We start from the raw sequence: 72,089 nt of genomic DNA, 5'->3' as shown, positions 1-72,089 counted from the left end.
GGGCTTAGCCATTCGATCAAGTTTTGGGCTTTCATGAGGCTATTTTGTAACACTCGTGTTTCTAGCCTAGGCATTTATATTGAGTTGATAGTCTAGGTTAACCGTTGTAACTCATTTTGAAGAAATGAAAAGGAGTTATGTGAATATTATGTGAATTATGTGTTTTATGCTTAAGTATTAGGGCTTAATTAATTAAGAATAAAAATAAGCGTCAAAATTAAAGTGTGAGATAAGCCCGATATCTTTACATAAAGTTGTAGTGGTCGAAACAAGGATTTCGGGGATATAAAGAATACCAAAATCCGAGTTATAACGAAGAAGTTATGACCTGTCGAAGTTTCACGACAAAACCGGCACGGTGCTGAATGTCGTAAAAAGTGAGTTTTTGATAAACTACTTTTTAGCCTTAGTAATCTAAACAAAAGTTGTAGTATTCGTTAAACCGAGAAGTTCGATAAAAAGAACGCCCAAATCTGACTTCGTATGAGGAAGTTATGATTTTTCGAAGTTTCAGCGTAGTAGTAGACAGCTAAAAACTCGAATTTTAGATCGAGCGATTTTTAGCCGACACAACCTAAACGAGAATTGAAGGTCTCGTCATTAGGAGCACAACGGTAAAAAGTCTGACGAAAACGGACGTCGGATGAAGAAGTTATGAATTTTTAACGGATTTCCTGTCCCGGTCTGTTAAAAATAATAATATAAAATTTAAAGTCAAAATTAGCCGACGAAGTCTAAACGGAAGTTGTAGATCGTAATTTTAGCTACGCGTGCATATAAAGAACGTCAAAAACGGAGCTCGTATGCGAAAGTTATGGATTTTAGAAGTTTTGGCGCGAAAACCGAGAAATTTCGCATAGTCACACTTTGCCACGTCACCCTCGCCTCGCATGTGACACGTGTCCTGCTGAGTCACCGAAGCTGCTGAGTCACCAGGCTGCTGAGTCACGAAGCCACCTGGCGAGGCGTGTCATGTCCTTCCGAGTCCGAGCTGCGGTCCAATCCGCTGACTACACGTAGAAGCCTCGGTGGCGAGCCTCGCATCCGACGCGTGTGTAGTGACTCATGAGTCCGAACCCTCGCAGGCGCCACGAACCCCCTACTTCGGACCCTAGACCTCGGTCCAATCACAAGCCGCCAGAGAGCCCTTCGCACGCGCAGCCCTCATGCGAGCCTTCTCAGCCGTCGGATCAGAAGCCTCCTGGCCGTCCGATCAGAAGCTTCCCCCCTATAAATAGGAGGGTGCGAGACCTCCCGGGTATTTTTGGAATTTTGCCATATTTAGCCCCTAAACCCATATTTTCTTCATCTTAACATCCCGCAAAGCCCCGGTATCAATTGTAAAGCCCGGAATACCCCACGAAGTGCCCGAGAAGCCCGGAAAATTTATCTTTTCGGTTTCGAAGCCCGACTTTTGCAGAGCCCGGTTTCTTAATAAAACTCCCGGTTTTATTAGAAACGATCGTTTTAGGAAATGAATTGCTGCCCGATTTTCACCAAAATAGGTGAGTGTGTAGTTACTTTCAATTTACACATAGATATGAAGTATTTACCTTGAAATACGTGTTATGTGTAAATATATTAATTGTTTGACTGAGGTGACTGTTGAATTGATGTTTTATACAAGTTTTAAACTGTATATGCTTTTTTATCTACAAAATATGTTGGGTAGAACATGGGTAGATGAAATAGTGGGTATGATGAAAGGTGAGTTGGATAAAGGAGATGATCAATAATATTGATCATGAGTTGAGGGTGAGTGGTGAAAATTTGAGAGAATCACTTACCCAAATTGTTGGCCCCCGTCATTCAGCAGAGTATGGATGACAACCATGGACTATTCTAGACAGTCTATGGAACACTAGCAGGCCCGCAACCTGTAGGTGTAATGAACTATATGTTCATTTACTGTACTCTAAAACCCATTGACATGTATTGCAGGAGAGAACACCTGTAAATAATACTGTCGATAAATGAGAGCTATGGACTTAGCACATGTTGAATAAACTTTGGCAGCTATGGAATTAGTGCCCGTTGTATAAACCCGGTCACGAGGTGACTTTGTGTCCATTCCTTAGGATGAATCCTTAGGAAGGAGTGATAGTTGATTCTTAGGGTAAACCCTTAAGAAATAAATAAAATAATGGGGTTTGGGGTAGTTAGGTTGATTGATTGATGTATAAACATAATAAATTTATGTATTGTGGGTTGAAAACCCTATATGCTCACCAGGCTTCCAAGCCTGACCCACTCAGTTGTTTATATTACAGGTAGAGGACCCCGAGCATAGTCGGATGATGATGATGAGTGAATTTTGGATTATAGGCCAATAGTTACAAATAATTGTCGTAAGGCTTATAATGTCTTGTTTATGCTTTTGATCTGTATTGGAACATGACATCCCGAGGTTTTGATATAAAAAGAAATGATATATTTCTTAAAGAAAGGTTTTGACAAACTTTTATCATATTTTGTTTTGGGGACCAACTCCGCAACATCTTTTATAAAGATTTCTCTGATTTGATTTTTAAAAAGCATAAATTAAATCGGTCTTTTCTGGCCGAGAAATTTGGGGATGTCACAGTTGGTATCAGAGCATTAGTTTAAGCGAACTAAGAAATTGTAGAATTTCTAGACTTGAACTTAGAATGCTAAGTGATGATTGTGAGATGAGTGTCTACCATATTTTAGACACGAGCACTAGTTTATTTTAGGGAAGATGCCTAAAATGCCCTTATGTGCTAAATGTTTTGTGTTATAGCTATAATGATGCTATTATTTGTTCGGATCTATGGTCTGTTGCCGACCGGATCTGGAAACCTTATGTGTGTAGGATTCTAAACGTATGGCTACGATATTGGAACTAACATATAAACGTTTCGAAGACTTAACATCTAACAAAAATGAAGATCTAAATTCACCTATGATTGGTGTATAGATCGAAATGTCGAGTACTCAAAGTGGGTTCGGAAGTGATAATCCACAGCCTGAGCCAATCACGATGACTGGAGTGCAGGAAATGGTACGTACGATGTTAAGTGAACAGGTGGAAGAAACAAAACGTTTACTTCAACAAAGTAAGGATGAACTTATTGTGCCAGTACTTCAGGCATCTGTTCTTGAGGCAACTATTAGGGTTGCCAAGTCTATTGAGGAAATGATCAATGACACAACCGCCAACAAAGTTGAAGTTGGAAAAAAGAGGAAATTTGAGGGGTCTTCAAGGCCCAACAAGAGCAACATATCCTCAAAGTTTGGCAAAAGAAGAGATAAAGGAAAATGGTGCGGGAGGTGCAAAAATAAACACTCTGGGAATTGTGACGGGAAGGTGAAGTGCTTTAAATGTGGAGAAATAGGGCATTATGCCAATAAGTGTACGATTCCCAAGGAGGTGTGCTACGGATGTAAAGAAGAAGGCCATATTTCTAAGAATTGTCAGAAGAACAAGGAAGTAACAAGGCCAAGTGAACCATCAATGCCAAAGGAATTTCAGAATATCCTTGAAGAAGCGATTAATAACACTAGGAAGTAGAAGTCATGACTTACTACCCGAAGATCAAGTTACCAAGTAGTAATGTGAATAGTAACAAGTAGTTTATCCTATGAGAGGCATAATATAGGGTAAACTTGAATCTTTGTGTAATCATTTCAAGGAAATAAAATAAACCCTGGTTTTGTCGTCTGATGAATAGAATGGCTGGTGTAATTTTTGAAGTTGTCCCAATTATCTGGAATTTCCATTACCAACCAAGTTGAAGTAGAGTTGATCATTGAAGATACGCGTGAAAGAAGTCCTAGTAGAGTCTAGGAAAATTTTATGATTAATTGGACACATTTGTATGTGTTAAATTGTTTTGTGATTTTAGGACTTGGGGACTGCGAGACAGTACTTGGGACGAGTATGAGTAGGTGTGAATAGTAGTAGAGATCTATACTACTGGAAGCACAGGACTCGCACTTGGATCAGAGAAAGTCACAAGGTTACCAAGAAGCTATTATTTGATTCCGTCTTGTTCTAGTCTGTCGTTACCATCGTTTCGGTAATGACTAAGAAGATGATTGTTATTCCGACCTTAGAGGTCATATTGAATCGAGTCCGACTAAGATGAGTATGTTACGTGGTTCAGAGAACCAAGTTTGATGTAGCATTTGACTTAAGCCAGAAGATTGAAGTAAAAGATGATTAAAGCGATCAATAGAAGTATCGCACTCATTGTTAAAGAAGTTGATAATTAGGAATCATACATGTTGAACTGTGATTGTATCACATTAGAACATGAAGGAAGGTGTAGTTTGTTTTGGAAATTGTCCCAAGGAGATCTGAGTCTAAGTAGTGCAGTATACAATGAGAGATCATTAGAACATGACCCATCGGTCTATTATAATAAATGAAGGAAAGTACTTATTCCAAGAAGAAGAAGGAGGTGCAGAATATTCCGGTGGTGTGTGATTATCCGGAAGTCTTTCCCGAAGATCTTCCCGGATTGCCCCCTGATCGACAAGTAGAATTTCGTATCGACTTGTTGCCAGGAACGACGCCGATAGCGAAAGCACCTTATCGACTAGCGCCAACCGAAATGAAAGAACTTATGACACAACTTCAGGAGTTATTGGACAAAGGTTTTATTCGACCTAGTTCATCACCCTGGGGAGCCCCTGTGTTATTTGTAAAGAAGAAAGACGGAAGCATGAGAATGTGCATCGATTACAGAGAGCTGAACAAAGTGACGATAAAGAACAAGTACCCGTTGCCAAGGATCGATGACTTGTTCGACCAGTTGCAGGGTTCGAGCTATTTCTCGAAGATCGATCTTAGCTCGGGATACGATCAACTAAAGGTGAGAGAGCAGGACATCGAAAAGACTGCTTTTAGAACGAGATATGGACACTATGAATTTTTGGTTATGTCGTTCGGACTAACCAATGCCCCAGCAGCTTTCATGGATTTGATGAATAGGGTTTGTAAACCATTCTTAGATAAATCCGTGATAGTATTCATAGATGATATCTTGATTTATTCGAAAAGCAAGCAGGAGCATGAAAAGCATCTGCGTGAAGTGCTAGAAGTCCTGAAAAAGGAGAAGCTGTATGCAAAGTTCTCCAAGTGTGAATTTTGGATTCAAGAAGTCCAATTTTTAGGTCATGTGGTTAACCAAGAAGGGATAATGGTCGACCCAGCAAAGATTGAAGCTGTAATGAAGTGGGAACAACCAAAAAGTCCTACGGAGATTCGAAGCTTTTTAGGATTAGCTGGATATTACCGAAGGTTTATCCAAGGCTTTTCTTCGATTGCTACTCCATTAACAGCTTTGACCCACAAAGGAGCCACTTATTCTTGGAATGAGAAGCATAAGGAAGCCTTTGAGAAGTTGAAGAAGAGATTGTGTGAAGCACCGATTCTTTCATTGCCCGAAGGAGTTGATGACTTTGCAGTTTATAGCGATGCATCCGGAGTTGGGTTAGGTTGTGTTCTGACCCAAAGGGATAAAGTGATCGCGTATGCATCGAGGCAATTGAAGGAACATGAAAAGAACTACCCCACTCATGATTTGGAGTTGGCAGCGGTAGTATTTGCCTTGAAGATATGGAGGCATTATCTTTATGGCACAAAGTGTAAACTTTTCACTGATCATAAGAGTCTCCAATATCTCTTTAATCAGAAGGAATTAAATATGAGGCAACGACGCTGGCTAGAGTTACTCAAGGACTACGACTGTGAGATACTTTACCACCCTGGTAAAGCAAATGTTGTTGCCGATGCTCTCAGTCGGAAGGTAAACCTTGAAAAGAAAAGGCCAAGAGCATTGAGAATTGAAGTTGTCTCGACAATTGTGGGAAGTATAAAGAAAGCTCAAGAGGAAGCTTTAGAGAAAAATGACCGAAAGGAAGAACGTTTAGGCAAAACGTTAGTGTTCGGTACAAACAACCAAGGGTTGAAGGTATTTCAAGATAGAATTTGGGTACCTAAGACGGGCGGAATAAGAGATCTTCTGATGGAAGAAGCTCACAAGACCATGTACTCAATTCATCCCGGCAGTACGAAAATGTATAGGGATCTAAAACCCTATTATTGGTGGCCGACGATGAAGCTCGATGTTGCTAAGTATGTGGCCGAGTGTGTAACTTGTGCTAGGGTTAAGGCACAACATCAGAAACCGTATGGGAGTTTAGAACCTTTACCCGTACCCATGGGTAAATGGGAAGACGTCACCATGGATTTTGTAACTAAACTGCCCAGAACAAGGAACGGTCACGACATGATTTGGGTGGTCGTTGATCGCTTCACTAAGAGTGCGCATTTCATAGCGGCCAAAGAGAAATGGTCTATGGATAAACTTGCGAATTCTTACGTGAAGGAAATTGTGAGGCTTCACGGTGTTCCGTTAACGATTGTGTCCGATCGTGACAGCCGTTTTACCTCAAGGTTTTGGAGGAGTCTACAAGAGGAATTGGGTACCAAGTTGTGTTTGAGTACAGCTTACCATCCGCAAACCGATGGTCAGAGCGAGCGAACGATTCAAACATTGGAGGATATGCTGAGAGCATGTACCCTAGAATTCCAAGGTAACTGGGATGAACACTTACCTTTAGTAGAATTCTCCTATAATAATAGTTTCCACTCAAGCATTAAGATGACACCTTATCACGCTTTGTATGGGGAGAAGTGCCGAACGCCATCATGTTGGCTGGAAGCTAGGGAAAAGCAGTTTATGGGACCTGAAATAGTCCATGAGACTGCTGAAAAGTTGAAAGTGATAAGGGAAAGGATGTTAGCTGCTCAAGATCGACAAAAGAGTTATGCTGACAAGAAAAGACGACCGATATCCTTCGATGTTGGAGATTCGGTTTTACTTAAAGTCTCGCCGTGGAAGGGACTTATAAGATTTGGGAAACGAGGGAAGTTGAGTCCAAGGTTTATTGGACCATTTAAAGTTCTTCAGAGGATCGGGAATCAAGCTTACAAGCTAGAGTTACCGGAAGAACTAAAGGGTATTCATAACACCTTTCATGTGTGTTATTTGAGAAAATTCACAGGAGATGTGCCCGACATAATTCCGATTTCTGAGTTAAGGTTGGATGAAAACAAGAGGTTGATCGAAGAACCTGAGGCAATCGTTGACCGTAAGACTATGAAGTTACGACGCAAGATGGTCGATTTAGTGCTTGTGCGCTGGAAACATACGAATGGACCAAATCTCACTTGGGAAACAGAGAGTGACATGATGAGTCGCTACCCGCAGTTGTTTGGTGATATGTGATTCCGGGGACGGAATCATCCTAAGAGGGAGAGAATTGTAACACTCGTGTTTCTAGCCTAGGCATTTATATTGAGTTGATAGTCTAGGTTAACCGTTGTAACTCATTTTGAAGAAATGAAAAGGAGTTATGTGAATATTATGTGAATTATGTGTTTTATGCTTAAGTATTAGGGCTTAATTAATTAAGAATAAAAATAAGCGTCAAAATTAAAGTGTGAGATAAGCCCGATATCTTTACATAAAGTTGTAGTGGTCGAAACAAGGATTTCGGGGATATAAAGAATACCAAAATCCGAGTTATAACGAAGAAGTTATGACCTGTCGAAGTTTCACGACAAAACCGGCACGGTGCTGAATGTCGTAAAAAGTGAGTTTTTGATAAACTACTTTTTAGCCTTAGTAATCTAAACAAAAGTTGTAGTATTCGTTAAACCGAGAAGTTCGATAAAAAGAACGCCCAAATCTGACTTCGTATGAGGAAGTTATGATTTTTCGAAGTTTCAGCGTAGCAGTAGACAGCTAAAAACTCGAATTTTAGATCGAGCGATTTTTAGCCGACACAACCTAAACGAGAATTGAAGGTCTCGTCATTAGGAGCACAACGGTAAAAAGTCTGACGAAAACGGACGTCGGATGAAGAAGTTATGAATTTTTAACGGATTTCCTGTCCCGGTCTGTTAAAAATAATAATATAAAATTTAAAGTCAAAATTAGCCGACGAAGTCTAAACGGAAGTTGTAGATCGTAATTTTAGCTACGCGTGCATATAAAGAACGTCAAAAACGGAGCTCGTATGCGAAAGTTATGGATTTTAGAAGTTTTGGCGCGAAAACCGAGAAATTTCGCATAGTCACACTTTGCCACGTCACCCTCGCCTCGCATATGACACGTGTCCTGCTGAGTCACCGAAGCTGCTGAGTCACCGAAGCTGCTGAGTCACCAGGCTGCTGAGTCACGAAGCCACCTGGCGAGGCGTGTCATGTCCTTCCGAGTCCGAGCTGCGGTCCAATCCGCTGACTACACGTAGAAGCCTCGGTGGCGAGCCTCGCATCCGACGCGTGTGTAGTGACTCATGAGTCCGAACCCTCGCAGGCGCCACGAACCCCCTACTTCGGACCCTAGACCTCGGTCCAATCACAAGCCGCCAGAGAGCCCTTCGCATGCGCAGCCCTCATGCGAGCCTCCCCCTCTGCGAGCCTTCTCAGCCGTCGGATCAGAAGCCTCCTGGCCGTCCGATCAGAAGCTTCCCCCCTATAAATAGGAGGGTGCGAGACCTCCCGGGTATTTTTGGAATTTTGCCATATTTAGCCCCTAAACCCATATTTTCTTCATCTTAACATCCCGCAAAGCCCCGGTATCAATTGTAAAGCCCGGAATACCCCACGAAGTGCCCGAAAAGCCCGGAAAATTTATCTTTTCGGTTTCGAAGCCCGACTTTTGCAGAGCCCGGTTTCTTAATAAAACTCCCGGTTTTATTAGAAACGATCGTTTTAGGAAACGAATTGCTGCCCGATTTTCACCAAAATAGGTGAGTGTGTAGTTACTTTCAATTTACACATAGATATGAAGTATTTACCTTGAAATACGTGTTATGTGTAAATATATTAATTGTTTGACTGAGGTGACTGTTGAATTGATGTTTTATACAAGTTTTAAACTGTATATGCTTTTTTTATCTACAAAATATGTTGGGTAGAACATGGGTAGATGAAATAGTGGGTATGATGAAAGGTGAGTTGGATAAAGGAGATGATCAATAATATTGATCATGAGTTGAGGGTGAGTGGTGAAAATTTGGGAGAATCACTTACCCAAATTGTTGGCCCCCGTCATTCAGCAGAGTATGGATGACAACCATGGACTATTCTAGACAGTCTATGGAACACTAGCAGGCCCGCAACCTGTAGGTGTAATGAACTATATGTTCATTTACTGTACTCTAAAACCCATTGACATGTATTGCAGGAGAGAACACCTGTAAATAATACTGTCGATAAATGAGAGCTATGGACTTAGCACATGTTGAATAAACTTTGGCAGCTATGGAATTAGTGCCCGTTGTATAAACCCGGTCACGAGGTGACTTTGTGTCCATTCCTTAGGATGAATCCTTAGGAAGGAGTGATAGTTGATTCTTAGGGTAAACCCTTAAGAAATAAATAAAATAATGGGGTTTGGGGTAGTTAGGTTGATTGATTGATGTATAAACATAATAAATTTATGTATTGTGGGTTGAAAACCCTATATGCTCACCAGGCTTCCAAGCCTGACCCACTCAGTTGTTTATATTACAGGTAGAGGACCCCGAGCATAGTCGGATGATGATGATGAGTGAATTTTGGATTATAGGCCAATAGTTACAAATAATTGTTGTAAGGCTTATAATGTCTTGTTTATGCTTTTGATCTGTATTGGAACATGACATCCCGAGGTTTTGATATAAAAAGAAATGATATATTTCTTAAAGAAAGGTTTTGACAAACTTTTATCATATTTTGTTTTGGGGACCAACTCCGCAACATCTTTTATAAAGATTTCTCTGATTTGATTTTTAAAAAGCATAAATTAAATCGGTCTTTTCTGGCCGAGAAATTTGGGGATGTCACATATTTTGACTTGATTCTCAATGTATGAACGTATGAACTCAAATAACATTGTAGTTTGAATTTTCACAAATTTGATGTTGCAAGGTTACATAGAGGAAGTTTTTGTACATGATTCACCCTCTTAACCCTAATTTTGCTAGTTGTGACACCAACCTTTGAGAATTTGGTAAGGACCAGACGAGGTACTAAATTCATCTTCTTAGTTAATGTGGCAACATACTCACTGACACTTATTTTTTCCTTGATCTCCAGAAGGTCTCTTTCAGAGCAATACTCCTTCTTCAACTGTGTGAGGAAATCCTCCGATGACATACTTTTTTCTTCTCCCTTGGGCATCGAGTCTGCCAATAGATTCCATCAACTCAACACTCATGTTATGAGCTATCGGATAGCGAAAATCATCTTCTGTCTCCTACTGTGGTCACAACTGTCGAACACCATCACCACTCAAAGATCCAGTTCATGACTCATATAGGCATTTGGTTCTCAGATAGTCTGGGTGATTTGGCTTCCATGAAGTCCTTATAATTGCAACCATTTCCTTCATTCCCATTCCTCAGGGTCAATTCTCCTAATCACTTGGGGTTCCACTCGACTAACAGCCCAACTGTAGTTAATTTCCCTCCTACAACAGTTTTGCATTCAGTCCGGGCTGCACAACGGGCACAGTAGGTTCATCCCTATTTTGTTGAAGTAGATGCATTGGCTATTCCATCTGACGAAAAAATATCACATGTATCATTGCGAACGTGATAGGTTCGGGTGTAGGGGGCAACGACTAGTGTATACTCAACCACATATCGCTCAAACTGTTTCTTCCTATTTACATTTCCTAATCCGCTTCGGCTTCTCAGTATGATGATTTATATAGAAAAGTTGATGTCTGAGATGAGAGTATTAAGATAGGGAAGGTTTTATTTGACGTATAATCCTTCTTATTACTTTAAAAGGGTATATGCTTGTTATAATATCATAATTAAATTTTTTAGAAACCTGAACACATAAAATTTCCATATCTGGTCGACATTAGAACACAAATCCATTCAAATAATAACATCCTAAAGCAAATGAGGCAATTTATAGCTATACCATAAATCACTTAGCACATAAAGGAAACTTAGGCATATTTCCTAAAATAAGCTAGTGCTCGTGTCTATTCAGGCATACTTCCTAAATACAGCAAACACTCATCTAACAATCATCCATTAACATTCTATGTTTAAGTCTAGAAATCCTACAAATTTCTAGTTCGCTTAAACTAATGTTCTGATACCAACTGTGACATCCCCAATTTCACGGCCAGAAAAGACCCATTTATTTATGCTTATTTAAAATCAAAGTATCCTTTTTAAAGAACAATATTGCAGAATTTATTCCCAAAAACATGATAATGATATTATCAAAGCATTTTCTACGAAATGTATTTTATTTACATTAAAAACTTTGGGATGACATTTGTCAATATAGTACATAAACATTTGTCAATATTGCAGAATTTATTCCCAAAAACCATGCAAAACCGCTTGACATTCGATATAAAGTTATTCTCATGTTGACGTGTTGGTTAACCACACACGCTCTATGAACATAACAATTTCATGGGTGACACATCATATTAACTTATATTTTTGAAAATGATGTGTCGATTAACCACCCACTCCCCATCATCAAAATATAAGCAATATGTACGTTTTCATCGGTAACACATGGCTCACGTTTTCAGACATATAAAATGGGGATTTTGTTTAATTACTTGATTAATACTTTTAACCTTGAAAAACAAAATTCGATCGAACCCTTTTGGTAACTCCACTCTCAAAACACAAAATGTGATAAGGGTGGTAACGCGAAGCATTTCAAAAACGGGTCTCATTAGGAATCATATAGACTTCCTTAAACCAATATTAGAGTGGGTGTGCCCAGTCTGGATTCGACAATAATGTGTTATTAATTAAATATGCGATGACACATGTGGTATAATTGTCATACATATAGTAATTATACCATATAGTAAATTTAAACCGTTTAGATTTATATTAATTTCTTTTAGCTATTAAAATTTAATTCCCTAATTTAAATAATATTTAAAGTTTTAATTAAATCTTTTTAAGTATTCTTGGTTAAATCTTAATTTATTAAAAAATAATTAAGATTCAATTAACCCTTCATATATTCAAATTTAAATTCTCTAATCCTCCTTAATAAATGAAGGTTTTTTTGCTACATGTCAATCTCTCATGAGTTTTGACACTTGTCATTTTGTGGTATTTTTGAAATAAATATTATTCACTTGTCAATTTTTGATTTGTTTCAATTTTTAAAATTAAAGTTATATACTTATATATGTAAAGTATTAAATATCATATATATGATATTAAATTGCAATAAATACATTTCTTCCTTTTTTATTTAAAGTTGTACATTAAAAATATTTTTTATTTACACTTTAATTTAATGTTTAATCTTTTTTTAAAATCAACCCGTGTATTACACGGGTCTCACACCTAGTTAAATAATATTCAAGATAAACATCCAAGTTAATTTAAGTTTAAATAATATTCAAATTAAATTAATTTAATATTTAAATTTAAATTCTAATTAAATGATATTCTAAACTAATCTTCTTATTTGAATATTCAGATGTAAATATTTAAGCAATACTTAATGAAGAGGTTAATCCACAATTGTTTGAAAAAATATGAAAACTTTGAAACCTGAAAGCAAGGTAGGCGCGTTGCGCCCTAAGGCTAAGCATGTTTCTTTTTAGTTTTCGATTTTACAAAATAGGTGACAAAAACTAAACCCTATTGGCTCTGATACCACTATTGCGGTTTATTAGCATCAAGCACACTAACTAAATGTAATGGAATAATCAAAAGATTAACCTAAGTGCATATGCATCCTAATCTAGGTTCTACTAGTTTATGCAACGTACATTAAAATCAAACTAAAATAATAGAACACTTACATCTTGATCTTTAGATCATCTGATTCACAACCTTGCAATGGATGAAGAGCCCAAAGTATAACTTTTCTAATGTAGTCAGAAACAAGACTCCAAAAGTAAGCAAGGAATAAACCCTATTAGGGTTTATAAAAAAAGTCACTAACCCTAGGTGAGGGTTATGAATTTCATCCATATTGAGAGAGATGGAGAGAGGAACGAAAATTGGAGGCAAATATCAGCTAGAGTTTGATCCCTAACATCTTATTTATAGGTTTCTAATCAATCCTTTATCGCTTCAAACTCTTAGAGATTATCCTTACCATATTCAAAATCTACCTTATCCTTGTTAGTATAAGCAAAAAGTCATCCACTTTTTTTCTTTGGATAGTTCTATAATATTCCAATTAATCTCATGGATTTCATTAATATTCAACCCATTTAATTACTTGAATCTATTTAATTAATTACCAAAATAATTTCTAATTAATATATTAAGTCCTTAGTACATTAACAACTTATTTCTTCATTTCCTTAATGTTATTTATGCCACGAAAGCAACCCAAAATAATCGTGTTATTATTTACAAATATTACCAACTGGTTAATTACCTTAGACATAATTACCTTAGAGAGTATTTTCAACAACACATTCATGCCTTGGTAAAGTTTTTCATTCATGCCTTAGTAAGTTTTTCCATTTGTTTTAAAATCAAGTCATTTCCATGTAAGTTTATTTAAAATGTTTGGTGTTTGTGCGTTGCGTATTAAATATTTGTATTTATAATTGTGTATTCTTTTCAAACACTGAAAATCTCTTGGAGTTTTTAAATATATTTATGCCTAATTTCCTTATTTACATTTTAAAATTTAAATGGAAAAACTATATTAGCCCATTTATCTAACAATTTGTGTTTTTCAAATCTCAAGCATTTAATGAAATTGGTTGGTTTGACATTGTCAACTCATTTAATAAAGGGATAATGAATTAAAAGAGTAATATATTTTACAATTTGTATATATTTGATCACTGAGTTTTTTTCGTCCATATTTGTCTCTTCAACTTGTTTAACCGTACGTATTCAGTCTTTATGACCGGCTACTCTAGCTAAGCCGGAAAAAAAATTGACTTAATAGGGTTGTTAATTCTTATGGTCATTGCGACCTCGATTGTCTGGTGCTTAGGTCTTGTGTTATGAACATCGTAAATTCTTAATACGATCTCAGATTCTAACGATCTTTATATTCACGCATTCGTATTTAAGTCTACTATAATTTTTGTGTAGATTACTTCCGTTAAAAAGTAATATATTTTACTTACGGATTTATTAAAAAACGATCATACATACATTAAAAAAGAACGCATATACGTAAAGATCGTAAGTAAAAACATATTAATTTTTAATTGGAGTAATCTAAACGAGAGTGGTAGTAGACTTAAATATAAATGCAAGGATATAAAGATCGTTAAAATCTAAGATCGTCTGAAGAAGTTACGACGTTCAGAACACAATACTTAAGCGAAACACAATAGATAAGCAACTAAGCAGTTGAAGTCGCGGTGGCCATAAGTATCAACAGTCCCGCACACTTCATTACACCACATAGGATATCGTGAGAGAAAAAGACCTAAAGAAAACGATTATAATTATTGAATTTGTATAAAAACAATGACTTATTTTGCAACAAAAAATATATTAATGACTAAATGTACAAAAAAATATTAATGACTAAATGTGTGCAAAGTAAGAAACATATTACCATATTAAGTCTTTTTTCCGTTTACCTAGATTAACCGATCATAAGGACTGAATTTTTAAATTTAAACAAGTAAAAAAAAAAAAAAAAAAAAAAAAACAACAACCTCAGTTTGTTTAAAAATCGAAAAATATATTATTATTGCAATTACTTTTAAGAAATAAGTTAAACGGGAATCTAACTTAGACGCATAATGTCCTATGTCACCTTGCCACCATTTATTTGTGATGTGATGCTTACATCCATAATTTTTTTTAGGACACATTACAATACGGTTATTAAGGTACAACATTATTTGAAAATTTTCATAACCTTAAAAGCAAAACACTATGTTAGATTTGCTTTTTCAAAATTATATTAAACAAAAATCTATATACGATTCATTGTTGAATTTAAGACCACAAGTTGATTACATTATTTTTTAGTTGTTGGTCCGATTGATCCCTATATACACCCTTGTCCTTGTTCATTCTGTCTATTTTATGTATAATGATAAACTCGTATTTTATTAGCCTAACAAACCAAACATCGGATGTTGTGATTTAAAGAATAATGATAATAAGTCAAATTAGATAATGGTTTGGTCGGGATTCTTTGTTGGAGGGGACTCTCTTATTTTGTCTGCATGCAACATACAATGCTGATGTGGCAATATGGCAATATCCCCTCCCTATGGTACAATCATCCATTCGACATATTAGTCAAATCTTCCCTTCATCTTTTCTTTAATTTTAATTTCAACCCTCCTAAAAAATTCAATTATACATCATTTTTCCTCTATATTTATTTTGCCTAAAATCGATGATGAACTATGACACCTTCAAAGGAATTGTTAGGGGTTAGCAAAAACCGAACCGACTAAAGAAAAACCGAAAAAATCGCAATAAACCGCAACCGAAAAACCGAAACCGATGCAAAAACCAATGGTGCGGATTTAATTTTTGCAAAAACCGAAGGTCAACGGTGCGGTGCGGTTTCTATCCTAAAAACCGGTCCACCAAAACCGAACCGCACCACAAGCATGTATAGTAATAAATCAATCAATGTATATTATATACATGCTATTTAAAATAGTTATAAACGATAATATATTTATTATATGTTTATTTTGTGTTTGTATAAGACTATATGGGGTGCAAAAGAAATGTTCTATTGTTAGCTAAACGTACTAATCGATTACATGTAATAAGCTTGTAACAAATTAAGTCAAAATCAACCAACCTTCAATTATTATAATTACTTTGTGAGAGTGGTCACAAGTTATATTTTAAACGACTTATAATTTTTGATTATATAATTTTGTTTTGAGCTGAAAATGAATGTATTAAAAAAACAGCACAATACAAGCTTATATGCACATGGTTTTTAGTTCTTACAATTTTAAAAAACTGCACCAAAAAACATAAAATAAAAAAAAATAAAAAAAACTGCACCAAATTGTTAACACGGTTTAAAAACCGAAACCGCACCGATACAAACCGAAACCGCATTTAAAAACCGAAAAACCGAACCATTGCAAAACCGCACCCAACGGTTTTAAGAATGCAAAAACCGCACCATGCGGTTTGCGGTTCGGGTTGGTTTGAAAACCGCACCAAACCGCATCATACTCACCTATAGGTATTGTATCGTATTTTTGTCAATTTATCAATTTATATGGGGAACGGCACAATATTATATAATTCAAACATATTATAAGCCATATTTAGGTGATTTTAACTACAAATTGAGTCCATGTATCGTGGTTACTAAAACATTTTACAAAAAGCATATGACTTAATTTTTATGTGATACAAGCAAATAACCATTAATATTAATCGTGCGGTATGAACTGAGAAAATGTATGCTTGGTATATCACTTAATTTTTAGGGAAAATGATTCCGAAGGGTAACTAATTATTGAGTTTGTTTTTATTTGGTCAATTTCCTTTTTTGTACCCATTATACCATCAAACATGTTGTTTTTGCTCACCATAATCCTTTTGACCGGCTTTCGACCGGTTATCACCTGTGATAGTCGGTCAAAGGGTTATGGTGAACACAAACAACAAGTTCGATGGTATATTAGGTACAAAAAAAGGGAACAAATTAGAATAAACTCAACAATTGATTACTCTCTCGAGTCATTTTCTCATTACTCATTTACAGAAAACCTCACGTCATCTCCTTATATTAATGACTTTATTAGATTCATTTTTGTTTCTCTTCAAACCATAGCCCACGAAAGAATATTATTCATACATATACAACTTTGTAATGCACATAAATATTTATTAGAGTAAAATCTTGATTGAGCAGGTGTATTTCATGACTACATTTATATTTTCAATTGAATGATTTACATTTCCAATTGAATGATTTATCGTATCATGGTGCTGTGATTTTTGAGTTTATTTGGTTTTAAGATCGAATTTATGAGATAAAATACAACATCAATATGTAAAAGATCATGTAACTTTTACAGATGCATCGTCATAATATACATTGAAGTAAACGTTTATGCTAATAAAAATACCTCTCATATAAAGTCATATCCTTTTGTAGAGAGTTGTTGACAGCTAACAACCGTAAGCATATCATAAACCATGTTTTGACTAAGTTACCCCTCTGAAACGCTCTTCATGTACGTTATGGCCTAAGAAGGTTACAACCTTTGATACTTTTGCAACTTTAAATTCATTTAACTTTTTTGGGGAAAATGACTCAGGATGATAACCAACTGTTGAGTTTGTTCTCATTTGGTCACTTTCCTTTTTTTGTACCCAATATACCATCAAACTTGTTGTTTGTTTTCACCATAACCCTTTGACCGGCTATCACAGGTGATAGCTGGTCAAAAGCCAGTCAAAAGGGTTATGGTGAACGTGAACAACAAGTTCAATTGTATATTGGGTACAAAAAAAAAAGAAATGCATCAAATGAGAACAAACTCAACAATTAGTTATTCTCAAGAGTTATTTTCCCTATTTTTTATGTTTATAGCTCAACCTTATCGACCATTTTAGATAGAAAGATATTGAAAAATAACCTTTGACAATTGAATCTTGAAATCAATGGCCAAAAACGAAATAATGGAATTATCATAATTTTTTGGAAAATCATATCAAAGGGCATAATAATTTGTTTAATTAAATGAGTAATTTAGTCCATTAAAAGCAAATACATAAACGTAACCTTCTATGTACAACAAGACTTACGACATGCTAATCTAAGATTCAACTATAATTGAAATCGATGAAAATTGAATAATCTAATCATTTTTTTGGTGTTTTCTAAAAATATATTCTTTTTTTCTTAATGACCGTTTATTTTAGAATGGGGCATTCTGGAACATATTTCGGACCAATTTTTGGGTGAGCCGGCCAACTACAGTGGGTCCGGAATTGTCATTCTGGACTAACCGTTCGTGTTCCGGATCAAGAATTTGAATTTCAAATTCTAGAATACAATTTGAAAAATTTCGGACCAAAGTCTTTATTCCGGATCTTGCTCCGACTTTAGATTTCAATTCCAACACGCGATTCTCGGTCATTTGACTTTGGATTCTGATCGTCATTCTGATCTCCGACATGCAACTCCGATCACCGACATGCAACTTCAACATGAAAGAAGAGCACTATAACCCCGTTATTTTCGGTACGTTCTTCGCTTTCCCTTTACATAGTTTGCTTGTTTGTATAAGGTGCCTATTCATCTACAATTTCTTTTCTGGAATGCGTAGAACACATCCGGAATGAATTAAAAACATTCTAGAGTTTAAATTAAAGATGTCGTTGTTGTAGGACCAACCAAAAAGTAGTTTTTATATTTGGATATTATTGATTTTACATCGAAATGTAGTGTTCCAGATCGCAAAAGTTCATTCCGGAAGTCTCCAGAACACGATGAACTCGTCTGGAATATGAGGAACTGGTCTGGAATATTAGTTATTTTTGTTTCGGAATGAAGTGATAAAACCTTTTTTATTTCTGCGACACGGTATGAGTTTTGATGCATCCATTACACTCTCTTGTAAATCCAAAATTGGCAAGCAAAATCTTGCGACATTCAGAGACAGACCTGAATGCGAGACTATGTTATGGAATACATGTTTTGGGTGGTGGTTAGACATTCCAAATGTAGATGGGTATCATTCGCTTCTACATTACGTCTTTTGCCACGAAGTTGTCACCGACTCTCGAAGACAAGAACAGAAAATGGTTTTTGAGATTGGGGGTTATGAGCTCTATTTCGGGAAGAAAGAATTTTGTCTTATCACCAGCTTCCAGTTTGGTGACTATTTTCCTACTTTTGCATCTGGCACCTTCTTCCGTTCCTATGTCTTTCCTATGGCCCTGGGGAATGTCTCGGTCAAATTAGAAGACGTTAGTAAGGTGTTTAAACATTCACTTAATGAGTTATCATACGAGGATGCAATCCGTTTATGTGTTTTATACCTGTTAAAGAAGGGTTGCAATGGGCTTTTGCCTAAAAGCCTATTACAAAAGAGTATTTCAATTTGCTATCCAGCATTAATGAATTCAACATGTATATTGTCATCTATTTTATAACTAGGTGTAAGACCCGTATATTATAAGGGTTGATTAAAAAATGAAATATTAAAATTTACATAATATGTAATATTTAAAATAAAATTTTGAAACAAAAAATGAACAAACATATTAATTGCAATTTACCATCATATTTATTATATTTAATACTTTACATATATAAGTAAAAGTATTATGTGGCTTTTTAATTTTAAAAATTAAAAAAAAACTCATAAATTGATATATGGATATTATTTATTTAAAAAATATAACAAAATGACAAGTGTCAAAACTCGTGAGAGATTGACATGTGACAAAATTGATCTTCATTTATTATAGTAGATTACTGATTATAATTACTTATCGTTACTAATATTTCTTTAGAAATTTAATTGTTAATTAACTTTTTATATGGCAGATATCCATGAGGGATGATAATTTGGGATCAATTGTAATCACAACTACAAACCGTATTCAATAAAGTTGACAAGCATATAAATCCAGTCGAACTAAAAGAGAAACAACCTCAAAAAATGACCTACACCCTAAACGGGTTTTTATATGTTTTTAAAGTAAGTATATGATGAAAATTTTATTATTTATTATTGTTTACAAACATTCTAACAATTTTTTATTTATTTGTTTGCTAACATTCAGATATGGATTCTTGAAACATTTTCGGTGAGCAATTTGTTTGGTACCCTACAACAGAAGGTGATCCCTCGAGGTGTTGCATGGTTAAAACTGAGGCCTTTAAAAAGCCTAAATGCAACTAGTTTTTACAAATCGACGACGTATGGTTACTTAATTATTTAAATATTTATTTATTATATAATTTATGTTTATAATTTTATAATTTTGTTAGTAGGATAATAGACTCGTATAGAACTTGGAACAGACAGAAGCTAAGATGTGTGCTGAATGGTGGATAGTTAGCTTGGTGTGGATTGGTGGCCATGATTATCTCGACACTGAATTTCACTGGACACCATCTGTCACACCCCAAAACCACGAACGGCGGAAACGTTCAGGGGTGGAGGACGTCATGTACAGTATCACAACAGTGTAAAATAGTAAACAAGAAACAACATCATCCATTACATTATAAGTAAAGTTTTAATACATATGTGTTCTTTCATTGTAATAAGACACCAAAAATATACAATCAAAATAAAAGACGAGACTTTTCTGCTCCGTCTTCTCAAAACCTGGCCACCGTACCTGTCTACTGATGACCTGAGAATACAAGTTATTTTGAAAGAGAGTATCAGCTTTAAAGCTGGTGAATTCATAAGTATTTAAGTGTCATTGTCTTGCTTACTAAAAGCTGTTTTAAAAGTCATGTAAACCTTAAAATGAAAATGTTGATGTAAGTATTAAAAGCCCTAGAAAATCCCTTATTTTCTATTAGTTTGAGATGTAGTCTTCTACCAAGACTCGAATGTTTTGTTATGACAATGTAGTCTTCTACCAAGACCCGAATGTTTTGTTATGACAATGTAGTAGTCTTCTACCAAGACCCGAATGTTTTGTTATGACAATGTAGTCTTCTACCAAGACCCGAATGTTTTGTAAGTAAAATAATAGTTTTTCCTTCTTTTTGACTACTACTAACAGTAATTAGTCTAAACTCATCGTTTATGTGAATATATCACAAAATAAAGTAAACAGGAAAAGTATAACCATGTAAGTGTTAGCCCTGGATACCATGAAATTTCTCAAAGAAATGGAAAGAATAAGATCAAAGATCTGCAAACTCAAGAAGCGGCACCCTCGATCTGGCAACCCAAGATCCTAAATTTTGATAATGTGGGATCCATAAGGTATTATCAGGAAACTCCAGCATCTGCATATACCGTTGTTCCGATTGGGGGTGCAACCCCAAACAATCAAACTCTTGTGACCACAGATCTTGACGAAACTTTCATTACTCCTATAAACAAAGATGATGTTAACTTCTTAGAAAAGAATACCTTTAATACTAATTATGTGGATCTTCATGCAAGGATAAGTCCAGCCATGGATAGTGTGACAACCCGATATTTCAACTCTTTGTAATGACCTAAAAAGTCAAGTATTGTAACCACCTTTGAGTTAATGAAATTAACTTTGATAATAAAATGTCCAAAAAGTATCTATTTAAATTCCTTCTATGGTTAATGTCATTAAACCGTGATCGTACGTAAAAAGAACGCCCAAATCCGACTTCGTTTATTGAAGTTATGATTTTTCCAACTTCGGCATAGCAGCAGTCAGCTAAAAACTCGAATCGGAGATCGAGCGACTTTTGGCCGGAATGACCTAAACGAAAATCGAAGGTCTCAACAATGGTAATTCAGCGGTAAAAAGTCTGGCAAAAACCGACGTCAGATAAAGAAGTTATGAACTTTTAAAGAAATTCCTTAAACACGGCCCTTTTAAAAATAAATAATAAAAATAATTTCAAAATTTGCCGACGGAGTCTAAACGAAAGTTGTAGAGCGTAGTCTCACCTACGCGTGGATATAAAGACCATCGAAAACGGAATTCGTATGAAGAAGATATGAATTTTAGAAGTTTATTAATTAAATTAAATATAAATTTAATTATAAACTCTTGGTAATATCCGAAGAGGAGCCAGCAGATAGGGTCGAAGTACGCCCCGCGTACCCTCGTACGCCCCGCGTACTCAAAGCCTAGGCCTCGGATCGTCCACGTCCCGGTCTATGCGAAGTAGCCTTGTCCCATCCGAAGTCCGAGGCAGTCGAGCACTCGGTCATGCATGACGTACGCGTACGCCCCGCGTACCCTCGTACGCCCTACGTACCGAGGCGGTTCCAGCCCCTATAAAAGGGATGCGAGGGTTCTGAAGAAAGGGCTCCATTTCTCTCTTTTCTTGTGCGTTCATGCCTCGTTTTCTGTGCCCGTTCTAACCCGAAGTCCTGGTCATTTTGCTCAAGTCCCGAAGATCGTTTTTACTCCCGAGATTCCCGAGAATCCCGAGAAAAATCCGTTTCCCGAGACGAAACTCTGCCCGGTTTTCCATCTCGCTTTCTTCAAACTTTCAAGTGAGTTCATACCCCTTAATTAACCTTTTAAATGTTCTATAAATGCTTTTATATGCTTTCAAGGGGGGAAATACAAGTAAAACACACGAGTATCATCGTGTGTTATATAAAGAATTATTATATGCTTTTATTTAACCAAATCATATGTGATTTATAAACTTTATAGGAAATTTTCGTATATAAAATATGTTACGATAGCATTCTATCTTTTGAAATATAAATTGTTGTAATGCGTGTATAAACTAAACTTTTTCTTAGATTATATGTATACTTGTCTATCTTAGGCTCTACAAAAATCTATACTTTCATAACAAGTGATTCCTTTTCTAGGTATTTCTAAACAAACGAGACACACTTTTAGAAAACTATAATAGGTATAGTTTTATGAGGAAATTGCTAACTTTTACATACTAGAAACACAATTTTCAAGAAGTCACTTTCATATACAAGAACAAACGAACATTTTAACACGTAAATCTGTTTTTATACCACGGTTTGTGAGACATTAACTTCACGTACGTTCGAGTACACATTTCAAGTCCTGTATTATATACCAGAATCCCTTGGAGGGGGAGCATGGTGTTTGTGTATAGATCTATACGGGCTTGACAACCCACGCCTTTACTGTTAGCTACAGTCCATCATTTGGGGTGACAAACGTCATAACATTCCAACGCCTGAAGAACGTTGTGTATAGGCATTCCGAGTCAATAGTATGGTTATAAAACTCACATGGGGTATTAAAAATACATTTATTTACGAGGTTTTTCAAACACGTTGGTTATTTTACACTTACATACATTTTTAGAAACAAACATTGGTCTTGAGATAAGGCTACTTTTATACTAGTAGAAAGTATAGGATTTTCTAGAAACAAACAAACAAGGACAAAACATTTCATTTCATACAAACATTGTCATTTAATACTTATGAAACTCACCAGCTTAAATGTTTATCTACTCTTTCAAAATTACTTGTATGTCCCAGGGATTCAATAATTTCAGGTATCAATATGCTTTTGAAGGAGGGATGCTGCGGCGCCATTTTAAATCTCATATTTTGACATCATATTGTAATTGGTTTTGAACATGTAACTTTTGACAAATGTAAACTTTCAATTATATATATGATGGTTGTATTCCTTTCTTTACTATGTATTCATTTGTTACGTTACCACATGAAGTCATCCGCCCCCGAACGTTTCCGCCGTTCAGGTTTGGGGGTGTGACAGATTGGTATCAGAGCAATATTTATAGTGAACTAAGTATATCGAACCACATAAGATGTACAAACTATAAATGCTTAAGGGACTAATACTCTCTGAAAAAACATTTTTCTTTTGTTTTTACGCTTAAGCAGCGTTACGTTTAACTTAAATTGTTAGTTCGTTTAAGTACAAATACATGCATACAACAAAAGTATTTTGATGATTTTAACTATACAACAAGTATTTAGACAAGTTGACACTAAGATTAAAACTCGATATATATAATCAGGTTTGGGACAAATATAGCGTGATCAACTATATTTGTCCGAGATCGGACCAATATATATCGAGGATTGCTCGTAGTAAGTAACAAGTCAAAACTTACCAAACCGTTACAAGAATCAAACACAAGAATTTAAATACTATAGGAGTATTTGCTACCTAAACTAGTTTAACTTACATGTTTTGCATGTTTCAACTTTATTCAATTCTTATAACCCTATTTCTCGTACAGTCAAATGGCTAGATTTCACCACCCTGGCGACCCCTACTTTCCCAACCAAGGCAACGGAGGATGCGTCGAAGATGATCCCGAAGAGGACGAGGAGCCCATAGAAGTGGATGATGACTCCGGTACCGACTCAGAGCCGGAGGTGATCAACCCACCACCCGTACAACCTCCCGTCTTCGTAAGGAACTTTCAAGGACTGACTCCCGTCTGGGGAAGTCACCTCCACCATTGGAGCCAACAACAAAACCTACGCCCTCCCTACGGCATGTGCTGGGACTTCTACGATGTACGAGGCGGAGGTTCGGCTGATCGGGCACTCCCAGTAATGGTGGGTAAGCTAGCCAATCAGTCCTATCAATCCGGAGTTCAAGCTAGCCGACTTTGGGATGTCAACGTGGAAGTACAGGTTCACACTTCTGACATCCGTAGGCTGGACAGAATGCAAGACAATGCTCAACTCCAAACCGATGCATTGCAAGCGCAAATGATTGCAGCCCTCGCTGAATTAAGGGAGCAACAAGCCACTTTTGATAGGCATCAAATGGAGTCAAAGCAATCGGATGCGGAGTCAAGCTCCAAGCGCAACCTACGTCGCAAGTAGTGCTTGCAAGAAACTCAAATTTTGTTATAAGTTAGGACCTCGGCTAAAAGTCTTTAAATTTCTCAAACTTTGTAACCGGAGACCCTTATAGGGGTCAATTTTTCATGATCGTTGTATCAACTATTATATTAATATAAGTGGCACTATTATTACTACGTTGAGTATTTCATTAAATCCTTGAAAAGTCATCGAGAAACCAAGTGCTTGATTCATATTGTCAGTCTTACAAATAACTTTCATGCTTCTATTTTAAGACTCATACTATCATCTGTTGTTGAACTATAGCAATTTGGTTCATAAGATACATTTAGTTTCTATACTAAGTAATTCTTATCGTTATCTTTTTAACCTATAGTTGAAGGATGCTTCCGCGTAGGAATCCAAGGCGAAACAACGGTGGGGAAGCACCTATACCACCACCACCTCCACCACCTCAATTTGATGCTGTCATGTTCCAAGCAGCAGTCACCGCAACGGTAGCAGCTGCCATGTCACAGATCAATAACTCGAGTACTACTGGCTCGGGAACTGGCACACACCTATCCAACCATGGTGAGAGTCATGGGCAACCCCAAGAATGCACCTATAAGGACTTTACTAATGCCAAACCCCGGATGTTTTATGGAACTGGTGGTGTGATAGCTCTGAGGCAGTGGATTGAAAGGACAGAATCAGTCTTTGAAATCTGCTCCTGTCCCGAGCACAGCAAAGTCAAATTTGCAACTTTCACCCTTATTGATAGAGCTTTAACTTGGTGGAATGGCCACGTTATGGTACTTACCCTGATAGTGGCAAACTCCATAAGCTGTGAAAGCTTAAAGGTCATGCTGATGAGAGAATAATGTCCACGAGGAGAGATTCAAAAGCTTGAGCATGAACTCTGGACTCTTGGAATGGTTGGTAACGACATCGCAACTTATACCAACAGGTTCTGCGATCTGGCAATCCTTTGCCTAGATATGACTGCTCCTGAGAGCAAGAAAATAGAGAGATACATTTGGGGTTTGTTTCCCCAAATTAGGTCAAGCGTGTTAGCTTCAAAACCTGACACTTTTGAAAGTGCCAAGGAACTGGCACAATCTCTTGTTGATTATGGAGGTCATCAGAACTCAACGGTTGCTACACCAGAACCACAAAAGGGAAACAACAACAACAATAGCAACAACAACAACAACAACAACAACAACAATAACAAGAAGAGGGTATAGAATAAAGGGAAGGGTGGGTCTTCCCAAGAATCCGCGAAGAAACAACTAGTCTTAGTGAATGCTGCCACTGTACCTACTACAGTTCCTACAAATACCTACCCAACCAAGCCTTATGTAGGTAACCTTCCAAAGTGCACCAAATGCACTTACCACCATCATGGACCTTGTCGGGAAATGTAGTGCTCCAACTGCAACAGAAAGGGACACAATGCCCGTTTCTACAAGGATCCCGCAAAGCCGATCACTCAAGTTCCCAACGCGGGTGTAGGCCAGACTTGCTACGGTTCTGGCGAGGTGGGCCACTACAAGAGAAACTGCCCAAAGGCAGCAAATACCGGCGGGGTGGGATGAGTTTTAGCTATAGGCCACGATGAAGCCGTAGCTGATCCGACTGTAGTTGCTGGTACGTTCCTTCTAGATAATTCATATGCATGCATATTATTCGATAGTGGAGCGAAGAGAAGCTTCGTGAGTCAAAACTTTATTCCCTTACTTAAAACTAAACCTAGCAAGTTAGAAAAATCATTTACGGTAGAGATGGCCAATGGAAAAACCGAAAGCACTAACTGCATATACATGGACTGTACGTTAACTTTAGATGGTCATTCTTTCCCAATCAATCTCATGTCGGTCCAAATTAAAAGTTTCGACGTCATAGTCGGCATGGATTGGTTGAGTCTTCTTCGCGCCGACATCATGTGCTTTGAGAAAGCAGTTCGTCTTAATCTCCCTAACAATGAACCATTAATTATCTACGGCGACAAATCAAGTACAACCCTTCGCATCATTTCGTGCATCCAAGCTCGAAAGTGTTTGCGGAAGGATTGTCGAGCATTCCTAGCACACATCGTTGATACAAGTCAGGAACTGAAGGACATCAAGAACATTCTAGAAGTACGCGACTTTCCTGATATCTTTCCAAAAGAACTACCGGGATTACCACCACAACACCAAGTCGAGTTTAGAATCGACTTAGTTCCAGGGGCTACCCCAGTAGCAAAATCGCCTTATCGTCTCGCACCAACAGAGATGCAGGAACGTTCCAGTCAACTTAATGAACTCCTTCAAAAAGGATTCATAAGACCAAGTTTCTCACCTTGGGGAGCACCGGTCTTCTTCGTAAAGAAGAAAGACGGATCGTTCCGTATGTGCATTGACTACAGAAAACTGAACAAACTTACGGTCAAAAACCGTTATCCTCTACCCTGTATTGACGACCTATTTGATCAACTTCAAGGAGCAAACTACTTCTCAAAGATAGATCTACGATCCGGATATCACCAATTACGAGTACTAGAAGGGGATATTCCCAAGACAACTTTCCGAACTCGTTATGGACACTATGAATTTGTAGTTATGCCGTTCGGATTAACCAACGCACCAGCAGTATTTATGGACCTAATGAATAGGGTATGCCGGCCTTACTTGGATCAGTTTGTCATCGTCTTTATCGATGATATACTTATCTACTCCCGAAGTAAGGAAGAGCATAGTCAGCACCTACGAAAAGTCCTAGAAACACTGCGATCGGAGAAACTCTATGCGAAGTTCTCTAAATGCGAATTTTGGATTCGAAGAGTCGAATTTTTGGGCCACGTTGTTAGCGAGAAAGGGATACACGTGGACCCCTCCAAAATTAAGGCCATTGAGAACTGGTCGGCACCAAAGACACCTATAGAGATTCGTCAATTTCTAGGTCTCGCCGGCTACTATTGCAGATTCATAAAGAACTTCTCTAGCATTGCAAAACCTCTTACTACATTAACCCAGAAAGGTGTGTCCTTTGACTGGGAAGCGAAACAAGAACAGACGTTCCAAACGCTGAAACAGGCCTTGTGCACCGCACCGATACTATCCCTCCCCGAAGGGATAGAAGATTTCGTAGTGTATTGCGATGCATCAAACCAAGGACTTGGTTGTGTTCTTATGCAGAGAGGGAAGGTTATTGCTTATGCCTCCCGACAACTTAAGACACACGAAGTGAACTATACGACCCACGATCTTGAGTTAGGAGCAGTAGTATTTGCTCTGAAGATCTGGAGACACTACTTATACGGAACAAAGAGTACTATTTTCACCGATCACAAGAGTCTTCAACACATTTTTAATCAGAAGGAACTTAACATGCGACAACGAAGATGGGTTGAGTTACTCAATGACTACGAATGTGAAATTCGTTATCATCCTGGCAAGGCCAACGTGGTGGCTGACGCCCTCAGTCGAAAGGAATACACTGGTCGGATGGTCAAATCTCTGACTATGACTATCCATTCCCACTTATCCACATAAATTAAGGAGGCACAAATGGAAGCTTTGCAACCTAAAAATGTGGCGGGTGAATCCCTGTGAGGAATGGAAAAGAATCTAGAAGTCAAGGGTGGCAAAGCATATTATCTCATGGACCGAATCTGGACACTGAAACATGGTGGTTTCAGAGACGTAGTCATGAACAAAACACACAACACAAGATATTCCATTCACCTAGGTTCAGATAAAATGTATCAGGATCTTAAGAAACTGTACTGGTGGCCTAACATGAAAGCAGAAATTGCTACCTTTGTAAGTAAATGCCTTACTTGCGCAAAGGTTAAGGTCGAGTATCAAAAACCGTCAGGATTACTATAGCAACCGGAGATACCAGAATGGAAATGGGAACGGATTATCATGGAGTTCATAACCAAGTTGCCCAAGACGACGGGTGAACTTGATACCATATGGGTCATCGTCGACAGATTGACCAAATCTGCGCATTTCCTACCAATCAAGGAGACAGACAAAATGGAAAAGCTAACAAGAACTTACATAAGGGAAGTAGTGCGACTGCACGGTGTTCCGATATCCATTATCTCCGATAGAGATAGTAGATTCACTTCAAGATTCTGGCAGTCACTACAAAGTTCCCTGGGAACTAGACTAGATATGAGTACAGCCTACCACCCACAAACAGACGGGCAAAGTGAGAGAACAATACAAACCTTGGAAGATATGCTGAGAGCTTGCGTGATTGACTTTGGAAAGGCATGGGATATCCATTTTCCCCTTGTCGAATTTTCATACAACAATAGTTATCATACAAGCATAAAGGCTTCTCCGTTTGAATCCCTCTATGGTCGAAAGTGTAGATCCCCTCTATGCTGGACTGAAGTTGGCGATACCTAGTTAGCTAGAGGACGAGTTCCTGAAAGCACTCTCACCGGTCCAGAAATCATAAGAGAAACGGAAGAGAAGATCGTTCAAATTCGTGAACGGTTGAAAGCCTCCAGAGACCGACAGAAAAGCTACGCTGACCAAAGGGGGAAACCGTTGGAATTCCAGGTAGGAGACCACGTTTTATTGAAGGTCTCACCGTGGAAAGGTTTAATACGCTTTGGGAAGTGTGGGAAACTAAATCCAAGATACATAGGGCCTTTTGAGATTCTTGCTAGAATCAGCCCTGTGGCTTACAAACTTAACCTACCGCGTGAACTTAGTAACATACATCCAACCTTCCATGTCTCGAACTTGAAAAAGTGTCTGTCCGATGAGACTCTTGTGATTCCACTCGATGAGATCGAGATCAACGAGAGCCTCAACTTTGTGGAAGAACCGGTAGAAATCATAGACCGAGACGTCAAACAAACAAAACAAAGTCGCATACCCATCGTGAAGGTTCGCTGGAACGCCAAGCGGGGACCTGAATTCATATGGGAACGCAAAGATTAGATGAAACAAAAGTACCCTCATCTTTTTCTCTGATCCACTAGTATCTTTACTATTTTAAATTTCGGGACGAAATTCCCTCTAACGGGGGGATGATGTGACAACCCGATATTTCAACTCTTTGTAATGACCTAAAAAGTCAAGTATTGTAACCACCTTTGAGTTAATGAAATTAACTTTGATAATAAAATGTCCAAAAATTATCTATTTAAATTCCTTTTATGGTTAATGTCATTAAACCGTGATCATACGTAAAAAGAACGCCCAAATCCGACTTCGTCTATTGAAGTTATGATTTTTCCAAGTTCGGCATAGCAGTAGTCAGCTAAAAACTCGAATTGGAGATCGAGCGACTTTTGGCCAGAATGACCTAAACGAGAATCGAAGATCTCAACAATGGTAATTCAGCGGTAAAAAGTCTGGCAAAAACCGACGTTAGATAAAGAAGTTATGAACTTTTAAAGAAATTCCTTAAACATGACCCTTTTAAAAATAAATAATAAAAATAATTTCAAAATTTGCCGACGGAGTCTAAACGAAAGTTGTAGAGCGTAGTCTCACCTACGCGTGGATATAAAGACCATCGAAAACGGAATTCGTATGAAGAAGATATGAATTTTAGAAGTTTATTATTAAATTAAATATAAATTTAATTATAAACTCTTGGTAATATCCGAAGAGGAGTCAGCAGATAGGGCCGAAGTACGCCCCGCGTACTCAAGGCCTAGGCCTCGGATCGTCCACGTCCCGGTCTATGCGAAGTAGCCTTGTCCCATCCAAAGTCTGAGGCAGTCGAGGACTCGGTCATACATGACGTACGCGTACGCCCCGCGTACCCTCGTACGCCCTGCGTACCTAGGCGGTTCCAGCCCCTATAAAAGGGATGCGAGGCTTCCGAAGAAAGGGCTCCATTTCTCTCCTTTCTTGTGCGTTCTTGCCTCGTTTTCCGTGCCCGTTCTAACCCGAAGTCCTGGTCATTTTGCTCAAGTCCCGAAGATCGTTTTTACTCCCGAGATTCCCGAGAATCCCGAGAAAAATCCGTTTCCCCAGACAAAACTCTGCCCGGTTTTCCATCTCGCTTTCTTCAAACTTTTAAGTGAGTTCATAACCCTTAATTAACCTTTTAAATGTTCTATAAATGCTTTTATATGCTTTCAAGGGGGAAAGTACAAGTAAAACACATGAGTATCATCGTGTGTTATATAAAGAATTATTATATGCTTTTATTTAACCAAATCATATGTGATTTATAAACTTTATAGGAAATTTTCGTATATAAAATAAGTTACGATATCATTCTATCTTTTGAAATATAAATTGTTGTAATGCATGTATAAACTAAACTTTTTCTTAGATTATATGTATACTTGTCTATCTTAGGCTCTACAAAAATCTATACTTTCATAACAAGTGATTCCTTTTCTAGGTATTTCTAAACAAACGAGACACACTTTTAGAAAACTATAATAGGTATAGTTTTATGAGGAAATTGCTAACTTTTACATACTAGAAACACGATTTTCAAGAAGTCACTTTCATATACAAGAACAAACGAACATTTTAACACGTAAATCTGTTTTTATACCACGGTTTGTGAGACATTAACTTAACGTACGTTCGAATACACATTTCAAGTCATGTATTATATACCAGAATCCCTTGGAGGGGGAGCATGGTGTTTGTGTATAGATCTATACGGGCTTGACAACCCACGCCTTTACTGTTAGCTACAGTCCATCATTTGGGGTGACAAACGTCATAACATTCCAACGCCTGAAGAACGTTGTGTATAGGCATTCCGAGTCAATAGTATGGTTATAAAACTCACATGGGGTATTAAAAATACATTTATTTACGAGGTTTTTCAAACACGTTGGTTATTTTACACTTACATACATTTTTAGAAACAAACATTGGTCTTGAGATAAGGCTACTTTTATACTAGTAGAAAGTATAGGATTTTCTAGAAACAAACAAACAAGGACAAAACATTTCATTTCATACAAACATTGTCATTTAATACTTATGAAACTCACCAGCTTAAATGTTGATCTACTCTTTCAAAATTACTTGTATGTCCCAGGGATTCAATAATTTCAGGTATCAATATGCATTTGAAGGAGGGATGCTGCGGCGCCAGTTTAAATCTCATATTTTGACATCATATTGTAATTGGTTTTGAACATGTAACTTTTGACAAATGTAAACTTTCAATTATATATATGATGGTTGTATTGCTTTCTTTACTATGTATTCATTTGTTACGTTACCACATGAAGTCATCCGCACCTACAATAAAATGTGTCGTATATGGATGTCGCTTTATAAATTTTAATGGAACGCGCTTTTCCAACCTTTAATAGCTAAGCGGGAAACGAATTCCCCAAAATTAGAAAACCCCTCCTTGTTCTCATCTTCCTTCATTTCTACTTTTCTCTTTTCCATGGTTTGGCTTAATGAAGCTCTGTGAATTCCATGAGTCATTGCTATGAAGTATGGAATGCAAAGCTTGATTCTTGTTTGTTTCTGATTTCCCATAGATAAATCAAAACAACACACAGACGAAGTACCCTAACGTGCGTATTCCTTCTGAGTAGGTAGCGGGAGGTATTTTATTTTCTTCTAAAATCCCGATTCTCTCATTTTTCTATCGACTTAGTACGTGCTAGGATGGCTGATTATACCCACCCTTTGCTACAACAGATGAACTGACTGCACCTGCCCTATTTCTTCAGCCGTTCAACAAATAAGAGGAAACGCAATTTCTCATTCATTTATCTACTTCATCTTCTCAATCAAGCAAAAAGGCTTATGATTTTTTCATGCATCTGTGATTTCACATGGTATTTTTGATTTCTCCTTTATGCCTTCGTTTTTTTTCCTACACCCACTTCCATTACTCTTCTACAAGCGGATCCTAAACGTGATTCAAAATCCATATGCAATCTGATTTCCTTAAGTCTAACCCCTAATATGAATCAAGCCTTTTGTCACTCTTAATTTCAACACGCGTTCTTCATACCTAATTTCAACAAATAAGAGGAAACACAATTTCTCATTCATCTATCTACTTTATCTTCTCAATCAAGCAAAAAGGCTTATGATTTTTTACTGCATCTGCGATTTCACCTGGTATTTTTGATTTCTCCTTTATGCCTTCGTTTTTTTCCTACACCCACTTCCATTACTCTTCTACAAGCGGAACCTAAACATGATTCAAAATCCATATGCAATCTGATTTCCTTAAGTCTAAACCCTAATATGAATCAAGCCTTTTGTCACACATAATTTCAACACTTGTTCTTCATACCCAATTTCATTTCTATTTCAAGATTACATTCTTCATACCCAATTTTTATTTCTTATTTCTATTGCAGCTGGAATGGTCTAGGAAACATGGCTTCCATTGAAGTTATACGCCTCTTTGTGAAAATATTGGAGGTATATTTTACATGATATATATATATATATATATATATATATATATATATATATATATATATATATATATATATATATATATATATATATATATGTATATGCTCTAGAATCTCGATTATTTGTGTTTTTATGTTTATCTTTTTTATAGGATGAAGATCCAGGATGGTATTCAAGGGCAGTGAACTATATCTCAGTGCCTGTTATAGATGTAGAGATGAATGTGAGTCTACATTCTACAAAACCTTTTGCTATTTATACTATAACAACAATCCTTTTGTAAATAAACAGGATATGTTATGATGAAGAAATGAATTGCATTTAACATTTTAACCTATCTAGTTTTCTTTTTATGATGTAGCATGATCTAAAGGCAGATTTATCCATCAAGAATGAAATGAGTTTACCTGAAACAAAAAGCATTCCTACTGGAAATGGAAACTCTGTAGAAACTCATGATAAGGATATAATGGTGGAAGGATTTGGATCTGTTAGTGTTTATGATTAATGGGTTGCCCCTAATGTATCTGGGACCCGCCAAAAGCCCAGATATGAGGTATTAGTTATATAATCCTACTTCCATTTATTCATATTACCACATTCTTTTTCTTTTATTTTACCTTTTTCTCAACTTAAAAGTTAAAAACTTTGAAATTAACAGCATGCAGCAGCTGTTGTTGATGATAAAATGTATGTATTTGGTGGAAACCATAATGGGCGTTACTTAAATGATCTTCAAACACTTAATTTACGAAATTGATGAAAGGTTGAAGTCAAACCGAATTCTGAGGCTCCAGTCACAGTAACTCCTTGTGCATGACATTCTTTGGTCAGTATCAAGGTCTTTTTTTTTATAAAAAATTATTGAGTGATGATTTTATAAATTTGTAAATAATTAAGATTTTGATTGTGTAGATACCATGGGAAGGGAATAAGCTTATATCAATTATAGGACATTCGAAGGATCCTTTTGAAGTTGTCAACGGTTTGTTTGAATTTTTATTATGTTTTTTTAGTCAAACATAACTTAATTGCAATATATAGCTATTTGGTCTCATATGTATAAATATATCTTTTTAATTTTATTGAAACAGTGAAGGCATTTGATCTACAAACAAATACTTGGTCAACTATGAAGACCTATGGAAAACCACATGTATGTGTTTTAATCTTTTTCCATTAGTTTTTATTTCCATTAGGCATTAGTATCAAACAATATTCCAAAATATAGTTATTAATTGTTTTCTAAAACTATCAAAATTATACACATGAATTGTAGTCCCTGGTTGTGCTGAAACCCACAAGGATATTATCCCTGAAACCAATTATTTGTGCTGTGTGCATCTGTATCATATTAACGTCTTTCAATTTGATCAGAGGAATATTTGCAGGGAACATATTTGATATGGGTTTTGCGCAGGTATGCCATCCCTGCTGTACATAAGTTCATTAGAATACACATTACTAAACAAACATATAAGGCATACAAAAGATAGAACTACCCTTGTCATTTATTTATACAACTCCACCTGTAACTAGTCCCCATCTAATTGGTTTTAACTAACTTCCTGCACCTAGTTATAGAAGTGCAAACGTAGAACTACAATTGTCGTGCAAAGACATTTTATGAGGATAACCATTTCAGTGAAGTTAAGAAGTGCAAAAAAAAATTGTTACGGGCACCAAAAGAGTTGGGTTTGGGATAAGAGAGATCAGTTAAAGCTGTTGAAAGGATTCGTCTTGCATTTCCTGCAGTAGTTTTTTGAAAATATGAAAAAATTTCGATTATTTTTTAAGTTAAATACGTAAATTAGTTAATATCTAATAAAAAAATTGAATTTGCACTTTACAAATACCTATATACTCAAGATATTCCACATCTTTTGGATTTGAAGGCAGCAGGGGCAACATATACCATTCTTGAAAATGCTGAGGTAATTAAATTACCATTTTAGCCCTGGAGTATAGTTGATTTTTGAAATTTTGATTCTACTAAAGAAATTAGTTTCTCTTGCGAATTTGGTCCTTATTTAAGGTTTTTGTAATGTTTTTTTGGTCCCTAAATATTTCTGGTTATTGCAACTTTTGGTCCAAAAAATATAGTCATATTACTAGGAACATGGACCAAATATGCTTATCCACCAGTTACTCAAAGGACAGGAATCATTAGCTGAATACCCATTCTTTGTTTATTAAAAGACCGAAATACCCCCATTTAGTCACAGAGAGTGGATGAGTAACTCTTGAATTCCATTTTATGCGCAACCACTGCCTTCCTATTTTGCTTCATTTACTGCAAATCATCTTCATTTGTTATTCTTTTCGTTCGCTAGTTTAATCATATGGTTTACAGCTCCTACTTTGAAATTAATTGATTTGCCTGGAGTCGATAAGGGAAATCTTGATGATTCTTTGGTGAGTAGCTGCAAAATTTGATGTTTTTATTTCACATTGTTTATTTATTTATTTATTTATTTATTTATTTATTTTGCAGAGTGAATATGCTCAACACAATGATGCAGTTCTCCTGGTCATAATACTAGCTGCCCAGGTGCCAAAAATTGCCTCTGCAAAATCCCTCAGAATTGCAAAAGAATATGATAGAGAATGTGGGGCTACTTTTACTATTCATATTCTTATCCACTTTTTCAGTTTTACTCTCAGCTTCTTATAAATTATTAAATTATAATATTTTTACTGTAGCAACAAGAACCATTGGTGTGAACATGGCTGACTTGATGATAGAATTGGGCTATAATTCCACATAAGATGTATCACTTTGCAAGGATTTGTTATCTTCATTCTCACCCCTCAATGAAATCACTGTTGCTATGATACTAGGGACAATAGTCCGCTCTGATTCCAGTCTTCAGGATCAAGAAAATGCATTTTCAACATTTGGTTCTGCTCTTGGTAGAGGGAGTCTTCCTGATATGTCCTCGTTGAGTTCTTGGAACACTGAAGTCCTTACAGAATCAATCAAGCAACTTGTTAGTCCCATTTACTTCTTTATCTTTCTTGATCTTCTTCATAATGTAAATTTGATATTTCATTAATACTACTATTATAATATATAGGCTCCTGGAATCAATTGGACCACTGTAATTAAAAACCTTGATCATAAGGGTTTCTATATCCCTGGTGAGGCAACAATTTCACTATTGATTTCCTGCTATAGACTCGCATCCCAGGTTTTTAACATACTTTTTTACTTCTTAATTTCTTTATTTGAAGCTTATGTTGTACTTATTCATTTGATGGAAATGTAGGATCTGTTTCCATTATCTGTTGTTTGTGGCAATGTCTGGAAAAACACCGAGGGGCAGTTGTCTTTTTTAAAGTATGTTGTTTCTGTCCCACCTGAAGTATTCACATTTGCACACTGCGAAAAACAAGTGGTATGATTTATGAAGATTCGTATGATGTTTATATGGACAATCGAGTTGTTTCATTTTTTGATAGATCCAAGTTTTCATTTACACTTGTTCTTGCAGGCATATGTTGATGCAGTCAATACTCCCAAGTTTCAATTTGGGTATGCAAATCATGCATGGTTATGCCTTGATCTTTTGGAGGTTTTATGCCAGCTGGCTGAAAGAGGCCTTGCAAAGTCTGTTCGATTGTTGTTTGAATACGCTCTTAAGCATTGCCCTGAAGTGTTATTATATGGGATGGCCCATGTTAATGTAATTTTCTTCTCATATTCTTAAGCACTCTGTTTTATTCTTTTTTATTAAACTTGTTTTGGTTGATGGTATGCCTATGAAAATATGCAGATGCCATATAATGTCCTGCAACATGAAGTTTCTTTGGCTGTTCTTCTTGTGATACTTAAAGACCAGATATTTAATCTCTTCTTTTTCTAACAATATGTTTGAAATTAATAAATTATTATTTACTTTTGATATTTGTTTGTAGGAAGAAGAGGGGTAGTGATGGCAATACCTATGCCTGGGCATCCAATTGCTAGACAAGAAGAGGAAAAAGTGGTTGATGACTGCAAACGTCTTTCTGATTTAATTGAATCTCCTGATGCTGTTTTGTTGTTGACTGATACACGTGAAATTAGGTGGCTTCCAACTCTTTTATGTGCCAATGCTAATAAGGTTAGTCTTGTATTTTTCTGCTTTGCTGTTGTACTTACTTTATTATTCTAATACTAATGCTAATGTATTTTGATTCGACAGTTTCTTAGTAATATAGAAAAATTACCATTATGCCCTTGATAATTTTAGTTTAATGTTTCAGGTTACAATTACGGGTGCATTGGGGTTTGATAGTTTCTTGGTAATGCGCCATGGTGCGGGCCCACTACTCATCAGAAATACATCATCAAAAGTTAAGACTGTTGTTGGTTCTTCTTTATCTACTGGTGTTGAAGAAATGTCACTGGGACAGAAAGATAGCAAGCCGAGACTCGGTTGTTACCTGTTGTGAAGCTCTCGATATCTTCCGGTGTTATGGTCTGGTAATTAATCAGGAACAAGCTTGTCTTTTCTACCGCTTCTGAAAAAATATGTGTTTTTGTTGTCAATAAAACTAAGTGACTCTTTTATTTTTGTATTTTTTAGCTTGGAATTATGGTACAATGATGTGCTGGTCTTGCTAGTAGGGTACATGGCAAATGCAGAAGTCGCGATATCCGCCTTCTCGATATGGTATCAAAATTGTTTTTTTATTTATAATTATATTTTGCTTTGATATGTGTTTCAATTTTATATTTTCTTAGAAATTTGCTAATGTGTTCAAAATTTTCACAGTGGATCAAATTAGAAATCAGAATGAGGTAAATTCTGAAGTTGATGACATCAAGAACAGTTCAACAAGTGTTGATTTAACTGTAATCCGAAATTTCCTAAGTCGTGATTACATAACCCTTAAGGTTTCTGATTTGTTGCTCTTCTGTTGTATTTTATACTTTCTACCATGTCCATTTAAAAACCAACTCATCCAACATTTATTTTTATATAACATATAAAATCAAGTAATATGGGTGTTGGTTTGTGTTGTGCAGTTATGGGACATCAACATGGAATATGTTCCAGTTTCAACATTTCAGGTCCATGAATATTTAAGACCTAAGGTGTACTTATTGTTCCTATATATATATATATATATATATATATATATATATATATATATATATATATATATATATATATATTTATTAGCATGGAATCGAGATAAGTGATGTATGTAGCATGTATGTCCAGCTATGTGATTTATTTGAAAACAATTCTATTTTCGATAAATTTGAATGCTATATGATAATACTAGTTATAATAATAATAATAATAATGTATCTTCTGAGTATGACTAGAGAATGGATTAATGTGTTTTTGGTGTAGGTGGTGGAGCTTGATTTTTTATATCCAAGTGAGGGGATCCATATAAGATGGGATGATGGTTACTGTATTACATCAAAAGTTGCAACCTGGGATCTATATGTTGTCACAGGCTGCAAGAGATGCTGGAGCCCTTAGAGAAGTTAAGGATAAACTGGAGAAGTGAGTTGAATACCTGACATGGAGATTAGACTTTGAAAATCATTTGAGGGTATATTTTTTATATTTCTTGTATCTAATTAGTTTGTAAATTTTTGTTACAACTTCTATTGATTTATTTATCTTTCCATGGAATGATTATTTGTATGACATTAAATTTTATGTAATGGATTGTATTTTTTGTATATGATATTTTATTTTATATTATGAGATTAAATACAAATTTAATTTGAAAATTAGTAAATCTATAAATAATATTTTTTTTAAACATTTAAAATTATGATACGCAAAAATGTGTGTCATCTTCATTTATGACATGGCCTTTCTTGACAGGGGCTTTCATGATACGTGATGCGAGTCGTAAATGCGTGTCGTAAGAGTACGACACGCAAATGCGTGTCATCTTCCTTTATGACAGGACCTTCATTGATACGCAATGCGTGTCGTAAAGGCGCGTCGTAAATGCGTGTCGTAATTGTGCATCGTAAATGCGCGTCGTAAATAGACGACGCACAAAAGCGCGTCGTCTCTCTTTATGACATGGCCTTCCTTGACACGCGTTTGCGCGTCGTCTGAGCGTTTTACGACGCGCAATGAGCGTCGTAAAAGGCTATTTTTCTAGTAGTTTAAAGAAAGATTATCCTTTCTATGAAGATCTTATGATGACCCCATGGAAGAGGATGGATGAAGTCAAAAGTAGAGATTTGAGATTCATCGGACTAGAAAAAGACAAGGAAATTAAGAAGATTACTATCAATTGAAATTCATATGAAAATCCTAATAGGAAGGTTGGTTCAATGGCCATAAGATCCTATAAGCCAAAGGCATACTCCAAACCTAATCATCATAGGGTTAACACCCTTGATAATGAGGTGGAGGAGGATGAATTCCCTAGGAGGACTTAATATTGTTTTTCTATGGATATTTCATGTCTGATATTTGATATGCAAGATCTCGGTGAGAAAGCAAAGTGGCCAAGGAAAGTAGAAAAATCAAGTGGCTGGAAAGAAAAATTCAAGTGGTGCATGTACACGATGATTTTGGCCACATCACTAAAGACTGTATAACCCTCAGGAAGGAAATTAGCTATCTCCTGAGCAAAGGATTTCTTAAAGAAATCCTAGGAAGAAGGACAAAAAGATATAGAGAAAAGGGGTAAGAATCTATGAAGATCCTGGAAAACCAGGATCCCCTCCTTCAGATGCCAAGGTGATTAACGTTATTTTTGGGGGTTATGATGTTTGTGGAAGTTCTTACTCCATAACAACAAGACATTCCAAAGTATCCAATGCGAAGAAAGAAGAAAGACCCCAGAAGAACACATCAATAACAAAAAAGAAAGAATTCACCTTTGATGAACATGATAGAGAGAACATCTAAGATCCTCACCACAACGGGGTGGTGATAACTCTCTACCTCACGAATCACTTTGTTAGAAGGATCCTAGTAGATGGAGGATCTTCTTTACACATCATACTCCTAGACACTTTTACCAGGATGCACATCATGTAATCCGAGATAATAAAAAAATCCATAGTGCTAATAAGATTCAATAGTGAAACAAAGCACATAGTTATAGATATTAAACTACCTATCTACATCAAAAGGGAAAACTCTCTGAAACGCCTTTTTGTTATTGATGCTCTGTCTTCCTACAATGTTATATTAGGTAGGCCCTAGATCCATAACATAAAGGCAGTAACATCAACATACCACCAATGAGTCAAGATGGTTACCCCTTTAGGGACAATAAAGATTATCGATGGCCAAAAAGAATCCAAAGAATGGTATACAACTTTAATGAAGCTCTCTAAAATACCAAGAAAAGCATATAAATTAAAGTAAAGGCCATGAGAGGTATTAGAAGCAAAAGAACAATATGTGAAAGAAGTGCCCCTAAATCTTGAGGATCCTGGCACCAAAGTACTTATAGAATCCTTAATACCTGAAGAAATTGAGAAATTCCTAGTGAAGTTCCTAAGGGACACAAGAAAAACGTTCTCATGGAGACATGAAGATATGACAGGTATAAGCAAAGAAGTTAGTACTCACAAGCGTAATATAGACCCTTCTTTTAGACCACTACATCAAAAGAGAAGGAAGTTCGTACCTGAAATGAACCAAATCATATAAGAGGAAGTTGAAAAACTTCTTAAGATGGGAATGATTAAAGAAGTCAAATTCCCAAGGTGGTTGGCCAACGTAGTGGTAGTACAAAAGAAAAATGGAAAACGGCGGGTATGTGTGGACTACACGGATCTTAATAAGGCTTGCCTAAAGGATCTTTTCCCTTTTCCACACATCAACTCTATGGTAGATGCCACATCAGGCAATGAAATGATAACATTCATGGATATCAACGAATACAAATGGAACCATCTGATTAAGAAGATATTGGCTTCTTATGCGCCATAGGTATATATTGTTTTATCGTCATGCCCTTTGGTTTAAAAAATGCAGGTGCAACACATCAGAGACTAATAAATCGAATGTTCAAAGACAAATCGGGGGACACCATGGAAGTAGACATCGATAATATGGTGGTAAAAGCCAAAAAAGTGGAGGATCACCTTAGCGATCTTGAAGAGGCTTTAAACATACTAGATTAATACAACATTATGCAAAACCCATCCAAGTGCCACTTTAAAATGAAGGCAGGAAAGTTCCTTGGTTACATGGTCACTAAGAGGGGAATAAAAGCAAGTCCAGAGCATATCAAGGCCATCGTCAACCTAAAATTCCCAACTTCAACCAAGGATATCCAAATATTAACATGACGAGTGGCAACCTTGAATAGATTCATCTTAAGATCCTCAAAGAGGTGCAGAAATTTCTATGATATCTAAAAGAAAAACAAGAAATTTGAATGGACAAAAGAACATGAAGACACCTTCAAAGATCTTAAAAATATTTAAGTTCAATGCCACTGTTGGTGAAACCACTCGACGGGGAACCACTCATTTATCTCTTAGTTTCATCAAATGTCACTAGTGTAGTCCTGGCCAAGGATCTCGATGGAGATCAACATCCTATTTACTATGTTAGTAAAAGTCTCCTGGATCTTGAAACCAGGTACTCTCACCTTGAAAAATCAATACTTGCCCTAGTTACATCTTCTACCAAACTAAGACATTATTTTGAAAATCATAGTATAAATGTCAAAACTAACTATCCAATTAAGAAAGTCATGAGAAAACCATAAATGTCAAGTAGAATTTCTAAGTGGTCAGTGAAGCTCTGCACATATAACATTAAATACGAGCCAAGATCCATAATAAAGTTTCAAACATTAATAGACTTTGTGGTTGGTTTTATTGATGATCTACAACATGTGGCAGAATTAGAAATTTAAGGAATTCAAAAAGAAGAAAACATGGGAGAATGGATAATCTTTACAAATGGAGCATCCAACTTCAGAGGAACATGCCTTCAAATCATACTATAAGCAACAGAGGGGGACATCCTACCCCAGGCAGTTAGTTGTGAACTCAATGCATCTAACAATTTAGCAAAAATATGAAGCACTAATCATGGGACTACAACTAGCTAAAGATCTTTAAATCACGGATCTCCAGGTATACGTTGATTCAATATTAATAACCGACCATTTAAATGGATCCTAAGCAATAAAAGGTGAAAAATAAGCATCATACCTTCAAATACTCACAATGCTAGACTCAAAATTTACAAATTTTAGTTTAAACCGATATCCTACAGAAGATAATGTCGAAGCTGACGCACTAGCCAATCTAGGATCTTCCCTCAGGATTCCCCCGAAGACCAAGATCTTGATACTCCACATAATTATCTCAAAAATAGAAGATCCCACTAAAATAATAGAAGATCCCACTAAAATAATAGAAGATCTCACTGCCCAAAATCAAGAAGCTAGCATCACATCAATCATAGATCTTGATTTCCAACCCCCTCATTAGGATCCTAATGTTTATAAGCCTAATCCAAACATTTAGAATCCACAACAACATGCAAGATCTTGGATCCAACCCATCATAGAATACCTCCAAAATGGTATGATCCCAAAAGAAGAAAAGTGTGACCAAGCATTCAAAATGAGGGTGTCACACTTTGTGATGATCCAAGGAGTATTATACAAGAAGTACAAGGTAGGCCCATAAATAAGATATATATGAAGGGTATTGTGGCAACAACACTAGGGGAAGATCTTTATGCTCCGAAGTATTAAGAGTAGGAAACTGCTAGCCACCCATGAAGAAAGATAAATTATTACACGATCAGAAGTGTGATGCTTGCCAAAGACATAGCAATATCCTTCATCGGACAACATAACCTTTACACCCCATCATTTCTTTTTGGTCGTTCATGAAATAGGGAATGGAAATAGTGGGTAAATTGCCCAAGGTACTAGGTGGACAAGGCTTCATATTAGAAATCACAGACTACTTCTCAAAATGGATCGAAAGTGAGGCTTTTGTTCAACTAAAGGATAAAGAAGTAGTCTTATTCATCAAGCGCACTATCTTGACTAGGTTCGGGATCCTGGCGGAAATCATATGTGATAATGGATACCAATTTATCAGCAAAAGAACAAGGTATTTTTGTAGTAGTTGGGGAATCAAATGATAATGTCCACCCTAGTTCCTCTTAATCTAACGGACATGCAGACTCCAACAACAAGATCATAGTTAGCAACTTGAAGAAGAGATTAGATGAAAAGTGTAACACCGTAAATTTTCAAACAAATTTTTCATTTTAGAATCACATAATTCACATAACACATTTCACAAAAATCTCATTTATTTAATTACAACAAAAATCCATAATTTTTTAATTAATAATCTCGGATCCTCTAAACATAACTCTTTCTCTAGAGTGTACAATCAAGCTGGCCCCTTCCCACGATCTTGAGAAAAACCTAAAACACATAACACATAACACGGTAAGCACAAAGCTTAGTGAGTTCCCCAAAATACCACACACATCTCATTAGCCACTCGAGGCTATAACTCAGTAACACCCTCCGGTCAATGTGTCTCAGTGGGACCCTCCGGTCCCACAACTCGGGTGGACCCTCCAGTCCAAAATCAGATGGACCCTCCAGTCCTAACTCAGTAAGAACAGAATAATACACAATATAAATCACATAGACATAATGCAGGATATCACAGTACTCAATATAAACACCAAAGTCCCTCCGGTCACACAAGAATTACCACTCTAAGTAAAGTATAGTGAGAAGACTCACCTCGGATGATGAACAACCCCGATAAACATTGATGTTGTGCACCGGCCTCTATCTCTAAACCAAACTCACAATTAACCCAATTAGGAACTAAGTGCAAACTCTCACTCATTAGGTCTAAAGGTAGACCACCAACCAGCCCATCCATAGCCAAAAACCCATTGGGCCCACCAAGGCCCAATAACAAACGGGCTCTCAAGAGGCACAACTCTCAAGTCCAAGTGGAAAGCCCAACTCAAGGGCCCAAGGCATATATATATATATATATATATATATATATATATATATATATATATATATATATATATTCCTCTGGTAAAAAACTCTAGTGTAACAAGCCCAGACTCCAGGCCCAACACTTAAGGCCTAAACTGAGACTTAGCCCAAAATTCCACGGTGAGGTTACGCGGGGCGTACCTCCCTTGGTACATGCAGCGTACTCACGAATCCAAATTAGCCATTATGGACACTTGGTCAGTACATGGGGCGTACTGGAGTTACACTCAACGTATTTCCCAGATTCATTCTTTCTACTCATTTGCTCTTAATAAGTTAAGACCCTGGCTCATATCACATATCTTGACTCCCTAATAGCTCTTACTCCATAAAGTCAGTGACTTTAAGCCTTTGCATGTCCGATAAGGTTACAAACACACAAAACTCTCACTTTCTTAGCTCAAAATGTTCATATCTCATGCATGGCTTGATCCCAACATCCAGGTCCTGAGTTTTATGACACAACACCACTAAATACACACAACAAGGGTTGATCATAGTCTTTGGAGCTCAATAACTCATAAAGTATCCAACTTTTGGGACAAAAACCTTAAAATACTCTACTATGATGCACAAATCAAAAGAGTGAGAAAGCTTTAAGCTTTATACCTCTATATGAAGCTCCCAACATAGATATGCTCAGATCCAAGGACCTGGACTCCCACTCCTTCTTCTCCAAAGCTTCTTCTTCACTCCAAGAACATATATAATCACCCAAAGGCTCTCAAATGCACTCACAAGCTCTATGAACGAAGGTTTAGGGTTTACGAGGGTTTGTTCACTGAGAATAGTGGCCAAGAATGAGGCCATCATATCCTTTATATAGGGACATACCCAAAATTAGGGTTTTCACTCTATGCCTAGTATGCCCAACGTACCGTCTGGTATGCCCAGTGCACTAGGTGGCTCCGCTTAAAAATCACGCACATGAGTACGCTAAGCGTACACACACGTACGCCCAACATACTCAGCTGCCACCTTTCTCAAATAAGGGACTTATCATGCCAAAACTTCAAACTTCCATTGCTTCCTCAGTATAACTTTTTTTCCAATGAACCTCATATCCACGGAAAGGTGACGAGATACCCTACGCTTCTAGCAATTCATCATAACCCCGAGACTTCCTCATGACCGGGTTGCAGCCCACGAAACCTAGTCACGGACGATCCGAAATAGGATGTTATAATTCTCCCCAACTTGAATTAGATTTCGCCCTCGAAGTTACTCCTTCTAAGCACATAGATCGAACCCAATAACCCGAGAAGCACCACCAAGAGGACCTCATATCATACAACAATCTCTTCCAAATACACCTAAACCCAACAATCGCTGTAGTACTCGATCTGACTCTCCAGAACAAGAAAACTCTAGTGGTCTGTCTCCCTGCTAGACCACCATCGCAAAACATCATCATGTTAATCTCTCATCGAATAATAGACTCTAAGAACACTCTACCAACTCTGATTCTCTAATCGATCCCACTTGAACTCAAGAGGAACGGAAATGTCATAACCCACTAAGGACCCACCGCTTGAACAGCTATCAGAACTCTTTTGAAGGAATGATCCTCAAAACTCTATCCTCATGCAGAAGAAAGCAGTCAAGTCAGCTCGAAACGATCCTATGACACCCTTAATCATAAGTCCCAAATCCTCTCAATTGTCCCTTCCAACACTGAGCACCAGGTCAACTCCGACCCAAAAGTTGAACCTCCAAAGGTTACCTATTGCGCACCCAATATAACGACTTATCGGCTTCCTTCTCACAATAACTATCTTGGCTCATCGTGACACACAAGTCATGAAGTTTACTTTACCCCAAGCAAATACTACAACCCCATCTGAAATCGTCTCACCTCCGACGTCTGTCGTCTACCACCTACTAGTTCCATGTGTCTCGCGGTTCTTCCCATACCAACGAAACTGACCCACTCCATTCTAAGACATTAGATGGAGATCAATAGCCCTCAAAATGAAACCCATCCACGAATCCAAAACCTCATCTCGCCTACTCAATACACGAATGGATCCAGACTCAAGCTCGAGAGTCTGAATCAACAGCAGAATTGGAACCACTCATTTCCAATCTGGTACTCAACTTATGACCCAAGATTGGCGAGTTTAGGCACACACCATCTCTCCAATTCCTTCCAATTATGATAATCCCTCCTCATCCTAGGGATAAAACGATTCCCAACCGTCACGGAGACCCCAGTCTCACCTCTGGTTCGGCAACCAGGTTCCCGAAGACTCAAGTGGTAAGGCTACCCAAGCCTGAGAACTCCTTTGCGTCATACTCTGACTAGTAAATACTACATCTCTCCGCTGAACAGTATTCTATCTTATCGACTATTGAGTGCTACGCCCCCCGGTAGTCTTAAAACGCTCAATTATTGACTCATGAATGCTACGGTTCCCCGCAGACTTACGACACCCTCTCACATACTCGTGAATGCTACAACTCCTCGCGGTATCACAACACTCTCTCGCTGAATAGCGAATACTACGGCTCCCCGCAGTATCATAACAATCTCCTGCTATCCAGTGAATTCTACGACTTTCCGCAGTATCACGACACTCTCTTGCTAAATAGTGAATACTACGGCTCCTCACAGTATCACAGAACTCTCCCGCTATCCAATGAATACTACGGCTTTCTGCAGTATCACAACACTCTCTCGCTGAACAACGAATACTACGACTCCCGCATTATCACAACACTCTCCCGCTATCTAGTGAATACTACGGCTCTCCGTAGTATCACAACACTCTCCCGTGACTCACCATGGGCTCACTCCATGGTTTCTCCTGATAATACCAAGAGATTACTCCCACCCAGATCCACTTGATCTCTTATCACCCGATAATCTCATCATCAAGTCATCACTACACTAAGTTCACCAACTCATGCTCTGCAGCTCAACATAAATATGTGCTTACACCCATCCATCTTATGCACCACCACTCCTGATGAAAGTTCTTGTAGGCAAGGCACTAGTCTCAACACAGATACACTCTTAGACAGTCCCACTCTAGTAGCAATTAACTGATGGGTACCCACTGGAACAAAATCACTTGGGTACCTCGGTACACCATCAAAGCGTCTCATGATGTCCTGCCTCAACCACTGATCTTCCACTTATGCAAACCTCGAAAATTCCCATCTCACAAATTAAAACATAGAGGAATCGTTAACAACTGATAACACGTTGACGAAAATCCGAAGCTCCACCCTCTACTGATCACTACCCGTACGAACTACTCATACCAACTTTGAACTTTGTTGACAATTCAACTGCTGCCCCTCCTGAAGTATAGATCACAATCCATACCTATACCCGCAAACCTCAGCTATTGCACCCTGCCTCAGCGAACCAACCGCCTCGAACTCAACATTTGCAAACCCGAAAAATCTTAGTCGCAATAAATTCTCTGACCAACAGCCACATGTCATGGATTCACTCATCCTTTCTTAAGCACATACACATACATCATCTTGCCTCATCCACCAATAACCCAGGTCTCATGTGTCCGCACCGTAGATGTCCATGACTAGTTCTCTAACCGTACTTGAACGGATCACTGATCCTCTTAATAGAATACCTAGTTCTCCACCACTCAGGGTTCGAACCATCACCAGTTAGCATACAAACGATCTACTCCATAGACTGCTTCACCAAGTACTTCACACTTGATGCTTGGAACGTACCACATAACACTCGATGATCTTCTCAATGGAGACCAAGCAACTCCAAATATCTCGAATCTCATATGAAATCCTGGTACCGACACACCGTTGGGTATCCCAACTATCCCAAATCAGTCATGGTTCTCAATCCAAGATTAATGCACTATCTCACACCTCGTCTCCAATCCCTCATCCAACATTCCAGCATGTGGATCATCATAGGAAATATAGACTTCAGCCGGTACACAACGCTAGCAATGAGGGCCACTGCCCCAGTATACTCCTCTTAATCTCTTGGAACTGTTGCTAAAAATCATGCCTCACTCATAAAGGTACCTTCCTTGGTATTTTCCATCTGAATCCCCACTGATGACTCCTTCATGGTACCAGAAATACCGCACAGTAGACATACTGCCCAAATACTCTGGTGAAATGGTCACCACCATATGCTACCCCACGGGGTTTACCTCCAAAGTCTGAAACCGGAAACTCGTTATCCCTTTTGCTTCTCCCAGGAAATGAGGAAAATAAAAATCTTGTCACAGAAGGTGACGTCTCATCTATCGGTCGAATGCTCAACTCAGACCGCGATCCTCCAATAAGCATCATCTCTACTCATCACTGAATCTTGCGACTCCAACTGGCATCTCACCAATAAAATCTCTCGGAAACTAACTCGATTTCCTTCTCAAAGTATTCTCCATTAAAACTCGGTTGACATGGCCCTCTGGCCCCACACTCTATCATATCTGATCTCAGTTAAATCAATCACAACGGGATACCTTGTAAAACCATAAGCACTAACCACCACAAATCATAGTACTCGAACCATGTGATCACCTCTCAATCTGCTACGAATCATGGTACTCGAACCATGTTATCACCTCTCAATTTGATACTTAGAACCTCTGGATTCCTCCGTGTTTCGAGTATGGGTCCTTTGCTTTCAGTAGTACGGGCCCATACTACCTGCCACATCTACCCATACTTTCCACACGGATCGTCCCAGATTTCCTAAGTAGCTGCTCAACCTTCACGGGTCACAAATCCCGCTAAACCTGGTCACACCCCAATGAATACTCTCCATTATCAGTGTACTCGTCTGACTAAGGATACTCCCTTGGCTCTTCCAAGGTTCTCTCACTTCTCTGCCATCAGCTGCTGAAGAACTCCTTATGATGCCAGCCATCTACCTCCTAAATATCATCATATTTAGTTAGTACCTGACTCCCATCATCAAGAGTTCCACAAAGCATGAAGCAAGCACCATTTGGTCATCGAATAATCTCCACCAACACGTAAACCATTCTAGGTTATAACTGTTGGTTTTGAGCATTCTAACACTCCTAAGTGTACATGCAACCCTAAATACCTTGGATCTATGTTTTCTCTATGATACATGCAAATATGAACTTTCCAAGGTATTAATCCTAACTACCATAATAACATTGATTCAAATGAATATATCAAGTTAGAATTACATACCTCTTTCATGTAGATTGTCTTCATGAAGCTTGAGTGCCTAGTGCCCCAAGTGTGACACCTCAAATGGTTCACACAACACCAAATACACTTGGAATATCAACATACACACTTCATGGAATCGGCTAGCCCTTTCTATTCTCACACAGTGACCGATTTTCCCAAGAACATGATCTTTATATAGTGTTACAATTAGGCTAAACCCTTAATTGTCATGGCTTTCCATTTCCTTGGATCCATGGGTTCAAATACACCATGGAGCATCCTATGGGTTTTAGCCCAACTTGATAATCCATAGAGCATTAGCCCACTCTACAAGTATGGATGATTTACACAATCAACCCATATATTTAATTAGTCTTCTTTTGATCACTTAATTAATCCTAGATTAATTCTTGATCAATACTAATTAAATAATCTTATTAATATATTGGAACTTATAATATATTAACAAACCTTAAGTGTTATTTCTCTCATTTTAGTCTATGCAAATGCATGATGCCATGCAACCCAAATGGACCAAGTTATGGACTTCAAGAACCGACTGGAAATCGTAGCTCTCAAAAGCTTCTGTCGAACTCTGACCTTGTAGATGAACTCTGACCTTTGTCAATGACTTGTCCATTAGATAAGGGATCATATATTCCTCCATCCTAGATATAATATGGACTGAGACATGGATTATAATCATTCTCTCTATCCATTTGTTGTTTCCCGATTTCCGATTTATAACGACTGACTAATTGAACAAATCAAATCAGTCCTGGCCCGGCCGAGCACTTCCATTTGTCATCACCAAATTATCGAGGGGCCCACAGATATCGCTTTTATCCCGAAGGTAAAAGGAATGGATAAACTTCGACTCATATGGCTTGTTCTACTACTTGTTGAATCATACACAAAGGCACGTTTTATAACATCGAGTTACCAATGCGTTTTTGTGCAATCAATGTACAACCAAATCATAGTAACTACTCATATCTCTAGGTTTGAAGAATATAAGATATTATCGTCTCATGATCACTCGTGATAAAATCCATGAAGTGATTCCAATGAGCACGGGTTGAATCCAATACTCCCAACTTATGAGCACTCATGAGTGTTATAGCCCTTTGTCCAACATCTTAGACCTCCACAAGCCAACCCATGATAGTCTTAATTCATATCTACTTCCAACATATGACCGACTGTGGATGGTTTGAATAACTTAGTCATCCCGAACAATGACCTAGTTATTCTGGAAGTTAAAACATGCAAAGTGAAACACAATAATAATTGAATCCAATATGGTATCAAAACCTATGAACATAAAGAAAACACCTTTTATTTATCACCATATGATTACACATTATTCATTGTATATTGTTTCAATTGTCAACTTTATTCTTGAATTTAAAACAATAGTTGTCCCATGCTCCAAGCATGTACACTATGTTTTCTAAATACTAGTAATGCCATACACCAAGTATGCATACTATGTTTGTCTATGATCTTCACTTTGTGAATTAGATCAAATGAACATAACTCCAATGATCCTCTTTCACAGTCCCAAATCCTTACTGCAAATGCAAGAACTCGAAATTCATGCCATTTACTGAAATCTATTAGGTTCTAAACTTATATGCATTGATCCTCTTGTAATGCTTATGCACAAAGTTAGAAAGACTTGAAAACAACCATTACAAAGCATTCCAAAGGAGATCAACTCCTTGGAAACATCCTTCTTGCGTTAAGTTTCCTAATCTTCCACAGATTGAATAATTTCTAAGTTTGAAACATTTCCATATTCCATTTTGACTATCACTTCTGAACATGAATTGCCTCCTTACAGATTATGTCAATATGGTCCTTCCAGAATTATCACTATACTTCCAACTGTACTTGAGCAACCAATCTTTGATAAACCTTAGATTGTCCTCGACAATTGTTTAATCCTTTTAGTCATATCCAGTTCTAAACCTTTTCCCTTCTTAATGCCCCAGGCATTTGGAAAATTTTAGAAAGGATGAATATAGCACATGCAATCGATCCTATATCCGAAGCATATGGGACACGAATCATGATGTCACACATAAAGACTAAACCAGTCTTTTGCTATAACATTTCCATTTCTATTTGCCAAGTTCTCATGATTCAGATTATGAAAAGGGATGCTGTAATCATAATCGAATTTGAGAACGCAAATAATAGACCTATATATATATATATATATATATATATATATATATATATATATATATATATATATATCCTTGACTAAATACGATTAAAACCTCAATCTAAGCTTTTAGATTTGAGATGAAGTATAAGTTCCTCTCCCTTAATTATAGCAAAACAACTCTTTCCCAATTGAAACCTTTTGTTTTCTATAATTAACATTGTTAACTTGCAACCTTTATCATAATTATCATGCTCCCACTAACATGATGATTATTAGCATAACACTTATGCTCCCACTAGCTTTTACATGTCCTCAGAAATCAGTTGGACTTCTAGAAATCAATACTTTATTGGTTTTCTTACCAAAGTTCAGATTTCTGATACTAGATTGCTTTGATAAAACTTTATCAATATCATACACCTTATCTTAGATAGCTCATAGGTGTGTCTAAAGAATTTTAAGAACTATGAAAAGCGATGTCGTAATCATAGTCTTGATTGTTTAGTCCTTTGCCACTTCCCACAAGTCCATGTTAGTGTGCCGGTAAACCACACATGCTCCACTAACGACTTTGAGAATGCAAATATCACAATTTCTATCTAGCTAAAATCTACTTAGTTAAAGTGTTTCCTCACCATCATTTTCATGAATCGGAGAGAAACCTTATGACACTGAAGATTTAATGGTGTATGTGTTCTTATCCATGTGAATTGTCAAAACCATAGTCACAAGACAAGGATAATGACAAATTCAAGCTCATATGGACTGAAGTCAATCTTAATTTCATGCCAGCTAGTGAAGAACTTCAGGTCTTATTCTTGATTAGTTCTTGAGACTTTCAAGACATTTTAAGACTCCCACAGTCCTCTTGACATATAAGACTTTCTTGTCAGATATTCAAGAGATAGTGTGGATTCTAATCAAGACAAACACTTCACACAATTGGCCTTAGTTGGTTTTTGTTTTATCCAAAACATCACAACTTACCAATTTCAAATGTACAAGAGTAGAAACTTTTACTCTTACATTTGACAAGTGTTTTAAACCTTCTTTCAGACATGTCAATCAAGTTACAATCTTGGAGTATGACTCTAAAGCTTGTATTGGAATGAAGTATGACTCATCTTCTTGATTTAACCATTTCAACAATTCAAGATTCCTCTTCTTAGTCATAAGAATGCACTAAGATTTCCTTAGAGAACTAATTGTGCTATGGTTTCTTAATCATTAAGATAATCACAAAAACTGATACTAAAGTACTCTCCCATCTTTTTCAGATTTGAGGAACTTTTATCTTTCTGCCTAAGTTGATTCTTCTTATTCACTCTGTAATACATTGGAACCTTTTCCAATGTCTCAGAATTACACTTAAGCTTGTAAGTATAGCAAATATTTACTGTGCTTTAGTAAATCATGACGAATAGTCTTATCGATCTTTTGTGGTGGAGTTAATCAGTGCACAAAAATGTGTACTCGATCACTTAGTCCGTTACTTGACTCACACATCCATGTGAACAAGTAGTTAGTCTTAATTTTTCCAATGTTTGAAAGTTCTCATCCATCATGCTATACAAATTGCATGATTCCAAGTTTCGGTCCAATTGAAACTTGGGTGATGAGGATCTTTCCTTATTTGGTAAATTTAGACATTACCACAAATGAAAGAATCAATTTCATATTTCCACTCTTGCTATTAATGGAATCTTATAAGCAACAAAAATTTTCACAAATGCCATTGTAAGGATATTTTAAAATAACTAAAATCAAATGTACTTTTATTTTAAAACCTTTACGGAAAAAATATCCTTACAATCCATATGAAAACTTGTTGTTATCTATTCCTAAGCAATATCTCATAACTCCTAAGAAGTAGCTCAAGAATCTGATCTTCAAACTATGAGATAGAAATCCATCTACGCGATCAGATTCAACATATTCTTTCTTTAAGTTTCTTCACTTTTGTTTGATTCTTAAAACATCACCAAGCATGTGACCCAGTCACATCATGTATCAAGAATCTCAGAATAGAAACTTAGCAGAGTTAGATAGTGGACTTTACCTGAAGTAGAGTTAGACTTATTGACTTTAACACCCTTAGGTAAATTGGCTACTTCGCAATCAACGCCCCTTCCTTTGGCAATTATATGGACGCTTTGGTAATGGAACATGGGACTATCACAGACTTAGCCTTTCTCTTTACCATTTGGTCAACCGAGTTGACTATGGCCGATCCCTTTCCATTGGGAAGTGAATGCTTTTTTTGGATTTCCAGTGTCATCATTGTCAGTGTCCATAAAGTTTTTAGGAAGTTGATCTTAGCGAATAGATAAGATCATCAAGGGTCTTGTCATAGCATGTTTCATAGGAGTCCCAAAGGAACTCACTATGTGACTGAGAAAGTGATTGAGCATCAACTTCCTCTAGACTTTGATAGCCAACTCTCCCGGCTTGTCAATATGTGACTACATCTCCAAGATGTGATCACACATAGACCTTTGCTTTGCCAATAGGGCTCGAGTGGCCTTAAACTTTTCATGAACTTGTGGGTTAGGGAGAATATTTGGAGGAGGTGAATGAAGTATGATTTCCATGGGATATCATCTTCATTTAGGAAAGCTTGTTACAAGAGATTTGGGAAGATCATAAATGTCTAAACTAGACATCTTTTGGGAGATATTTCAAGATAGTTGATTTAAAGTCCTTAATATAACACCCAATATGAAATATTAAGGCTAGGACCCAACACAATACTTTTATAACTTGGAAGAGGGATGCCGTAATCCAAGCTATAAAATATTTGAAGTTAGGTGAATGACGATTCACCAATTTCCACCAAGATAAACGAAATGTATTATTAGGTTTTAATTGGATTTGAAACTCCTAGATCTTTTGAGATTCATTGAACTGTTCAATGGCATGTTTCAATCTCGAGTGTGCCCTTCAGATTTTGTGACTGGGATGCCAAGGATCACAAAACAAGGTGTCAAGTAACCATGCAAATATACATGGTACCCTTAATATTTACCCCTTAATCGATGTGCCGGTTAACCACACACGCTCCACCGATACTATGATTAATATTAAGTTACCCTTTACCTACGTTGTTGAGTCCAGGTTAGTGTGCCGGTTAACCACACACGCTCGACTAACCGACTTAAACAAAGTGCAAAGTGTAATTTCTTGGATTAACACTTTATTCACATTTTCCTAAGTAACTAAGATTGGGTATTAATAAGAGTTTAGTTACTTAGTATTTATCATTAATAATTTTAATGAAGTGAGAATTCTAGTCCTTGTCCTACCCATTCGGCTAACGACCCTCCACCGGTCAAGGAAGCGGTGGGTGAGAGTGGACACCCATTAAACTACCATTTTATAGGCAGTAACCTTATAACCCCTTATAGACCGGCTTCGTGAATGAGGCCTACTAACAGTAAGACTGACTTGCTCTTATACATATATATAAATATTATTAACTTATAATATTATAAAGTATAAGGGTTGAATTTTAACTTTTAAAATTCTAAGGGCTAACTTGGAATTAAAGTATTCATAAGTGAAAACTTTTCAAATTCCAAAACTTGAGGGAAAGTTTTGAAACTATTCAAAACTAATTAATTCCATAACTTATGAGTTTAAAGTAGTTTTAATTAAAAGACTCTTCAAGTTCCATAACTTGAGGACAAGTTACGGAAGACTTTAAACTAATACAAGAATGTAACTTTTCCTTTATTTTGTAACTTATGGAATTTAATTAAGGTTACATTGTTTATTACTTAATGAAGTGACTCTTGAACCTCCGTAACTTGAGGACAAGACTCTTCATTTTTTTGTAACCATTGCCAACATTTATGAGTTTTATGAAACTTAAATGTGACTTTTCATATAACTTGAGGACAAGTTAGAAAATCACATTTTAGAATCATCTCTTAGATTAAAATGGATTTAAAACACATAATCAATTAACCTTTATATTAATTTAAGCAACTCATAAGAACAAGATAATTCAAATCAAACTTTTTCATGTAATTAGTCTAAACTTTAAACTAACACAAAACATGAATCAATTGACAATTATCTTTGAAATTGGATTAGCATGAACATTACCACATCAAAAACAAGTTTATAAGTCCAAAAACATGTTAGGGTAATGTTCCTTGTCCAATTCCAGCCAAAACAATTGAATATATGCTATCTGGAGGTCCAAATCGTCGAGTGCACAAACAAAATCGGTGAGTTTGATGCATTTTGCCTTGGACTCGGCGAGTCCATCAGTGGACTCGGCGAGTCTACTGAGCAGACAGCATAAAAACTCGATTTTCCAGCCAATTTTGCAAGTATAACAAGAAAACAACCCTAGGCTCTGATACAACTGTTGGTTTTGAGCATTCTAACACTCCTAAGTGTACATGCAACCCTAAATACCTTGGATCTATGTTTTCTCTATTATACATGCAAATATGAACTTTCCAAGGTATTAATCCTAACTAGCATAATAACATTGATTCAAATGAATATATCAAGTTAGAATTACATACCTCTTTGATGTAGATTGTCTTCATGAAGCTTGAGTGCCTAGTTCCCCAAGTGTGACACCTCAAATGGTTCACACAACACCAAATACACTTGGAATATAAACATACACACTTCATCAAATCTGCTATTCCTTTCTATTCTCACATAGTGACCGATTTTCCCAAGAATATGATCTTTATACAGTGTTACAATTAGGGTAAACCCTTAATTGTCATGGCTTTCCATTTCCTTGGATCCATGGGTTCAAATACACCATGGGGCATCCTATGGGTTTTAGTCCAACTTGATAATCCATGGAGCATTAGCCCTCTATACAAGTATGGATGATTTACACAATCAACCCATATATTTAATTAGCCTTCTTTTGATCACTTAATTAATCCTAGATTAATTCTTGATCAATACTAATTAAATAATCTTAATAATATATTAGAACTTATAATATATTAACAAACCTTAAGTGTTATTTCTCTCATTTTAGTCTATCCAAATGCATGATGCCATGCAACCCAAATGGACCATGTCGGGTCGAGTCAAGTCTCCCCAATTATAGTTATGTACTTAGACATTAATCCAATAACAACGGCACTTGCTGTACTCACACTCAAAAGGTATCGCCGAACTCAAGCAACCCTACCCCTCACAGGTATCTAACTACTCCCTCAATAGGGTCCTCCAATGCTCATCTAGGTATCTCCCCTAGATTACTCCTCTACTCAAAGTTCTCTCTAAAGGATTCCCGTTGGATACTCTTACTCAGCACATACTCAAAGCACATCACAAATAGCAAAATTCTTAGGCTAAGGCATCATAAATCAGGCAACTCTAGCCCTAAAATATGAAATACCTAGCCTACCATCTAGCATGCATCACTAATATCTCAATAATAACTCATAACACAAATAAGTAAGGGTATTTCAGGAAATCACCGTTCAGGCTCTGGCTTATTGTATACACTGCTCCTTCTCGTTTTTTTCTTAGAAACTCTTACTCGTTTCAGAAAAATCATTTCTTTTGAAATTTTTTCTCAAATCCTCAGTTGAAGTCCAGATATACCCGAAGGTGCATCCGAATCCCTCAAACCAAGGCTCTCATACCAAATTGTAACACCATAAATTTTCAAAGAAAATTTTCATTTTAGAATCGCATAATTATCATAACGCATTTCACAAAAATCTCATTTATTTAATTTACAACGCAACTCTATAATTGTTTAATTAATAATCCAGGATCCTCAAAACATAACTCTTTCTCTGGTATGTATAATCAAGTCGGTGCCTTCCCACGATCCTAAGAAAAACCTGAAACATATATCACATAACACGGTAAGCATGAAGCTTAGTGAGTTCCTCAAAATACCACATACAACTCATTAGCCACTCGAGGCTATAGCTCAGTAAGACCCTCCTGTCAATGTGTCTCAGTGGGACCCTCCGGTCCCACAACTCAGGTGGACCCTCCGGTCCTAACTCAGTAAGCTCAAAATAATACATAACATAAATCATATATACATAATGCAGGATATCATAGTACTGAATATAAACATATAAGACCCTCCGATCACACAAGAATTACCACTCTAGGTAAATTATAGTGAGAAGACTCACCTCGGATGATGAACAACCCCTATAAATGTTGTTGCTGTGCATCGGCCTCTATCTTTGAGCCAAACTAACAATTAACCCAGTTAGGAACTAAGTCGAAACTCTCACTCATTAGGTCTAATGGTAGACCACTAACCAGCCCATCAATAGCCAAAAACCCATTAGGCCCACCAAGGCCCAATAACAAATGGGCTCTCCCGAGGCACACTTCTCAAGTCCAAGTGGCAAGCCCAACTCAAGGGCCCAAGGCACATAAATATATTCCTCTGGTCAAAAACTCTAGTGCAACAAGCCCAAACTCCAGGCCCAACACTCAAGGCCCAAAATGAGACTTAGCCCAAAATTCGAAAGTGAGGTTATACGGGGCGCACCTCCCTTGGTATGCTCAGCATACTCACGAATCCAGATTGGTTAGCGGGGACACTAGGTCGATACGCGGGGCGTACTGGAATTATGCTCAACGTACTTCCCAGATTCACTATTTCTACTCATTTGGTCTTAATCTGTTAAGAACTTGGCTCACATCACAGATCTGGACTCCCTAATAGCTCTTACTCCATAAAGTCAGTGACTTTAAGCCTTTGCATGGCCGATGTAACGCCCGGAGATCCGAGCTAGTCAATTGAGAGATAATAGGGGTCGAAAACGACTTTTCGACAAAAGATTATTTAGAATAAATAATCTTAACCAAGTTGTAGAATATATCTCAAGGGTTCCGTACATATAAAGAACGCTAAAATCCGAGTTATAACGAAGAAGTTATGGCCCGTCGAATTTTTTACGGCAAAACTGGCACGGCACCGGGTGACGTAAATAGTGAATTTTTGATGAAGGGCTTTTTAGCCTTAGTGATCTAAACAAAAGTTTTAGTATACATTAAACCGAGAACATACAAAAAAATATCGCCCAAATCTGACTTTGTATGATGAAGTTATAAATTTTTTAAGATTTGGCATAGCAGTGCACGACCCGAAACTCGACTTTTAGATCGAACGGTTTTTGGCCTACATGACCTAAATGAGAATTGAAGATCTCATTAATAGGAACTCAACGGTCAAAAGACAGACGAAAACAGAGTCCGTATATAGAAGTTATGAATTTTTCACGGACATTTAACAGTATAATCTCCTCGTACTGTTAAATTTAAGATCGGTCGAGAATTAGCCGGCGGAGTCAAAATGAAAGTTCTAGATCTTATTTTTCCTATGCGTGGATATAAAGAACGTCAAAAACGGAGATTGTATGTGAAAGTTACGGATTTTAGAAGTCGGAAGTGTGTTGTGCGAAAATGGGTGATGTGGCACAATCTTGACCATTGCTTTCTCCCCAAGTCTTGCCAATAGATGGTGACACGAGGCACCAAGTTAAGCCATTTTCACCCTATAAATAGAACCTCTCCCACCCTCATTTTCTTCAAACCTTTCTCATTCTTTCTTCTTTTTACTCTCTCTCTCTCTCTAGAACCTCTCTCTAGCCCCGAAACCCCCCGAAAAGGCTAGGGAACCTCCCTAGCACGAGGCGGAAGCCCCGGAGTGCTCGACCGCTCCGAGAAGAAGATCTTTTCGGCTTGGGAACACTGCTCCAAGCAAAGCCCGGTTTTCTATAAAACCCGTTGTAAGTGAGCTACGCCTACGCTATTTTTAATATAGTTTTTATTTAATTGTAGTAACGTTATTAGGAACTTATAACAAGTACTTGGGTTATTATTATGGATTATATAAGTATTGTTTAATGCTTATATAATAGTAATAATAGCTAGACTATGAATTAGTCTCGGTGAATAATAGACTAAACTCTAGTGGTAATAATACTAGGTTTCGTCGAAGGAAATTATTTTTTTTAAGAAGCGAAGCGCTGTCTGAGTTCGGAATCACCACCTTTTCACGTGAGTGCATAGTCCTTTTCATGAACATGATTTTAATACAAGTATTGATTGAAGTATTAATCATATGTTTATGTGCGAGTTAATTGATGTTTCCTGAAATACGTGTTAAAGAACATACCTGATTATATATGATGATTTAGGATAAAGAGTAGACCTAAATTAATTATGAGGAATATTGGGTAGTATTTTCTTATGAGTACAAGTGAGTTGTACTCAGAGAATGGAACCTTAGTATATGTCATTGATCCGGGAGCATGGATTAGACATAGTCATTGTCCCTAGTCCGACAGTATGGATTGGGCATAATCATTCATCATTAATCCGAGAGTATGGATTAGTCATTCGTCCCTAGTCCGAGAGTATGGATTAGGTAAAGTCGTTCATTTCTGATTTGGGAGTATGGATTAGGTAAAACGGCTAATCTTAGGTCTGAGAGTATGGATAGTCTTGTTGTGAGGAACGACGGGGTAGAATAAGAGTTGTTTATATATATGGTGAAATTGTATATTTTGTGAGTTCTAAACTATATATATAGTATAACATTGTGGGATTGAAATCCCTATGTACTCACCAGGTTTCCCAACCTGACCCACTCAATTTATTTATATCACAGGTGTTGATATGAAGTCACATTACAATGAGAGATTAAGGAGATATAAATCACTAGTGATAATGAATGTAAGTTCTGTTTATGCTTATGTTTCTGTATTGACGATGACATCCCATATGTTTTGAAATGAATAAAAATTATTTTCTTCGGAAGTGCTTTGACAAAGTATTTATCATGTTTTAGTGGGAACAAATTCCCCAACATTTTTATTAAAAGAGGTACTCTGATTTTTATAAAGCATAAACAAAATCGGTCTTTTCTGGCCGTGAAAATGAGGATTTCACAGACGATAAGCTCACAAACACACAAAACTCTCACTTTCTTAGCTCAAAATGCTCATATCTCATGCATGGCTTGATCCCAACGTCTAAGTCTTGATTTTAATGACACAACACCACTAAATACTCTCAAGGAGGGTTGATCATAGTTTTTAGAGCTCAATAACTCATAAAGTCTCCAACTTTTGGGACAAAAACCTTAAAATTCTCTACTATGATGCACAAATCAAAAGAGTGAGAAAGCTTTAAGCTTTATACCTCTATATGAAGCTCCCAACAAAAATATGCTCAGATCCAAGGACCTGGACTCCCACTCCTTCTTCTCCAAAGCTTCTTCTTCACTCCAAGAACACATAAAATCACCCAAAGGCTCTCAAATGCACTCACAAGCTCTATGAACGAAGGTTTAGGGTTTAAGAGGGTTTGTTCACTGAGAATGGTGGCCAGGAATGAGGCCATCATATCCTTTATATAGGGACACACCCAAAATTAGGGTTTTCACTCTATGCCTAGTACGCCCAGCGTACCCTCTGGTATGTCTAGCGCACTAGGTGGATCCGCTTAAAAATCACGCACATGAGTACGCTTAGCGTACACACATGTACGCCTAGCGTACTCAGATTCCACCTTTCTCAAATAAGGGACTTATCCAGACAAAACTTCAAACTTCCATTACTTCCTCGATATAACTCCATTTCCAATGAAACTCATATCCACGGAAAGGTGACGGGATGCCCTATGCTTCTAGCAACTCGTCACAACCCCGAGACTTCCTCATACCTGGGTTGCAGCCTACGAACCCTAATCACGGATGATCTGAAACAGGATGTTACAAAAAGAGGGGAATAGGCTGAAGAACTTCCTTTCTTTGGGAAAATATAATTAGTCCAAAGAAAACAACTTGTCAAACCCCATATGCTCTAGTTTTTGGGGCAAAAGTCATAATCGTATATGTCAGACCCCATACTCATTGGCTCAGAATCTTGACACGATTGATGAATTAAGGGACGTCGACAAAATCCACATCACTACCCATCAACAAATGATTACCAAAAGTTACAATAAAAACATCAAAGTCAGAAAATTCCAAATAGGTGACTTGGTCCTCAGAAAAGCATTTTGGAATACCAAGGATCCTAAACCAAGCAAACTAGCAACCAAATGGAAAGGACCTTATCTCATTGATTTAGAAGCTGGAAAGGGGCATACTGACTACCTAATCTAGAAGGAAGTATTTTAACAAGATCCCAAAATGTTGTACACCTCAAATCATACTTCATGTTAGTTAATTTCATTATAACAAAGTTAAGGTACGCACTTACTCCTCACCCTCATTTTTCTTTTGTTTATTTTTTTCTCAAGATCATTACTAGTTTAAGCATCGTAGGGGCGTTAGTCAAGCTTACATTTTCAACATGTAGAGACTTAAAGATCTTGATGATAATCAATAAATATTGATCATCTCTCCTTCGATCAAGGTTACTTAATCCCCTCTAGGATTTAGAGAGTTAATGACCTTTGTCATCTTGTTTGGGTTTCCGTGCTTTGCTTGGACATAAGATATCTAACTATGGAATATGGATAAAGGGATCATTTCATGCTTTATTGACTTGATAACCATCTTAGCTCTAAATATATGTTACGATCCTAAGTATAAATCTAAGTTTTATAACATTATCATGTTATCTTACGATTTGGTATTCTTCGTTAGTGTTCTAAGATGGGATCTTCTCCAGTGTTCTAAGTTGGGATCTTCCCCAGTGTTCTAACATGGGATCATCCCCAGTGTTCTAAGATGGGATCCTTCCTAGGGTTCGAAGTTGTTATCCTCCATGGTGTTTTAAGTTGGGATCCTCCCTAGTGTTCTAAGATGGGATCCTCCTCCATGTTCTCATATAGGATCCTCCTCAATGTTCTAGGTCGGGATCCTCCCTAGTGTTTTAAGTTGAGATCTTCCCTAATATTCTAAGTTAGGATTCTCCTGTGTACAATCTGATTTGATATTTTACCCAAGAATATATTTAGAAGAATTCTTAGAGATCAAACCCCAAGATTGTAGAATGCTCGGGTCATCTTCAAAGTTAGAATTCTGAAGAAAATGTTCAAAATAATGACTAAAAGACTAATTGAGGAATTTGAAAGCTATCATCAGGTTCTATCTATCCTTGTCTTCTAATCTATGTTTACTAAAACATTTAATCTAAAGTTTTACACTAAAAGATCCCCCTACAACCCTCAAAATGTTTTTCTCTTCATAACCTTAGGATCCTAACTATTTCATGATCATACTCAAACGATTGTCAATCCCATATTTTCAAGATCCTAATAGTTTTGTAAACCCAAGACTATTCTAGATCCTAATCATCTTAAGACTCTTAGAAAAACCTACAATGAACCTATTTCGATAATCAAACCATTCACGTAACAGAGGTAATAAAACCAAAGAACAACAGTTAAAAGGATTTCCTACCAACCCAACAAAACAAATTACAATCCAAAAATAAAAATTGCTTTTAATCATCTAAACATAAGCATCTAAGGTTTGATCACCACCACCCTCCATTATCTTTTCCTCTCCTCCCTCCTTCTCCTTCTTCTTCTTCGCAAGATCTTGATTGATGTTAACGTGCTTTCCGGTTAACTTGGCCAACGCATCACGCCAACCAGCTACGTTCTAGGATCTTGTGTTCCCTTTCTCCACATCCTCCTTCATTTTGATCTTTGCCTTCTAAATGGTTTCGGTAGAACTGCTCTTAAGATCAGCGATCACATCCTCAATCTACTGGGCATGCTCCTCCTCTTTCTCATCCATCTCCTTACTCAGCCACTCCACCCTCGCTAAAAGATCCTTGTTAGTTGCTTCCAGACGGCCTCCTGCTCTATCAAGGTATACTCTGTCTCCTCATCCTTAAGCTTCAATCCTCAGTGGATCGGAAAACATGATCCACAACCTAAGAAATAGTGCATTTATTAGATTCAATATCAATCAAAAAAGAAAAAGAGAATTTTGAAGTACTTACATCTTGCGAGAAGGAGATGAGCTTCTTCATGGCTTCCTCGGCCCCTAGATTATGTAGGCTGAGATCCGGGATCTCATACGGCTTTCTCTTCTTGGTTCTGGGAGTCTTCATTGATAGATCAATCACATCCCTATTTGGAGGATGAGAATAAGAAGTCTTTTCCCTCTTAACCACAAGTTGACCACCTGACATGGCCTCTTCAAGGTGAGAGAGAGTGAAGCGATCACTAGAGTGAGTGGCATTGGACCCTAAAAGTTACATAGGATCTTCATGACTTCAAGATACTAAAAGTAAGATAAATAAACAAATGATCATTGTCAGGAAACACTGAGAAGGTAGTGGAAGATCACCATTGGGGATGGACTCATGTTTTACAAAGAAAAAATTTTCTTGCCAGGCACCATCATTTTATTTTGTTTTCAGGATTAGGTGTGTTTTGTTGGTTTTGACTTTAAACAGGAAACGAGAAGACCCAAAAGTTGAAAGATCATAGACGTGGCTTAGCTTAGACAAACCCACGTTAAGATCCATGGATTGATTCAACCGATTAATCTAGAAAAGGATCCTCCAGATCCAGGCATAGTTTGGATGTAAGAAATTTTGGTGACCTCAAAGAATTCAAGAATAACACCAGAATAGGGGTAAGTTAGACCTAAAGAAAAAACGTACTTGAGAAAGCAAACCCAAGTAGGAGAAATGAAATCGGGTTAGACTAGAGCATCGAAAGGATTGAAGATGGCACTGGTCCCGATTCACTTTTAAGGATCTAATGCCAACATAATTAAAGAAACAAGTTTCCTCATATGTTAGGATTTTCTGATCAATAAAATCCTCAGAGGGAGCCATGATACTTGGACAAGAGCAGAGTGTCTTTTTAACCGTGATAAACAAGAAAGCATGAAAATAAGAGAAATAGAAGTAGGGAATTTACCTTAGGGATGACTGATAATACTGGATAGATAGCTAGAAGATGTAAAGAAGGATCGAGAACCCCTATCCCATATATATTTAGATCATAGAGTAGATACAAGTGATTTGATGGATAATCATTGTTTTGGTCAAAAATCGACTAAGTTGATATTAACTAAATTGAATGAGAGGTTGTAGTGTTTGTTGGTAAAATGTTTGTCGAAATTAGAATAAGATTGCACAAGTGGTTTACAAGGAAAGCTGTGACAACCCGAAGTTGTCCATCGCCGATATCCGTTCCGCGCGTAAAAATCCACTTTTATCGGTTCGTCACGTTTTCGTTTTTGAGCTAAGATATATAAAATATAAGTTTATTTTAATCTCGTAAGTGTTCAAATCCATTTAAAACTCATGAAAATGGCCCAAAATCATTAATTTGAAATTTCTAAATTCTATCCCGTCGAATTACGGAAACTTAATCGGGTGCGACCAAAAGCCCCGTTTAATGCCAGTATCGGGTAGAATTCCTCTGTGTCCAAGATTTAGGACCTATTTAAACGTGTTCAAGCTTTCATTTGAAGCTTTTGCTTCATCTCTCTACTCTCTCTCTAACCTCTCTCCTCAACCAAATTTAAGGGTCCAAAACATCAAATTTAAGGCTTCTAATCACCAAGATACCTTCCCTAACTTGTTATACAACCCCTCTAGCCTTCAAATTCGAGTTTAAACCATGGATTAGGACCATTATCATGTGTTTATGGCCCTAGAACAATCCTAGGCCGAAAACTCATATAAGTGGGGTTTTTTTGAGCAACAAAACCCTTCCAAACCACAATTAGACCTTAGATATGGCTAGATGACTTTATGGAATGGACTTAGAATGCATTGGAACATGATTTAGAGCCTTGTTTATGTGCTACGGCCCTGGAGCATGCTTGGGCCATAAACACATATAAAAGGGGTTTTTAAGCCCTTAAACCCTTCCAAAACTTCAATAAGGCTTAGATACGACTTGTAGAATTATGGAATTGGCCTTGGAACACCTTGAACATCAATTTAGAGGAGTAAACTCCTTAAGGAGTTTACTCTTGAAGAGTAAACTCCATTCCCTAGTCATACAAGTCCTTAAATGCCACCCGGGTCCTTCCAAACACTTGTAATGGGGTGTTTCCGCAACTAGAAGTGTATGTCCCTAGCAAATAAATTAATCAAGTCCTAATTAGATACGAATGTGTATCACTTCATAATCCATAGGAATCTTGTGCGTTCGCGAACCCAGATCTGACGTTTAGGATCCAAACTGACGCGTTTCTCAACCAGTGAGTTCATACCCCTATCCTTTTTCAAATGTTTTTCAAATGGTTTCAGGGGGGAATACAAGCAAAAGTACTAGGAAATCTTGTACTTAAACTTATTTTCAGTTCAATGTTTCTTTTTATGTATGTTTCTAATTTCAAAATTTGTGTTAACTAATGGTTCGAATTGCAGGGTAAACAGTTAGACTAAAGTCAGATTTCTTTAAAAAGTGTTTTAAACTATATTACTTTTTGTAAAAGAAATCATACTAATCATAACTAAGATTAATACTACACGAATACGAATACGAATATAACCAATAAGATAGTACGAATACGAATACGAATAGAATACGAATATAACCAATAAGATAGTACGAATACGAATACGAATAGAATAAGAATATAACCAATAAGATAGAATGCATACGAATACGAATAGAAATAGGACTATGAATGCGAAATAACGCCTTTGGATGACACCAAGACTTCAAATATACAGTCAGTGTACGCCTTGAATGTCACCAGAGTTTCGAATTTAATACGAAAGTACGCGCCTGGACCTCTACTGAGTTTCGAATACATCCGCCTTAGAATGTCGCCAGAGATACGAAAATACAACTAATGTACTCTTTTGGAAATCATCAGAATAATCGAAAATACTATAATGTATGTTTCTGGTGAACCCAAATATTCGAAAATACAACTAAGTTAGTAGATGATAGACATTCGAATGTAGGATAACTAAGAGTTTAGAATACTTAACTAATACTGCAAGTATGGTAATCATTAGTACTTCGAAATCAAACTTAAGAACCAACCTCAATACATAGGAAAATATGGGATTTTCCTGAAGTAACATAACAACTAGTAACGAAATTAGAAACGAATAGACAACTCAAAACATAGGAAAATATGGGATTTTCCTAGGATAGCATAACAACTCATAAATGAATAAAGTAACAAACGAATAACTAAACTATTAGGAAAATATGGGATTTTCCTGGGATTACATAACAAACCGTTTTCGAATTTGTAACAAAAGATAACTAAACTGTTTTCATAAGAAAATATGGGATTTTCTTGAACAACAACTTCTTCAGAAAGCAAAGGAAACTCGTTCTTTTCAAAACTAAACCGCTTATGAACTCACCAGCTTTATGTTGATTTTCAAACTGCTTGTATTCTCAGGTCAACGTTAGATAGGTACACCACCATCTTTTGGAGAAGACGGAGCCTTCCGAAGACTCGTCTTTGCTTTTGTTCATATGATATATGTATATAACACTTGTATATCCTTTCTTTCAAACAGATGTAAACAATATTATGTAATGTAATGTTTTGTGTTTATTGTTTTACTATGTGCATTGGATTTGATACTCAACGTGGAGTCAACCCCGGAAATGTTTCCGCCTTTGGTTTTCGGGGTGTGACAGATTGGTATCAAAGCCCTTGTTTATAGTGAACTAGTATACCAAAGCTTACATGGTATAAGACTATAAACTTTAAGTGGCCTAAGTGCTCTGAACTGAAAGTATACTCTACAAATATAAGTATTTTCTAAAGTATACAAGTATACTGAACCATCGAAATCCGTAGCTACAAGTAGAACGAAATATAAGTAAATGGGTGTTGTACGCTGCGGTTAAACCTGGGCAGTTATGTAGTCGTGTCTAGGATCAATATAGCCTGGCCAACTATATTCATTCGAGACACGGCCAACATGTTCTTGGGAGTGACTGTGGTATGCAACATACCTAAAACTTACCCAATATCCCAAACAATGAGCCGTTGTTGCAACCAATCATGAAATACTATGGGAGTATTTCTCGAGCCGATCCATTGTAGAAGTCCTCGTTCAAGCGTAGTTCCTTGATCATTCCTTTAGTGATAAATTATCTGCTTTGATAACTCCTACCTGTTTTATCGCTTAATAGAATATCTGTCTTAATGAGATATCCCCCGTTCCGTATCTCTTGATTCAATTCAGAGGACTTATGATCCTCTCTTTCCTGGTTATTCTAGATCAAGATGCCTCTAAGGAAACGACCCAGCTCAAAGACCAACAACCCTCCGCCGCCACCACCTCCTATTCAAATCGACCTGGAAACACTTCAGGCAGCCATTACTACCACAATATCAGCCACCCTGTCTCAACTAAACCCTAGTGGTTCAGGGGGTGGTACCCAAACCCAAAACCCGGAAGGTAATCAGGGACACCGGAAGGAGTGTTCCTATATAGACTTTATGAATGCAAAACCCACGTTCTTCTATGGCACAGGGGGTGTCATTGCTCTAACTCGGTGGTTAGAGAAAATCGAATCTATCTTCGAAATTTGTGACTGTTCGGAATCCGACAATGTGAAATTCGCCGCCTGCATGCTCACCGATAAAGCTTTGACTTGGTGGAACGGCCGAGTCAAATCCCTAACTCTACTTGTAGCCAATGCTATGGGATGGGAAGTTATGAAGGAACTTCTGCGCGTGGAGTATTGCCCTTAGGGTGAAATCTAGAAGCTGGAGCATGAACTCTGGAACCTGAAGATGAAAGGTTCCGATATCGCCACCTACACATCCAGATTTGATGACTTAGCGCTGCTTTGTCCGGGGTTAGTTACCCCGGAGAGCAAAAAGATTGAGAGGTTCATCTGGGGATTAACCCAGCCAACAAAAGGGAACATTTTAGCTGCGAAGCCGGATACCTATGACAGCGCCAAATGTCTAGCGCAAACCCTGATCGATCACAATGATGATCAAGAAGAAGCAGACACCACTCCCGAGCCATCAGAAAAGAGTGGCAAGAAAAGAAAGTTTTGGAAAAAGAAGAAGAAGAGTCAGTCTTCCCCATAACCCTCGAAGAAACAGCAGATAATGGCAGTCCACGCTACCAGTACCCCTGTTGTTGTATCTGTTGTAGGTTCCTCAGCCCAAGCACACGTCACCGGATATGCCGGTATCCTCCCGTGGTGTAACCGATGTGGCTACCATCATTGTATCCCTGGTCCTTGTCGTGCAAAGTTTTGTAAGAGCTGTGGCCAGGAAGGTCACCTCGCGCGAAGCTGTAGAACCCCAACCCAATCAACTAGTCAAGCTTTCGAACCTAGTATCGGTCAAACTTGCTACAGTTGTGGAGAGGTCGGGCATTATAAATGAAATTGTCCTAAGGCAGTAACATCTGGCAACACCGGAAGAGTCTTAACTATGGGACATGAAAGGACAGCCGCCGACCCCACCGTTGCCACAGGTATATTGTTTCTCGATGAATCTTATGTCTGTGATCCTTTTGATTCTAATGCCGGAAGAAATTGCTAACCATTCATTCAAATATCTTTCTAAACTAAATCCATCATTAGTAATCGAAACGTGTACCATCGAGATGACCAACCAGTGAGAAAGAGAACGTTAATGTCATACCCTTAGATCTTATCCTCAATTCGGATGATTATTCCTTTCCATTCGATCTAATGGTAAATTTTTCGTGAAAATCTTTGATGCGATCATTGGCGTGTAATGACTGAATCTCATTCATGTTGTTATTCTTGTCTTCGAAAGGGTCGTCCGTCCGAATCTTTCCTTTGACCTGACTCTCATGATTCTCGGCATCAAAACTAAATCCAACCTTCGCATCTTCTTGCATCAAAGCTTAGAAATTTTCCCATGCATTTCCCATCCGTGTGATATTCGGGAAACGAGAAGTCTGCAACTCTTTCCCCGATGCCTCTCCCGAAAATTCTCGAGAATTCTTTCCGAACGTCTAGTCAAGTCTTGTATCAACCTAATTCCTGGAACTACCTAGTAGCCAAACCTCAGTAAGAATGATATGTACAAGGCAGCGACCAGGACCTGGCATGATCACCACGAGTTCGTAGTGGTGCCCTTCGATCAAACCATTTTCGCTAGTTATGTAGATAAGCAAAGCAGTCATACCCGTGGACCTTCCAAAAGCTAAGACGATAAGGAACTAGTTGGCACCAGAGATACCTATAGAAACCTGTAACTTAGTAACATTAGACCCTTTGCGAATCCTCGTAGGATCAATTCCATAACCTTCAAATTTTGGCTACCCTCAGAACTTAGTAACATTCCTCTGGTACTTCACGTCTCGGTCTTTAAGAAGTATCTACCCAACGAAATCAAGACGCGTCCCGATAGTGAGGGTTCGTTGGAACATCAAGCGGAGACCCGATGCCACTTGGGAGCGTGAACACTCGGATCAGCAAATCCATCTGTATCTCATTCCAATTCATGATCGGTATCTAAATCATTGAATTTCGGGACGAAATTCCCTCTAACGGGGGGATAATGTAACAACCCGAAGTTGTCCATCGCCGAAATCCGTTCCGTGCGTAAAAATCCGCCTTTATCGATTCGTCCCGTTTTCGTTTTTGGGCTAAGATATATAAACTATATATTTATTTTAATCTCGTAAGTGTTCAAATCCATTTAAAACTCATGAAAATGGCCCAAAATCATTAATTTGGAATTTCAAAATTCTATCCAGTCGAATTATGGAAACTTAATCGGGTGCGACCAAAAGCCCCGTTTAATGCCAGTATCGGGTAGAATTCCTCCGTGTCCAAGTTTTAGGACCTATTTAAACGTGTTCAAGCTTTCATTTGAAGCTTTTGCATCATCTCTCTACTCTCTCTCTCTAACCTCTCTCCTCAACCAAATTTAAGGGTCCAAAACATCAAATTTAAGGCTTCTAATCACCAAGGTACCTTCCCTAACTTGTTATACAACCCCTCTAGCCTTCAAATTCGTGTTTAAACCATGGATTAGGACCATTATCACGTGTTTACGGCCCTAGAACAGTCCTAGGCCGTAAACTCATATAAATGGGGTTTTTTGAGCAACAAAACCCTTCCAAACCACAATTAGACCTTAGATATGGCTAGATGACTTTATGGAATGGACTTAGAATGCATTGAACCATGATTTAGAGCCTTGTTTATGTGTTTACGGCCCTGGAGCATGCTTGGGCCGTAAACACGTATAAAAGGGGTTTTTAAGCCCTTAAACCCTTCCAAAACACCAATAAGGCTTAGATACGACTTGTAGAATTATGGAATTGGCCTTGGAACAACTTGAACATCAATTTAGAGGAGTAAACTTGAGTTTACTGCCCAAGAACATGCTTGGGCTGTAAACTCGTTAAAATGGGGAGTAAACTCCTCTAAATGTTCTAAGATGCCACTTAAACACACCTTAAACCTTAGGATAAATTCTAGAAATGTCTACCATCAATTTAGAAGCCTTAAAACATAATAAAACACCCATCAAAGGAGTTCACGGCCATGAGGGCAGTTCATGGGCCGTAAACTCCAAAAACCACGCCAAAAGTCCCCTAAAAATCCATTCAAGGCTTAGGAAAAATCATTGGAATCACATGTGATTGTTTAAGGACCAAAACTTTAAGGATTGGATGTGAGGGGGAGTTTACAGCCGTAAAATCCATGTTTACTGCTGTAAACTCCAATAAATGGTCTATAAGTGAGTCAGAATTCATCGCAAAGCCCTAGATAAAATCCTAGCTAAATTATCCTTGTGTTAAGAAACCATTTTGCATCCAAAAGCACCCTCCATGAGTTCACGGCCGTGAACTCATGTGGATGAGGTATTTAGGGTAGTAAACTCCTTAAGGAGTTTACTCTTGAAGAGTAAACTCCATTCCCTAGTCATACAAGTCCTTAAATGCCACCCGGGTCCTTCCAAACACTTGTAATGGGGTGTTTCCGCAACTAGAAGTGTATGTCCCTAGCAAATAAATTAATCAAGTCCTAATTAGATATGAATGTGTATCATTTCATAATCCATAGGAATCTTGTGCGTTCGCGAACCCAGATCTGATGTTTAGGATCCAAACTGACGCGTTTCTCAACCGGTGAGTTCATACCCCTATCCTTTTTCAAATGTTTTTCAAATGTTTTCAGGGGGAATACAAGCAAAAGTACAAGGAAATCTTGTACTTAAACTTATTTTCAGTTCAATGTTTCATTTTATGTATGTTTCTAATTTCAAAATTTGTGTTGACTAATGGTTCGAATTGCAGGGTAAACAGTTAGACTAAAGTCAGATTTCTTTAAAAAGTGTTTTAAACTATATTACTTTTTGTAAAAGAAATCATACTAATCATAACTAATATTAATACTAAACGAATACGAATACGAATATAACCAATAAGATAGTACGAATACGAATACAAATATAACCAATAAGATAGTACGAATACGAATACGAATAGAATATGAATATAACCAATAAGATAGAACGAATGCGAATACAAATAAAAATAGGACTACGAATGCGAAATAACGCCTTTGGATGACACCAAGACTTCAAATATACAGTTAGTGTACGCCTTGAATGTCACCAGAGTTTCGAATTTAATACGAAAGTACGCCTCTGGACCTCTATTGAGTTTCGAATACATCCGCCTTAGAATGTTGCCAGAGATACGAAAATACAACTAATGTACTCTTTTGGAAATCATCAGAATAATCAAAAATACTGTAATGTACGTTTCTGGTGAACCCAAATATTCTAAAATACAACTAAGTTAGTAAATGATAGACATTCGAATGTAGGATAACTAAGAGTTTAGAATACTTAACTAATACTGCAAGTATGGTAATCATTAGTACTTTGAAATCAAACTTAAGAACCAACCTCAATACATAGGAAAATATGGGATTTTCCTAAAGTAACATAACAACTAGTAACGAAAATAGAAACGAATAGACAACTCAAAACATAGGAAAATATTGGATTTTCCTAGGATAGCATAACAACTCATAAACGAATAAAGTAACAAA

At 37.3% G+C, this 72,089-nt stretch overlaps 1 long non-coding RNA gene across 1 annotated transcript; it reads left to right on the top strand.

Moving 5' to 3' along the window:
* The first annotated feature begins 36,591 nt into the window (after positions 1-36,591).
* Positions 36,592-37,825, top strand: LOC111915327 (uncharacterized). The gene is made up of 4 exons (XR_008225760.1): positions 36,592-36,912; positions 37,055-37,274; positions 37,378-37,464; positions 37,567-37,825. It is a non-coding gene; the product is annotated as an uncharacterized LOC111915327 (long non-coding RNA).
* Positions 37,826-72,089: the final 34,264 nt, after the last annotated feature.

The sequence above is a fragment of the Lactuca sativa genome, chromosome 8 (genome assembly GCF_002870075.4).
Source record: "Lactuca sativa cultivar Salinas chromosome 8, Lsat_Salinas_v11, whole genome shotgun sequence".
NCBI classification, from domain to species: domain Eukaryota; kingdom Viridiplantae; phylum Streptophyta; class Magnoliopsida; order Asterales; family Asteraceae; genus Lactuca; species Lactuca sativa.
Note: the sequence above shows the minus strand (reverse complement) of the source record. Positions and strands in the feature narration are given on the sequence as shown.